Source organism: Magnolia sinica, chromosome 3 (genome assembly GCF_029962835.1).
Source record: "Magnolia sinica isolate HGM2019 chromosome 3, MsV1, whole genome shotgun sequence".
Classification (NCBI taxonomy): Eukaryota; Viridiplantae; Streptophyta; class Magnoliopsida; order Magnoliales; family Magnoliaceae; genus Magnolia; species Magnolia sinica.
Window position 1 is genome coordinate 123,685,098 of NC_080575.1, and position 72,089 is coordinate 123,757,186.

The 72,089-nt window shown below is 40.8% G+C and overlaps 2 protein-coding genes across 4 annotated transcripts; both read left to right on the forward strand.

Annotated features, from left to right (window-relative positions):
- The first annotated feature begins 15,383 nt into the window (after nt 1-15,383).
- On the forward strand, nt 15,384-37,977 carry LOC131241117 (auxin response factor 3-like). Of its 3 annotated transcripts, none has more exons than XR_009168959.1 (12): nt 15,384-15,916; nt 16,641-16,697; nt 16,819-17,001; nt 17,117-17,201; nt 18,034-18,124; nt 18,298-18,462; nt 31,742-31,861; nt 31,951-32,026; nt 34,761-34,923; nt 35,421-36,385; nt 36,496-36,661; nt 37,612-37,752. XR_009168959.1 is itself a non-coding variant. In XM_058239789.1 (12 exons), exons 1-12 carry the CDS (start codon nt 15,662-15,664, stop codon nt 37,742-37,744), a joined length of 2,484 nt encoding a protein of 827 aa, XP_058095772.1. In that variant the 5' UTR covers nt 15,388-15,661; the 3' UTR covers nt 37,745-37,977. The 3 variants fall into 3 exon arrangements, 2 of the variants coding, with proteins under 2 accessions (XP_058095772.1, XP_058095773.1); XM_058239789.1 differs by having other exon boundaries at nt 15,388-15,916; nt 36,471-36,661; nt 37,612-37,977; XM_058239790.1 differs by having other exon boundaries at nt 15,388-15,916; nt 16,822-17,001; nt 36,471-36,661; nt 37,612-37,977.
- A 2,425-nt stretch (nt 37,978-40,402) lies between these two features.
- On the forward strand, nt 40,403-42,551 carry LOC131238749 (uncharacterized). Its single transcript, XM_058236356.1, has 2 exons — nt 40,403-40,808; nt 42,096-42,551. The coding sequence occupies exons 1-2, from the start codon at nt 40,413-40,415 to the stop codon at nt 42,501-42,503; spliced, it is 804 nt and encodes a 267-aa protein (XP_058092339.1). The 5' UTR covers nt 40,403-40,412; the 3' UTR covers nt 42,504-42,551.
- Nucleotides 42,552-72,089: the final 29,538 nt, after the last annotated feature.

Consider the following 72,089-nt stretch of genomic DNA (forward strand, 5'->3'; position numbering starts at 1 on the left):
TCACGGGGTTTTTCTGTGCGGAGCCATCCAAAACAAGACCGATAATTTCAACTGTTTGGACCACTAAACAATGGGGCCTGCTGATGCAAATGCAAAACCATATAGGCCCGACAGACCACCCACACTTTTTTATTCGATCAAAACAAAACCTACTTACCAAATTAGACTTCTACTTGTACGGACGAACCCATAAAGACAAAAATGCCCCCACTTTTTTCACCTGATTTACCATAATGACCAAGGGTATTTTTGTCCAAAACCCTATTTTCGTACCCTAAAAACCTGCTTTAGTAGTATAATTTTTCGGGTGTCGAAAAAAAAAAAAGCATGCAAGGGAAGAGTTTACCATGCTAATTTTTTCTTAACAAAATGAAAGCCTGTGATGATCCATACATATGCTGGTGTACACGAGTCGAGCCGAGCCAAGCTTTGCCCAACTCGTGCTCGACAAGGACTGCCCGAGTCTCAGCTCGTGCTCGGCTCGGCTGGGCTCAGCCTTCAAGCTTAGAACAGCAGCTCGTGTTCGGCTCAGCCGAGTTCAAGCAGAGTTCGAGCTGGCCGTGCGGGTAAGGAGGGAGGAGCTTTGCCGGCCGGACTGACAAAGAGGGAGGAAGACGGTCGTGCGTTGGTGCGGCCGTGCGAGTAAGCGAGGATGAGGGCCGTGCGGGTAAGGGAGGATGAAGGAGAGAGTAGAGAGAGAGAGAGAGAGAGAGAGGAAGGAGCTTCGTTGGCCGGATTGACAGAGAGGGAGGAAGACGAGCGTGTGTTGGTGCGGCCATGTGGGTAAGGGAGGATGAGGGAGAGAATAGAGAGAGAGAGAGAGAGAGAGAGAGAGAGAGAGAGAGAGAGAGAGAGAGAGAGAGAGAGAGGGAGGAGCTTTGCCGGTCAGGCTGATAAAGAGGGAGGAAGAGAGGGATGAAAAGGTGGGGAAGACGGTCGTGCGTTGGTGCGGCCGTGCGAGTAAGCGAGGATGAGGGCCGTGCGGGTAAGAGAGGATGAGGGAGAGAGTAGAGAGAGAGAGAGAGGGGGGGAGGAGCTTCGCTGGCCGGATTGACAGAGAGGGAGGAAGACGAGCGTGCATTGGTGTGGCCGTGTGGGTAAGGGAGGATGAGGGCCATGTGGGTAAGGGAGGATGAGGGAGAGAATAGAGAGAGAGAGAGGGAGAAGCTTTGCCGATCAGGCTGATAAAGAGGGAGGAAGAGAGGGATGAAAAGGTGGGGTAGGGTTAGGGTCGTGTGGGCGGGATGTATTTTGAAAATGGGTGGGATAAGTTTTTTTTTTGAAGGGTATATATACCCTGTGTCGAGTCGAGTCGAGTTCGAGCAATATTCGAGCCAAGTCGAGCTAGGGCAAGATCGAACTCGGCTCAAACTCATTTTGATCTCCAAAAATCAGCTCGACTCAGTTCGAACTCAGCTTCGATCCGAATTAAGTCGAGCGAGCTACCTACCCAACGCTGCTCATGTACAACTCTACATATGCACTAATCCACCCGCCCATGGATCCTCACAGCGACCCACCGTGATGTATATGCCTCACATCCACGACGTCCATCAGTTTTGACAGTTCATTTTAGGGCATGATCCAAAAAATGAAGCAGATCCAAATCTCAGGTGGACCACACAAGAGGTATAGTGATGATTTACCAAAAAAAAAAAAAAAACTTGTTGTGGCCACGAAAGCTTTGGATCAATTTGACATTTGTGTGGTCCCTTCATTCAGGTCTCTGTGTGACCCTACCAACAGGTCGGATAGCAAATAAACATTCCGGTGGTCCCCATGATGTTTTTAATGGTGTGTATTCAACCACCACAGTTTTCTGTTGAGTGGTCCACTTAAGATTTGGATGTACTTCATTTTGAATCATGCCCTAAAATGATCTGTCAAAACGGATGGACGGCGTGGATGTAAGGCACGGTGGGCCCAACAGTCAGGATCCACCGAAGGTGCACCCATCCTCTGTACACGTGGCTCACGTACACCTCAAGGCTGAAAGTAAATACTCTAGGTCGCTGACAAGTGACATTCCTAACATCATATGCGTTGGATAGTCTCGCAACCCACTACATTTGAATTTCGACCGCCGATTATTTTTTAGGTCACTGTCCAATTTATCTGTTTGATATTCAGATATTTTGGATGTTTTATTCAGTCTAATTTGGATTTAATAATAGAGCCCATGATTTTAACGGACTGGATCAAAGTAAACATACCACGCGTACTTTATCATCGTCATACGGACCTGGAATAACCATACACTGCCAGCGTATCAAATGTCACCGATTCAACAGCGACCTGTTTAGTCCGACGGTTCTACACGAAGTGAGTGGGGTCCACGCCACGGACTCCCACCATTGATTGCGATGAAAAGGACCGTCTGGTTTCCTACCCTTTATCACCGGGACAGCGGGTTGCGACTTTTCTGAGATTGACGGATATACCCTTTAGAAACCGACAAACGTTTCAGACTCCCTTGAATGTCGGGCCTGTGATCGAAAACATACACTGGAACTCAGTGTATAACATCTATCAACACACGTTCACCATCTAACTCCGACTCCCGGTTGATGTGTCTGACCCAAAAAATCCCAGCCGTCAAATCAATAGCCTCCTTTGTTGGCCAATTTTTTAAATTTTATTTAACATAAAAATCTTGGTTATCATACTTCTAAGAACACATCCTTTTCAATAATCCTGACCGTCTATGTCATGGGCCTTGCGGTGGATGGAGACAAAAAAAAAATGACATTGACAAAATGAACGGACAGTGTGGATGAAAACCATAGAGCCCCTGTCCGTTCCTATCAAGAAGCAAAGTGATTGACGGTTCAGATGAACTGGCAGTGAAGTAATTGTTGGTGTATACACCAGGTTTCTGTGTATAGTCTGTACAAGTAATTGTTAGTTGCTAATACAGGTCCGGTGTGGCAATTTGGTCAGCTACAAAGTAGGGAGTGGATGCACTTATTGCAAGTACCATTGCCATCTCTGACTTACTTTTCCTTTTTTCTCTTTTGCAGCCTGCATCACATTAAAAGACTACATACCTACATCTCTGTATATAAGCTTTTTCAACTACTGAGTTAGACGTGTGTTTATCTCACCAATACCAGTTAGTTATCAAGTACTCTGTTTATGTGGACGTGACACACTTGATCCAGGCTGTTCATGTGTTGGCCCCCATGATGTGTAATACTATTCAAAAATAAACAGTGGTCAGCTATACTTTTTTAGTAGCCGTTTGTAATCTGCAGAGCAGTGGTCACTATTGAAACTTTCCTGGGTATCACTGTGATGTTTATATGCCATCCAGTCCGTTCATAAGGTGGGTTTTGCCAGGATGAAGGGAAAGCACAGATATCAACCTGATCCAAAACTTTGGTGGGCCCAATTTCGGTAGCTTATATGGGGCAGCCATCCTTGCTGGCAAGTCCTAGTCCTTAGGGCCCGTTTGGCCGGGTGGATTGGAAGGGATTGAATGTCATTAAGGTGGATGGCATGGATTTCAAGGTAATGACGGTGTTGTCAGTAGATTGTCTTAAGATCCATGGGATTGCTATATCCTGGGATTACCATATCAAGTCTGTTTGGCACGCCCGCCCAATCCCGAGATTAAACCTTTTCATCCCTTCCAATCCCTCAAACGGTCGATCCAAACACGTCCCAGGCAAATTTGAACGAATTAGGATGGATTGGATGAGATTTAAAGGTAATGATGGTGTTGTCAGTGGATTGTCTTACCCGGCCAATCCCACTATTTAACTTCTAATCTCTTCCAATACCATCCAATCCCTTCCAATCCGCCCGGCCAAACGGGCCATAAATGTCGGTAGAATAACCCTACACGCAGCCTCTCCACGCGCTCCTTTACACGCAGCATACATGCCTAACTGTCAAGCGTGCAGGACTTCTGAGCCGTCCGCTGTCGTAAAGACGATCACACCAAGCCACTACAAAGGTTTTTTTTTGCAGTCATCCACCATTTACTATAGAGGTAGCTCAACTGATGCATTGATCAGCTAGATTTATGCATGTGTCATACACATTTTTGGGACTGGGTCGTCTAAAAGTGGGTGTGGCCTACAAGCCTCTAAAATAAATGGTGTTAGATCATATCATCTGAATTTCGGAGAAATCATATCCGCAAAGGGGCTCAGCATATGAATGGTCCTGATGAAATATATATTTGGGGCCCATTTACTAGAAGGGAGGGCCAGATCACATATGTATGACCCTTTCTCTACACTGCTGTGTAAATGGCGACACTTCATTTGCTATCGCAATTGGAGCCGAATAATTAAGGGCGGATCTCCCATTACGAATCTCAACGGATTTGGTTGGCTTTTCGGTGTGGTACATCTAAGTAAACGGGTAGCTGACTTGCCCGTATAGCTTGTCAATGGGGTTGGATGGTCGTCAACTCTTACCAAATTTAAAATGAAATATTTTATAATTAATTATAATATTTTTTTATTTAAAGATATAAAAGTTATTTTAAGGTAAAGTAAGAGTATTTAGATACTATATCTAATAATTTAAATATTAAATATTTTTTTAAGGAATAAACTTTAATTCTCGTAAAGATTATAGAGGTTGACACACGGTTGCTAAAAATTATTCACATTAAACTGTTGCTAAATCATACAATCTTGTGTATGGATTTAGATGGCTCTTAAATAAAAAAGAAAAAGAAAAATATATATTTATTTATCTAACACAGTAATAAGTGGAGATTGAACAAGTGTAAAAATATAATGAATAAACCGTCCAAAATTTACAAACAAAGGATAATCCATTAGAGGTTAGGATTGCTAAATCAGTTTAAGTTTTTTATAATGCCTTAAACCTTTCTTCGCGATGTGGACTGTTTGATTTTGTATGTTAATGTAGAATGAGTCACTGGCACTTTTATGTCTAAGATGGATCAGAGAAGATTAAAGAAGGCTTGATCGGAGGTAGAAGTCATCAAGACTATCCAAGCCTTAAAACAGACATATCTCTCGAATTAGAATAAGTTACTCGACATACCATATATAATTTGGGAGTAGGAAGAGCTATTTTAGCCAACCAACTCAACCATGCTAGGTTGCCTATGCTGAATTTGCAAGATTCCATCATATCGAGCGTTGAATCCCATGTTTATTTTTTCGTTTACTATTTTTACTAATTTTGGTTTAATTATAACTTTTTATCCATTTGGCTTTAGGAGTTGTCTAACATAAAATATGTCTAGAAAAATTAGAAGAATAATGTGGCTAAGCAACATAGGATACTTACTATTTATAGTAAGCTACGAATTTTATAGAATTTTAGTTATGGTTTAATTCCTAAACTTCTTCAAAGGCTTGGTATCCCTAATTAAATGGTCGTAGACTCGTTTATTTGAATCATCAGATAATTTATGAATTTTTATGATTATTATTTATATCTTCTTGCTTCTTCCTAGTAGATTCAAGAAGTTCCTGTGATGAGTCCAGATAAACTTCATAGATTCAAATTAGTAATCCTTGAGAAAAACGACTTCATCATCTTTATCCCTACCTTATATGTCATGTCTATGGTTTCAAACTTCATGAGCATTAATATCACATTATATCATAGTTTTTAATTGCTTCTCCACCTCATCCTCCATATCTTGCAAATCACTCCATCTCTCTTCCTTCGCATAAATTGTATTTCACGCGCTATATCTACTGATTAGTATAGCCTTTGATCTGTCAAAAGCTTGTGGTACGTACATGTTCTTCCACAACAGACAATGTGATACTTAGCTTGTATTCGACTAATGAATAAAGGTTACAGTACTTAATTCCTTCTACTGTAGGGAATGTCCGGATGCTTGATTTGTACTTGACTATTAAATTACATAACGATTGGACGAATGAGAGCAGTTTTTGATTTTATATAAGTGGGGTATGGTTTAGTAACATAATCCAAAGGTCTATTATATCCACAGTTGATAGAGTATGACCATCCTGAAAAATATTTCTTATATACATGGAATGTCCCTTTGTTTGATTTTTTATTCCAACCTACTCACTGTTTTTAAGAAATATCTCTTGAATATCCCTATTATTGATTTGTTAGATTTCTACACCATTTCAAAATTAGCAATGAGTCTTTAACCGTCCAGATGGCATAGCTATACAGGAATCTAGACCATTCAAATTCCTTACCTAATTGTGCATGGCGCATGACCTAAAAATTCACACTAAGAATGGGACGGTCACCGTTGATTTTGCTCTTGGACCAGTTACTATTCTATTTTTAGCCATTCATCTTGTGGGCATTAAATGGATGGTTAGGATCGATTGATTGTTGTCAATTTAAGAGATGTGATCCATCCACAATATGCACAACAATTTGGATGGTCTAGATAAAGGCATATGAGTGCTATATGTGAGGAGGATGAGTCACGGGGTCCAGACAAGCAGATGAGCCCATGCCCTTTATGTATATGGCAACTAACGTAAGACGTTTACCCACCTATGCCTGTGGCAAAAACTTAAAATGGCTTGTTATTACATGTCGAAGGTATTGTTATTAGAGAACACCACCATTTATATCTATAACAGTTTAATTTAGGACTATGTTCAGTGATCCAAACCGTTGAGTTGATAAGATACATAGCATATGGAGGATGCCTTTAATATCATTGAGATTGGAAAATATTAAGCTCTTGATCAATGTGATACGAAACAATGGTTAGAGGAATGGTTTGTGCTAAAAGAAAGATTCAAGGGATGAAACGTCACGCTCAAAGAGTTTCTCATTTGGATGTCCCCATCTGTAGGGAAGCTCGTCATATAAAGTGGTTTGGATTTATCAAAAGATGAATCCAAATCGAACACTATAGCATGAGAGCGAAATTGGTGCGTCATGAGGCACACACGTGGCATATATGAGATCTAAATCATTCCTTTGATATTTACAATTGTAAATCTAAAATTCTAAGGTGTTTGGACAGTCCTAGCAATTTTAAGTGGGAAACAAATTAACTCTAGGAGACAAAAATCAATAATTTTTCCCACTCAAACAAAAATGATCCACTAATTAGCAGGTTAAGATAGTCCTATCTGACTTTTTTTTTTTTTTTAAAAAAAAAAATTAATTTTTAATTTTTTAACATTAATGAGTGAAGAGATGAGGGAAAGTAGACTTACATGGTTTCGTCATTACAATGGAGACCGAGAACTACATGAATTACGAGTAAGATGGTAGCACTTGCATGTACACATAGCAACATTAGCACATGTAGCATATTTCAAGTATTCGAAGATGAATGATGGCACATGTGACACATTGCCATGTGTGAAGTGCTTCACACATGTGGGGCGTAAGAAATGATGAACAATGGTGCATGTAGCATATTAGTATATGCGGGGTGCAAGAGAAGATAGATGGTGTCGCATGTAGCACATTAACATACGTGATATGTGGGGCACAAGAAAAGATGGATTGCGAAACATTTGATACATTAGCATATGTGGTATGGTGGCATGTGTGAGGCAATACTAAAGATAGACAAGGGCTAGTTTAGCACATTGACTTACATGGCACATGTGAAACATTTGAAGATAGATAGTAATACATTTGGGATTAACTTTATATAAATTCATTATCTTTCCATTATTAAAAAAAAAAATTTGAAAAAAGTTTAAAATAATGCTTTTCACAAATTCATAAATAATAATAATAAAAAAGACCTGACAAACAATGAAAAGTGAGTTTCATGGGAAACAATATTTCCTTTCCTTTTTGGGAATCCAAACAAATCTTAAAGAGAAGGGTTTGATGGAAGCGTAATGTATATAAGGAGCTGTGAGGGCTTACAACATATGAGAAGGCTATTGGTCCCTTTTACGATATAGTATTGTTTGATTAATGTGATCATTTAACCACAAGTATTCTTATGCGAATCCATCAAACATATATCTTACTCATCCTAATTAGGCTTGTTTACATGTTATGTGAATTATAGGGCCAGCAATGGCTGCACTTGGGCAAGGCAAAATCAACTTTTAAAATAGACCCGACTTGACTAGCTCAAAATCCAGATACTCACCCATTGCCTGGCCTAATAAACAATATAGCGAAAAAGTACGCACATATGAAGTATGTATGACTTGCAAGTCCATTTACCAGACTAGGATACATTGTATTTTTACAAATGGATTGGATCACCCGGGGCTGGTTTAATTTGGTGGGTTTTATCAAGTTGAAAATAAAATATTAAAAATATTAATACAAAATTAATAAATAATTTAAATATAAGTGAAACTGAATTAAGTTAAACTTATATATATATATATAATCATGACAATTTCACAGTAAAATTGCAAAAAATAAAAAAATAAAACTGCTCGGACTTTTAAAATCTCACAATATTCTCACAAAAAAAATCATTCCATGGTTTTTTGCTATAATAATATTATGAGATTTGCAAAATCTTAGTGATTTTTGTCGCGTTACTATTAAGCCCACACAAGCACACAGTAGAATCCATTTATGTGTCACCCATGTGTTTGAGATTCTATTCATCCATAAAATCGGTGGATGAATCTAACAGTTAGACACTATTATTGAACTCAAACCCAACCTCCTAAACCCTAGCGGTACCCGACAGCCAGCCGAACCTATTAATGTTCGAGCATGGTACCTGATGAACCTGACCGCTTTAGACGGTTCCAAGTATGGGTACAAACAGATGTGACCCATTGATGACCTAACATTTAGTGGGTCCAGTGTGACATTTAAGGAATGGTTTGCTGGTCGACCCCATGCTAGAAATCTTAGCCTGTTTGGTAAATGGGTTCAGCTCAGCTGATGTTAGCCTGACCTGAACCTAACCCATTGCTACGCTAGTAGTGTTGGCCTGTTCTGGTTGCAGGTTAAAGTCGGGCTAGGGCCATAAGGAAGGCCTGTGGGTTAGACTTGAGTCTTGTAGCAGAATTTTCTACTATGGCTCCACCAAAGAGGGTGGCAAATATTTTTTTAAGAATTTCTAGATTTGTGAATTTTTTTGGCAGATTTTAAAATTTTTGAGATTTTGCTTTGGTATTGTATCACTTGGAATATCTTGCTAGAAGCAATAATTTTAGAATATTTATTATAATTAATAAATGTTTTTTAAAAATTTAAAGAGATATGCTCTAGTGTTGTGTAAGTTAACATGTTCCTAGTTGAAGTCAGTTCAATTGGGGTGGACTTAATCAATCTTAACTGCCTATTAATATCAGAACACATCTCCTAGTCTACCGTGCAGAAGTCACAAAAATAAAATGTGATTCTTTAGAATCATAAGCAATTGATGATGGCCTTTGGGGAGAGCACACACAGATGAGGTCAAGATCTGTTGGCTCCACTGTCCTGTGTGATGGACATTCATGCTGTGCATTTGGCCAGTCCATATTAAGTCATGGGATGCGCAAAAAATTAGTATTAGAAATTGTGAAACTATGAAAAATAAAACTTAAACTTCTAACAGTACATGATGGGTCCATCTGAGTTTTGGAATGGCCTGAAATTTAGGGCCTGTTTGATTTTCAAAATTCAGTGTAAATGACTTGTAAACAGTCAATTATTACAATTTCACCTGTTTGAAAATACAGGGGTATCCAAAATGACTAGCATAAATTTGTGGGCCCTACCATCATGTATACGACATATCTACGTCGTCCATCCATTTCACCATAACATTTTGAGGCATGAGCCGAAAAATGAGGTAAATCTAACATTCAAATAGCCCACACCAAAGTAAACAGTGGCCCCAAGAAGTTTTTAACAGCGAGTGTTCGATTCCATTTTTTACTTTGTTGTGTTCCACTTGAACTTTAAATCTACCTCATTTTTTGGCTCATGCCCTAAATTCAGTTGGCATGACGGATGGACAGTGTGGATAATCCACATACATCATGGTGGGCTTGCATATATTTGGCAACATCCATGAATGTAGGTTAGAAAAAGTAAGAGTGAAATCAACCATATGTAATGGTGTGGTAATTACCGAGGGAAATAATTATTACCCATTTTTAATGCATTTACATCTACTCTAAAAAATCAAACATGCCCATCCCTTGTGCAACCAAGAAAGTATCAATGAGCAAACATCTACTCTCAACTTTTATCTATATTATGGTCTACCTGGGTCATCAATTGACCTCATTTTTAGACCCAAGGCTTACCATAGAAGGGTACATTTAGTTGATAGGATAAATGTCTATCACACGCCACAATGGAGTCCAAGAGATCCTCCTCCACCAACCTGATAGTACCATTTCCCATATGTGTGTGTGTGTGTGTGTGTGGGAAATGATATTACGAGGTCGACTTGACGGGAACTTCTTATGAGGTCGAGCTTTGTGGCGCCATCGTGATGTGTGTTGAGCATCAATTTCCTAGATTTGATGGGTCACCTTTAAGTTATGAGATATCCAAAAAACCAGCCGTATATGGGACTCAGGTGGGCCATACCATCTAAGACCATGCGAAGACATGAATAAAACTTATAAAAGTACTTGGTGGGGCCCACTTGAGTTTTGGATGCGGTTGAAACTTGGTCTGACCCCTCATCTAAGTGGAGCACACATAATGAATGGTCTGGATTTGTGAACCACATCTTGGTGGTCCCAATAAATGATTATGAACGTTTTAATGGGAAGGTAACCCCTCTCAACTGTTGTATGTGGTATGGCCCACCCAAGCCATGCATTGACTTGATTTTTCAGCTCGTGGCCCACCATTGAATGGTGCATTTAACTAATGGGGTAGATTTCGGTGCACATCATGGTGGGGCCCACACAACTCGACCTTATGGAAAGTTAGGACCTTGCATACCATTTCCACACACACAGGCGCACACACGCACACGCCTACGTGTGCGCGCGCACACACACACATAGGGAAAAAGGTTCTATTCGGTTGAGCTCATGGGAACTCCCCATGAGGTTGAGCAGTATGGGCCCCACCATGATGTATGTCAAACATCTACCCCATCAGTGAGATGCACCATTCCATAGTGAGCTTAGGGCTTAAAAATCAAGTCAATCCGTGACTTGTCTATCCCACACCTCATACAAAAGTTGGGAGGGGTTACCCTCTATAAAAACATTCATAATAACTTTTTGGGCTCACTAAGATGTGGTTCATAAATCTAGCTCATACATTATGTGTGTCCTACTTGGATGAGGTGTCAGACCAAGTTTCAAACGCATCCAAATTTCAGGTGGGCCCTCCCAAGTGCTTTTATATGTTTTAGGCACGTCTTCTTATGATTTTAGATGGTATGGCCTACCGGAGTCCCTATATGGCTGATTTTTGGGATATCCCATAATTTAAAGGGGACCCATTAAATGCACGGTGTTGATGTTCGACATACATCATGGTGGGGCCCACATAGCCGTATATATCTCCCCCCACCCCAACACAGAGAGAGAGAGAGAGAGGAATGCTTGCCCACCAGTTTTCACGAGAACTTGCGAGAACTTTTTGAAAACTATCTCTTGTTGTGTGAGCCCAAAATATGAATTATTCATATGATGCAGCATCCCATCAAATTGTCATGGGAAAATGAAACAATTTCTTCCTTTGATTTGCCCCTCTTTTGCCATGGATCACCCTTGATTTGCCCTTCTTTTGCCATGGCTTACTAAAGTTTTACAATTTCCTCCCTTGATTTGCCTCTCTTTTGCCCTGACTCATAAAAGTTTTGGATCAAGTAAAAGTTGGCCTATAGGAATTTATGAGGTGCCACATCACGTGGACAGTTCTGATCTAAGGCCATATCATGGGGAATGAGTTCTCAAAAAATTCTCACAAGTTCCCGTGAGAACGGGAAAACATGTAAGGATTCCTCTCTCTCTAGTTAATGCTTGTGATGTGCATTGGACTTGAGAGCAGTTTGGACCAATGTACTGGACTCTATGAGTATCCCAATGCCACCTGGAGGACTATAAATTACGGTACCATGAGAGGACTCAATTTTAAATATTATAAATTTACAATGACTTAACTATTATTTAAAATTATTTTTCACATTAAAGTCATGATAATTTTCAATAAACTAATATATATATATATACACACACACACTCACTTTGGCACACACTTTGGCAACCTAGCGGCAACATTATTTAGTTGGTCTTTCTGTCAAACGATCATAATATTTTCAAAATATCAAGAATATTTGTGGTAGTGGATAAAGTGCTACCAAATCTCCCAACATTCCAATAGATCAGCACTGGACCTTTATTCTAGATTACTGATTTGTTGGCTTCCACATCACGAGCCTGACCGTCCACTACGAGTGGCCCACTCTTCGTAGCGGCCATGAAGATCTTGCTGGAGGGTCCAAGCCATCCAATTAGTGGAACATAAAAAAAGGATGGACAAGATTGTGTGTAGAAAGTGGGACCATCCAATTGCTGTAGTTTTAGTCCTGAAGAGCGGAGTAGACGTAATGAACGGTCCATATAGATCACGTGCATGGTAACAATTCCAGCCATTCAGTTGGCCCGTTTGTCAACCTAGTGGGGTCCGGACTTCTATGTTCCTTCGAAACCGTTTAAAACTGGTGCTGACTCTTCGAACCTAGACATGGGGTACTTATATGGAGATCCAGACCGTTAAAATTTCTAAACCAACTTTGGACGGAGGATAACCAAAAAAAAGGACGGTAGATAATAATAATGGCACGATCTTCCACTCGGAATTGAAACACTCACCATTGTACTGTTAACCGACCATTTAATAGCCATGAATTGGATGGTTAGGCTTACTTGATAGGTGTGACTACATATGCCCCATCCACAGTTGGACCATAATCTGAATGGTCTGGATAGCTCTAAATCAGTACCACGTGTGAAGACAGCTTGTCACCGTCATTATAAAAATGGTGCTTAGCAAGGGTAAGAGTGCCGACAATTGGTTTTCATCCTTTGTAATGCAGGCATCTCATAATTAGATTTGCGGCTTAATTCATACTAATACTTACAACCCCGCACCAAGATATATACGTAGACATGTGGTACATGATCGACATCTGATAAGATCAATTGTCTATTCAGCTACTCAATGTACAAATGGAATTATGCGATATTAAGAGGGTATGGTTCATCATCTGATGATAAATTATACCTTAATTTGTTGACTTTTCATATGGATAAAATGAAAATGAAAAAGTAATTTTTACAGTCGGTTTTGAAAAACAGTTGCAAAACACTTTCCTAAGTGAAGAATTGAATTCACTGTGCGAGCATAGGCTCAAATTACAACTAAAATTACCCGCTCTTTGATTAACACTACAGATTATATTATATAATGTAAACAATAAGCTGAAAGTAAATGATTACAGTAAATAATGTAATTTACTTGACAAAATAAATAAATAATTATACTAAGAAATATAATTAATTAATAATTGAAAGAATAATTACTAGATAATGTTTGATTTTGATTGGGTTCGTATAAGACGAGTTCTTTCGACTAAATTTCTTTACTATTTGTAGCCTTGGTTTGTTCGTCTGAATTCTTCTCATGTTCTTACGGTTGTTATAATTGCTCAACACTACTTGACTTTTTAGATGCTTCTTACGTTTTAATATTTGTTGTAATCGTTCAGCACTACACAAACTTTTAGAGACTTCCTTGCCACCTCTCTCAGTAATCGCATTTCACTTAGCGGGTTGATTGAGCTCCTAAATGAATATCAATTGCTTAATCGAATTTCTAAATGACTATCGGCCGTTTGATCGACCTTTTAATTTGTTTTTGAATTCTTCTCAATTGTTTTATGTCTTGTTATTCTGTTAATTGTGATTTTGTACAAAGCACTCCAAACATTTTTGAAGATCTTTAGCTTACAATTTCTTCCTCTTACTATAATACATATTCTTTTTAATTGATTTTCCACTATCATAAATAATATAATACAATTAAGAGTGTAGCCACATTTTTAAAAAGCACAAGGATAAATTTGTTAATTCATCATAAGGAATGGATAAATCATACTAATGATAGGGAAAATGCAAAACCCCCTTAACCCTTGCGAGGAAGATTCAATACTCTCGCAGAGGTGGATGATACGCAAGAACTTAAAAAATTGCTTAGAATTCTCATTTAGTGTCCACGTACTTTAAATCCGACCGTCCAAATAAGAGTAATTAACAACTATTCTTATTTTGATTATCCTACTATCGGTTTGATGGACATTTTTTGATGGCTAAATGAAAATATCAATGGTCACATTTCTGCAAACAAGTGCCCACAAATAAAAGTATGACACTTGTTAGATTTTCACAATCTAGCCAGGTTGATTAGACGGGAGTTGTCTACAAAACTTACATGTATAAAACGACCGACCAGGATAGGCCCATCATGTTTTACACGTGACACCAATCACCTTCCTCGTACAAAAATCTGTCATGGTCCACACCTATGGAAAAATTGTTAACCTGCTCCAAAATTTCTAAATTCGGTGGACCTGATAATTCGATATGCTGATTTTTGCAATTTTGTTTTATCATGATTAGTTAGACCTGATTAACGGGTTGGATCAAAGCAGCCAATCATGGTATCCTCACAAACAAACCAAAGGTTGGCATCCCATCCTCATTGTTCCCGGGACGTAGATCGCCCAATGGACGGAGTGGATTTTACATGTACAGGCCCACGAGCTTGGAGGTTTTAAACAAATGTTGTAGGGTGCGGCTTCGATAGATCCCTGACAGTGGGCCGTACCTTGATTTAAGTAAATTACATCCATACCGTTCATCCATTTTTACAGCTCATTTTAAGGCATAATTTTAAAAAATGTAGCAGATTCTAGTCTCAATTAGGCTACACCACAAAAAACATGGGTGATTAATCATTAAAAACTGTTTATAGCCGCGGAAGATCTGGATGAAGCTGATATTTATGTTGCCCATTCAACTAAGTCTTATGACATTATAAATAGTTGGATGGAAAATAAACATTTCAGTGACCTTACGGAGTTTTTAACGATGGTTATTCGATCACTACCACTTCCAATGCCGTGGTCCACCTAATATTGGAATCCTTTTCAAATTTTTTTTTTTTTGGACTATGCCCCCAAAAATGAACGGTGAAAATGGAAGGACGGCGTGGATGTAAAGCACGTACAATAAGGTGGGCCCCACAGTCAGGAATCCACGGAAACCGCACCGGTGTTGCAAAGGGTTAATTTGAGTTAAAGGAATGCCACGTGTACGAATTTCGAGAAGCTGCGCATGAAGCAGCACAGTCACCCAGAGCACCAAATAACTCCCCAAACGTCTTTTCCGTTGATGGAGTCCATCCACATAATAATTCTATAATAATAAAAATAATGGTGTTAGTTTATTACTGGTCTGACACTCACTAGAGCTGCAGCAGCAACGGGCAGCAGCTGCACCGCAAGGAGTAAGAGAGAGAGGATTTTGATTTGATGTAATTTGATTTTATAAAAGTAGAAAAACAGAGTACGTACGCATGTTGGGTCTGTGTCTTTTGACTCATCTCCTTTTGGCAACGCTGAGGGTGCGCAGGTTAAGCTGCCGAGAGGCATGAAAGCCCTTATCCGTCACTCCATCCCCCAAACCCTTCCTTCTCCTTCTTCGGAATTTGCTTCTTCTGTTTTGGGCCGTCCGTTTGGTTTCTTGGTTTGATGGGAATCGATCTCAACACGATCGACGATGCGGTCGAGAATCCCTGCGCTTTCTCTGACTCGTCGTCCACGCCGTCCGTTTGCTTGGAGCTCTGGCACGCCTGCGCTGGCCCGCTTATCTCGCTCCCCAGGAAGGGGAGCTTCGTCGTCTACCTGCCGCAGGGGCATTTGGAGCAAACGGATGGCTACCATCCGTCGCTCGTGTACGAGCTCCCCCCGCATGTCTTCTGCCGTGTCACGGACGTAAAACTCCATGTGGGTTTTCCTTCTCTTCTTCTACTTCTTGATTGAATTGAGGGAATTCTACAGAAATGCGGATTTCTTTTTTGAATTTTCGGTAATTTTTTTTCTTCAGTAGGTTTTGTCGGTGAAATGTGGGATTTTGATCTTTGTACCCTGTTTTTTTTTTTTTGTCCTTGCTCCCTTTTTTTTTTTCCTCTCTTACTTCTCCCACGTAAAGAAAAAAGCTTAAGAAATAATAGAGAAACGGGGTGTATCTATAAAAAAAAGTAAGGGGTTGCAAATATCAACTTTTAATTGGTTTTGGGTTTTTTTTTTTTTTTTAATGTATTTTCTGTGATGCAATTTGGATTTTGGGTTCTGGGTATTCTTTTCTTTTCTTCTATTTTTCGTTTATTGGTAGGTATTGTTGTGATTTTGAGGATTGTGAGGCGTTCTTTGCTGTCACTGAGATCGGTTTTGGAAAATTGTCCTCTGATTTTTTGGTAAAATGTGGTTTTTAAGAAAAGATTTCTGGGTTTTTAGATAAAAGATTTCTGACTTTTTAGATTTTGGGCTCTGGGTTTTTCTTTGAATTTTCGTTTTCTGGTCGGTGTTCTTGTAAAAATTGGAAATTATGGGGGGTTTATGTTTCAGGCATTTTGATGGGTTTTGGATGATGTGGTCTGGGTTTCCTTGATTTTCATTTCCGGTAGGTATTCTTGTAAATTATGAGGACATTGGGTGTTTCTCTCTTCAGGCGGAGGCTGCGACAGATGAGGTTTACGCACAGGTTTCTCTGCTTCCTGAAAGTGAGGTCGGAGGATCGATTCCATTACCATTTTTCTGATCCTGCAATATTGTATAATTCCTCGTTCTCTTTTCTGTTTATTTTATTTTTTTAATGTTGAATTTCTTTTTTAATTTTTTTTGTGCAGCAGATTGAGAAGAAATTGCTGGAAGGAGAAGTTGAAGGAGATGGAGAAGAAGAGGAAATCGATGGTTCCATTAAGGCTGCCACACCCCATATGTTCTGCAAGACCCTCACGGCCTCGGATACAAGCACGCATGGAGGTTTCTCGGTTCCAAGGCGAGCTGCCGAGGACTGTTTCCCCTCCCTGGTAATGAATTCTTCCATCTAAATTGTCAGTTTCTTTTCAATGTACTAGAATCGTGCGGAAAAGAGTTGTTGGTGTTTGAATTCTCTCTCATTTGTCGTTTGTTGTGCTGTGGTAGGATTATAAACAGCAAAGGCCTTCTCAAGAGCTTGTCGCGAGGGATTTACATGGCATAGAGTGGAGGTTTCGGCATATCTACAGGGGTCTGTATTTGCTTGATTGGTTCAGTGGATGGCTGTGTTCTGTGTAGTGTAGTAAGGAAATGCCTCTTCGGTGGAACAAGATTTTGAAACTTTCTTCTCTATGTTAACGACACATTGATTCAATTCAATGTTTTGGTTTTGTTTATGAAGTTCCATGATCAAAATGAACTGTTCTCATCACAGAAGAACACTATAGGTGCTGTGATCTGAGTTACGGGATCTGAAAATTGGAACTTGTTTGACTTCCATGAAAGAATGGCCTTGATGCGTTGCAGTATATGGCCGTTAGGGCTTGGTTCCACCACGACTAGGCATTATATGCAAATGTTTTCAATTGTCTTCCACATCTTTACAAAACAAACCAGAGTGTTTCTAAGCCCACATGCACCTCTAAAAGCTGGCACATGGGTGGCAAGCACATCGGATGGCCCTGTGCAAAAATTCAGGGTGGTGGGCTCATCATATAGTGCATTTGAAGTAATTGCCATTGGCCCATTTACATTCATGCCCCACCTGATGAGTTGGATACCCTAATCTTTTTGCCAGGTCAGCTTCATGGTGGCGTGTACCCGATGACTACTTGCATTGCCTACACACGTGCATAGTTATCATGTGTGGCCTTTGATAACTGTTTGGGTCTGGCAAACTTCAGTTAACAAGGTTTCCTTCGCATTGTAGTTGGTTTTCACCCCTTCAATATCTTGTGCCATGCATTATATGAATAGTTGGCATATAGTTTGGGAATATGGTTCCTAGGATTTAAGTGACCAAAGATATGGTTCCACTGATAGATTTTGCAACAACAATCTGAAAATTCAGTGTCCTTTTGCAGGCCAGCCACGGAGACATTTGCTCACAACTGGATGGAGTGCATTCGTCAACAAGAAAAAGCTTGTTTCAGGGGATGCCGTGCTCTTCCTTAGGTAAATATGGCAACCTTAAGAATGTAGTGGCATGAAGTAACCAAAATTTTGCGATTTACCCTTTGAGCGAGGAGTGGCGGAACACGATTCATGTAGCTGACCCCATTTAGTTGGGATAAGGCTTGATTGATGATGATGATGACCATTTGAATGCGTGCTTTATTGTATCGTAGGGGTGAAAGTGGAGATCTGAGATTGGGAATCCGACGAGCTGCTCCACTTAAAAACGGTATTCCGTATTCGGCACTATGCAGCCAGAGGATGAACCTTGGCACACTTTCTGCAGTGGCCAATGCAATATCGACGAAGAGTGCATTTCACATTTACTACAACCCAAGGTATGAGAAAGATCATGTTTCTATCAGACTTTATTGGTACTTGAGTGAAGTCTCATATGCTAGTAAAAACTAGGATCTGTTGCCAGTATGATTTGTCGGAGAATGTTGTTGCCTTGTTGTCTGGCTACCCATGGATGTTCTTTCGTCCTATGAGCTGATCTGTAACACTGAAATCCATTGTTATGATTTCTGTTGGTGTTTGTTGCTCTCGTGAAATTTGCAGGATTTTATTGATAAATGGTGGTAACCCAATGCACCCCAGGATCAAGGTCTGAAATGGGTGTGTTACATAATGTATTGTTCACCACTGATGCTGTTATGTATCATCTTGCATTGCCCCATTTTTGGGTGTTTCCAGCTGATATGGGTTCAATACACCAGTTTTGTTCATTGGTAGGGCTGTCAACGGGCTTTGGCCCGGGTTTGGCTTTGGCCCAGATTTTGAACTGTTTGGGCTGGGCCTATTCAAAAAATGGATTTTGCCCGGATCGAGCCCGGTCATTGACACCACTGTTCATGGGTGTACCAGCATATCAGGCTGTTTCGGGTGATACTTTAAAATTCGTCCAAGATACAACAAACAATTTGAATAGGCAAAGACCCCATGTTTGATGTTTCATAAATTATATTGGTTGTAAAGTTTTAACATGGGCCGTTATACACAATAAATGGATGAAATTATGATGTTGATTATGGAATCTACAAAAAAAATCCTACAGGCTGTTTTTACACAAGCATTTATTGCCGAACATAAGGCCTTTCTATCAGAAGCTTAAGAAGTTAGTTTGTAGTTGTCCTAAAAAAAGGTTGATATCTAAGTGACATTCGATTGAGTTTCAGAGAAGATGAGTAGACCCTATAAAAGATATAGGCATGCGAGTCCTCTTTTGAGAAGAATGTCATCCATCATCTTGCTTAGAAGATTCTGGCAAATATAGTTTTGACGATTCGTCAACAGTTGAAACCTTACCTATGCAATTAATTAGTATATGGCGTTAGCGATATGGTACTGTCATTGATGGAACTTTAGGCTGGACCATTGTCATCAGTCGCATTATGGTTGAAACTTGTGTACCTATTAGAAAACCGGGACTGAGATATACACTAATATGTACCCGTGTTCCCCCCACACATTGTGCAAAATCTATCTGTTTCAGATGCGGAATGTATCATTTCATTCTTTTGGAAACAATCATCTTCATGTTTTCCAGTGTTTTAGATATCAACGATATATCCCATGATATATCTTATATCCCACCTATGCCATACGAAATGCATAGGTAGTGCCGGTATATCTCACCTATTTGATATAATGAGCATTTTCGATCCATGTTTTTGCTGTAAATCGAGTTAAACCAGTGTCAAATGGTTACAAATATATGATTCTTCATGTTTTTCATGAAAAATCATGGATTTGGAACCTCGATCTTGAAATTTGGGGGAGATGGGTCAAGTTGCGGAAAATTGAGAAAAATCTAAATTTCTTAATTGCTCGCAAATCAGTTGCAATCTTTGTATCCAAACACAAAATTAAACATGTATGTAACCTGAACTAGTGATTCTTCTTTTGCTTTTGAATGTATTGCTTGGGTTTCCATGTCTTCTTACATTTATAAATTATATGAATTGGCTTTGAATATACTTGCATCAGTTTAGTTGGAAAGCGCATATATTAGGACCCCATACAAAGGAAACCCCTATTATGTGCACTTTTTTTTTTTTTTCGTAGCGTTTTGATTTTTAAGTGCATATTGATGTCTTTTTCAAAAATCCCTAGAGTTTCATTGAAAAATTCGATCAATTTTCCAATGTTCCCATGTTTCCCAACAACAATACATTACGTGATACAACTGATATATCCCATGCGATTACCGATATGCATCCATATCCCAAGGGTGTGATATATTACGCGATAACAATATTTAAAACAATGACGTTTTCTTTTCTAAGGGCAGTTTAGGTAATTAACCTTCCTCCTCTGTCCATCTCAAATTTTCTTTACGCAAATAGACCATATGATGTCTTGCATTCAAGGTATTCCGTAACGGTAACTGTGACCATTACGGCCACCACCATTACCTTTACAATACAGACTGTAATGGCCCTTACGGTCTCTTTTTTTATTGAAATTTTTTTTCGAAAAACCTATATCTGCCCCATAATAGACCACTATAGCCTTCACGGGGGAACATAATGGGTCTTTACAATAGCTGAATGATGAGATGGATTGGAGTAATGCCATCGCAGCAAAAGTGGTTGTCCAAGCTTCTTGGGTATAATTTTCGGGTTGAATACAGGCGAGGGCCTAAGAATAGGGCAGTGGATGCACTATCACGCCTACATGAGTGCAAAGCGATGTCCACCTTATCACAATAAGTTACAAAAATAGATGGATGAAGCAAAAAAGAGGACTTCTTGGTGTGGTACAATTCTCTATAAAGGGGGGACTCCTATTCTACAAGGGTTGCTTATGTCTTGACAGGGAGTCTCCATCTCATGACAAAATCCTTTGGGAGTTACATGCGGGGCCCGGTGGGGGGCCACTCAGGGTTATCCGACACTCAAAAGAGTAGAACACGATTTTTACTCGAGGGGCCAACAAAACCATGTTTGCAAATTTGTGTAGGAGTGTGATGTACGCCAAAGATCCAAGCTGCACAACTCCACTCCGAGAGGCTTATTGCAGACAATGCCAATCCCAATGAGGAACTAGACTGAGATCACCATGGATTTCATTGGAGGCCTACCCAAATCGCAAGGTAAAGAAGTGATTTTTGTGGTCCTTGATCGATTAACTAAGTATTCTTCATACCCCTGCCCCATCCTTGCACGATATTCATTGTGGTTCGTGCTTTCTTCGGTAACATTTTCAAATTGCAAGGCTTACCCAAATAAATTATAAGTGACGGGCATAAGATTTTTCTTAGTAATTTTTGGCGTGAGCTATTCCAGCTACATAGAACTCGCTTAAAATTCAGCTCGACATATCATCCTCAGATGGAAGGACAATCTGAGGTAACTAATAGGTGCTTGGAAATTTTTTTTAGGCCGTTTTACTAACCTAAGTCCGCAGGATTGGACCCACTGGATCACATTAGCCAAGTGGTGGCACAACACTAATTTTCACTATGCCATTGGAATGAACCTGATGGAGACATCATGCGCACACGCGCTCGCACGCCGCCCCTTACGCACGTACGCTGGAAGAAGAAGGACCCCACCGTCGATCTGGATCGATGACGACATCCAGGGAGGGCCTCATAGTTAGGAGACGAAGTTTTGATTCAAAAGAGTGGGCCCGACAATTGAGAAAAGCCCACCATGGGATCTCATGATTGTAGCCCACTAGTTGGATTGATTTCATATTTTAGATTTTGTTTATTGTTATTATTTATAACATCATGAACGCTTTAGATTTTTTGTTTGGTTTTTATTTTAGTTTATTTTATCGCCAAGTAATAGGTTGTGCATATGACGCGAGTTTTGGGGTATATGATTTTTCCTATAAATATGCACCCCTTGTAATTCTTTTGATTCATTCAAGCTTAATAAAAAATTCCTGCTTTATTTTTCTGCTCTCTTCATGAGTTATGGAAAAATTTAAAAGTGGGTGCGAAGCCCTTCATTTTCGAAGGGCTAACTACGTGGTGTGAAGCCACATCTATCTCCATCCGTCCCTACCCTCTCCCATCCATATATCTCATCTTTTATCATCATTATTGCTTTGAAATTCCCAGCTTTTGCAGCTATTCATTCCCCTGTAGTCAGTTTTCAGAATATGGACCTGTAGAAGGGCTGAAACTTCGGCGGAGTACTACGCCTCGACCGTACGTCGGATCGTTGTCAAACTTGGAGGGATTGGAGGTCTCCCCTGGCCAACTAAGGCCTATGTGTCACTTTGGGGAGGCGGGCTTCCATCATACGTGCGGCCAGCCCACCCGCGTACGTGCGTCAGCTCTGGGTCACCATTTGCATGTAGGAGTTTTCTCTGGGTCAGGTTTTCCCATTGCTTTTCTCTTTTCATTCCTATTTCATAAACCTTAACCCTAACTTGTATTAGCCATAATTTATTTGCCCCCTTTTCTCACCCTAGGGTTCCTTGAATTGAACTTGAGGAATCCTTTGGATTATGGGCTGATTACTATGCATGTGTGAATGATTATTTCTTATCTTTGAGTATTGTTTGGTTCATAATTTTTATTAATTCAGTCCTAACATGTGTAGGCCTGGACCCGCATAGATTCCTCTTAATTGAATGGTTTGGACTTTCATGTGGGATCTGAACTAACGTGATCTTAAGCCTGAAATGTTGCACATCATATTTGAATTTCATGTCCTGCATCAAATTTGGTATCAGAGCTTAGGGTTCTTATAGGGGAATACATTATTTGTTTAGGGTTAGTTTGTTTGAGTCCGCCATGCATCTAGTCCATCACATGCAGCTTTTAGGAGTCCATAGTCCCTTATTTTATTAACTATATTGCTGGAGTAACATTGCATAGTCCCCTCATGTAGAGTCTCATAGGATCATTTAGTTCCATATAGTTGTCGTAGAAAGTCCTTAGGTAGAGTTAGCAAGTTATACGCCCACACGTACGGGTCATGGTTTTGGCTAGTACCCTACACTAAATATGGAACAATTGCTAGAGTCACTAAACAAGCTGTCCCAGCAGATTGAGTCTTGGGATAAGTGCTTGGAATGAAGCATAGATCAACGCCTTGACCAAATAGAGGCCTCCTTCAGGACAAACCCCACCATTAGGAAAGATGACCAATCTCAGGCAGGTGGCCGGGAGGATAGATCAATGAATGGAGGTGGTCAAGGAATCAGTCATGGGCGTGCACCCGTACCCCCATCCCGTGAGGGACCTCAAAACCATTCTTTTGAGGGGTACAACATGTGCGACCTTGTGGCTAGAGAGAGTGCACCAGAGGCTAGGTAGAGTTACCCATTGAGGCCATTCCGGTAGTGAATGAGTTTCGTGATGTCGTTATTGATGATCTACCGGATAAGTCTCCCCCTAGGAGGGATATGGAGCACACCAGAACATGGGGCACCGTAATACCTATAACCGAGTTCGCGTTTAATAGTTCTGTCAATAGGTCCACAAGTCTCAGTCCTTATGAAGTCATTATTGGTTATAAACCTGGAAAACCTATTGATCTTGTTCCTATGTCACTGTCCCATAGGCTGTCAGAGCCTGCAGAGTCTTTTGCGTATCACATTCATTCATGGCATCAAGAAATTAGGCAGAAGATCATGATTAGTAATGAACATTACTCACTTTCTACAGACCAACATAAATGTTTCAAGGAATTCAATGTAAGGGACTCTGTGTTAGTCCGCATCAGGCCCAAGCGGTACCATCCAGGGGCCATTCGTAAGTTATACGTGCGTAGCGCTGGACCCTTCAAAATTATAAAACGAAACGGTTTCAATATATATGAGGTAGATCTTCCACCTTTCATGGGAATTAGTTTTACATTCGATGTGGAGAATATAGTTACTTTTCATGGGACCACTGCTCCTTTGTTCGGCTCTTCCCCCACCCATCTTGATTCCCCATATTTATCCCTTGAACCATGGCCCCCTTCCCGACCCATTTTCCCAGCCTATACCTCCTATACCTACTATTTCTGATCTTTCTTCCCAGCCTCTACCTCCTGTACCTACCATTCCAGACCCATTTTTCCATCTTCTATGTCCCATTCCTACCTGTCCCGACCCATTTTTTCAGCCTCTACCTCCTATACCTACCCGTCCCGACCCAATTTCTCGGCCTCTATGTACCATACCTACCCATCCCGATCCATTTTTTCAGCCTCTACCTCCCATACCTACTCGTCCCAACCGTTCTTCCCAGCTTCTACTTACCATACCTAACCTTCAGACACCCAGAAAAGCAATAGAGGATATCCTGTACTATCAGATAGTTTCAACATCGGATGGCGGGTTTTAGAAGTTCTTGGTCAAGTGGAAGTCACGTCCAGCTTCAACCAATATGTGGCTCGCTGAGGAGGAGCTTTAAAGACTTTATCCTGATATACTGGAGTAGTTCAAGAATTTTATTTCGCCAGTGGCGAAATCTTCGCAGCTGGGGAGAATTGATGGAGACATCATGCGCACACACGCACGCACGCCGCCCCCTACGCACGTACGCCGGAAGATGAAAGACCCTACCGTCGATCTCGATTGATGACGATGTTCAGGGAGGGCCTCCTAGTTAGGAGATGAAGTTTTGATTCAAAAGAGTGGACCCGACAATCAAGAAAAGCCCACCATGGGATCTCATGATCGTAGCCCACTAGTCGGATGGATTTCATATTTTAGATTTTGCTTATGGTTATTATTTAGAACATTATGAACGCTTTAGATTTCTTGTTTGATTTTTATTTTAGTTTACTTCATCGCCAAGTAATAGGTTGTGCGCATGGTGCGAGTTTTGGGGTATAAGATTTTCTCTATAAATAGGCACCTCTTGTAGTTCTTTTGATTCATTTAAGCTTAATAAAAAATTCCTGCTTTATTTTTCTGCTCTCTTCGTGAGTTGTGGAAGAATTCAAAAGTAGGTGCGAAACTCTCTCCTTCGAAGGGCTAACTACGTGGTGTGAAGCCACATCTATCTTCATCCGTCCCTACCCTCTCCCATCCATATATCTCATCTTTTATCATCATTATTGCTTTGAAATTCCCAGATTTTGCAGCTATTCATCCTCGTACAACCAGTTTCGAGAATATGGACCTGTAGGAGGGCTGAAATTTCGGCGGAGTACTACGCCTCGACCGTATGTCGGATCTTCGTTAAACTTGGAGGGATTGGAGGTCTCCCCTAGCCGACCAAGGCCTAGGTGTCACTTTGGGGAGGCAAGCTTTTATCACACGTGCGGCTAGCCCACCCGCGCATGTGCGTCAGCTCTGGGTCACTATCTGCACACAGGAACTTTTTCCGGGTCAAGTTTTCCCGTTGTTTTCCTCTTTTCATTCCTATTTCGTAAACCTTTACCCTAACTTGTATTAACCCTAATTTATTTGCCCCCTTTTCTCACCCTAGGGTTCCTGGAATTGAACTTGAGGAACCCCTTGGATTACAGGCTGATTACTATGCATGTGTGGATGATTATTTCTTATCTTTGAGTATCGTTTGGTTCATAATTTTTATTGATTTAGCCCTAACATGTGTAAGCCTGGACCCGCATAGATTCCTCTTAATTTAATGGTTTGGACTTTCATGTGGGATATGGAATTTGTGTAATTGTTTCTGAACTAACGTGATCTTAAGTCTGAAATCTCGCACATCATATTTGAATTTCATGTCCTGCATCAGACCCCCCTTGAAGCTTTGTACAAGTATCCTCCACCTTGCCTACTCTCCTATGTCATAGGTCCTACTGCCATAGAAAATCTCGATTAGTCCCTACAAAATCAGGGTCACGTTCTCGGTTCATTGAAGGAGAATCTTGCCAATGCACAAAATCGTATGAAATGTATGGTGGATCTTAAGTCTAATTTGAGATGATTGACTGTGGCAATCCTCGGTGGCATTTAGAAGGTCTATGAAGCCGTCACCTCGCTTTTATGGGCCCTACCAAATTGTTGAAAAGATTGGTGTTGTGGCTTACAAACTCGATATGCTAGTCGGTTCCTGCATCCATCCTGTATTCCATGTGTCGGAGCTCAAGAAAAAAGTTGGACATCAAATGGTTCCACAGGTCAAAACTTCCCACCATTTCTGAAGAAAGTTTACCAGATCCAATTCCCAAAACTATCCTAGATGTGCACATAGTTGATTGAGGGAGGAGAAATATTGAGCAGTTGCTCATCCAATGGGAGGGTGCCACTAAAGCAAAGGCAACGTCGGAATGCGCTCTTGACTTGAAGAGGACGTTCGGATACAACATAGTTGCTAAACTTGTGAACAAGGTTATTAAAAAAGGGGAGGTATTGATTCATGGTTAAACCTCAACGTTGTGGTTTCCCTTGTTGCATGGGGCTAAAGTACGTGCGTCTATTGCATGCCCAATCCTTTTACTGGAGGAGTCTTCTCCACATCCCTATCATACCCAAGAAGCTTGGACAACCACTTTTGCTACTATGGCGTCCTAATCCTTTTGTTCTACGACGAATTTCAAGCTTTGATGATCGATTCTGATGACAAATTTAATGCAGAAATGATAAGCCCTCCACTTTTGCACAACAACTAACACGAAGAGCTCTTTATCATAAATGAGAAGAAAAAGCTTGGTACCTTTTAAGGTGTGACTTAGAAATGATAGTGCACATCCAGATTGTATTAGGATATCCCCTATCCCTGATCCTGATGCATCACATTCTATCACAAAGGGCTGGCTGAAATCTGCCAGTGCTAGTACGGACAGGTTCACAATTGGGTTGTTAAGACTTTTGAATGTTGTTTTGGCCTCTTTTGACGAATGGAAACCGTCCTTTTTGAGAAGCGACGTCAGTGGGGCTGCAATTTTACCGTAATCCTTGATAAAATTACGGTAATACCCAGTAAGCACTAAAAATCGTCATAGTGCCTTCAAGGTGGTTGGTGTGGCCATGCCATGACGCAATCAATTTTCTGATGATCAACCCCTACTCCATTTGTAGAAACCTCACACCCCAAATATTCAACTTGGCCACAACTGAACTTGCATTTGGACAACTTGGCATGTAACTGGTAGGCTCGCAAGATTTCTAGAGCCTTGCAAAGGTGTTCAGCATGATCCTCCAATGACTTACTGTATATCAGAATATCGTAAAAAATACAAGCACAAATTGACGCAAGAAGGGTCTAAATACCTTGTTCATAAGGCTTTGAAATGTCGATGGAGCATTGGTTAACCCAAACGGCATGACGAGAAACTCGTAATGCCTGTCATGGGTTCGAAAAGCTGTCTTTTGAATGTCATTAGTTGCTACCCTGATCTGATGATATCTTGATCTCAGATCTAGCTTTGAGAAAATTGTGACTCCATATAACCCGTCCAGCTACTCGTCCACCATGTGAATTGGAAACCTATCCTTGATGGCGAGATTATTTAGGGATCTATAATCGACACATAGGCGCTTTGAACCATCCTTCTTTTTCACAAGCAAAACTAGCAAGGAGTAAGTTGATTGGCTTGGTTTGATTAAGCCATCTTGCAGGATATCCTGCACACTCTTGCAATTTTAGCCTTTGATAATAAGGATATCTGTAGGGGGCTAATGTTCACAGGTGCAGAGCCTTCCATCAGGCGGATTATGTGGTCATGTGATCGTGAAGGAGGCAATTTTGCAGAAGGGTTGAACACGTCAAGAAAATCTGAGAGAATCTCTCTTAATTTTGGGGGTATGGTATTCGCTTCTTGTTGTCCCTGTGGCTCCACATCCTGAAAATATTAAATAAAAAGTAACAATAGTCAGCATTCTTACTAAGTGGGGTCAAGGTATTCAAAATCGGTTGCGTAACAGCCGTTACGTAACGGTAACGGTCATAACCGTTATGCGTTATGGGGTCGAAACGGCCATAATGACCGTTACTGAAAAGCAGGCTGTAAAGGCCCTGTAACGATCCCTTAACGGTCCTGTAGCGTTTAAGAATTAAAATAAAAAAGGGGCCGTTACGGCCACCATTACCGTTTTGGAACACCTTAGATGGGATATGGAATTGCACTCTGATATGAGAATTCCTTGTTGCGATTCAGCCACGAGCTTGCAGGGGTTCCCCATAATTTTGAATTTCATCCAAAGATGTGAGAAATCCCACAAAATTGGTCCTAATGTGTGCAACCATTGTGTTCCTAAAACTGCGGCTCATCCACCCAATGGCAGCAAGAAGAAATCTGCTTGAATTTGAACTCCTTGGTCGGTAACTTTGGTGTCAATGCACTTTCCTTCGCTGGATATCTTCTCCCCATTGGCCACCGTAACGTTTTTCTGCAGGTTTGCAATAACAACAAGTTTTGCTTTCTGTGTGATCCTGGGGTCCATGAGGTTATGCTTGGATCCCGTATCAATGAGGATATAGGTCGGTTGTTGTGATTTGTGAAATAAGACCTGTAACTTGCGTTGTTTGTGGGGCTTGCATGCCTGCCATGGCGTGGAGAGATAGTAGGTGAAATGTCCTCCAGTTGTGAGAAATCCTCTGGATCATCGGGGTCCTCAGGTTCCACACTGTCCAACATGAACAGTTTCTGTCTTACATCTGTAGCCAGGTTTGAACTTCTCGTTGCAGTACTGACAAAGTCCCTTATCTCTGCGTTCCTTCATTGTAGCATAAGAGATATTTAAAAAAAAAAAAAAAAACAGGGGGGTATGAAGTCGATCCTTCATTTTGCATGGATCCCACTCTGTTAAAAGTTTGCTGGTTGGTAGGAGTAGTTTTGTTGTGTGCCGTCACGTGGGATTCTTGGGTTTGTGCCACACCAATAGCCTCTGTCAGTGATGTGGATTGCAACATCTTCACCATCTATTTATCTCCTCCTACTAACCACTGACAAAACAATGCAATAGAAAACTTTCAGACAAGCCGTTCACCCTATTAGATAATGCTTTGAATTTGCGCTGGTAGTTGGCCACTGAAGATGTTTGGCGTAACTTGGAAAGCTCGTCCTCATGATCATCAAATTGGGAAGGCCCAGAATGGGTTTCCAAAGCTTGTACGAATGATGTCCAATCAGTGAGCGTTCCCGTGTGCTGTAACCACTTAAAAGAACTGTAGTGCTTCACCCTTAAAACGAAGCAATGAGCAACTTTTGTGGCGCAGGAATTTGGTAGAGCAAAAAATATTGCTCTGCCTGGAGGATCCATCCAGCAGGATCCTCTTTGCTGTCAAATTTTGAGAGGTCGATCTTTGGCCCCCTTGTTGCTCCAATCAGGAACATCAAGCTGGCAGCTGGTGATCCAGATGTTGTATCTCTTCTTCCTGGCAAGCGTACATGAGAGAATCCTTCCATTGCTGAAGCAATGTCATCTAGTCATTTGCTCATCGCCTCCATGATTCTGTCGGTGGATGTAGCTCGTTCCTCCATGCGGTTGAGGGTTGCTGTGTGGTGATACACCAGATCGGAGAGTTGATTCTGATTCAAACGTGGGCATGGCGGATCAATTTCTGCCATGGAATCGATTGCTCTGATACCACATGATACGAGTTGGATTGGAGTAGTTTTCTATAACAAGAATTTTTATTTTTATTTTTATTTTTTTTATTTTTTATTTTTATTTTTAATTTTAAAGGAACCAAGGAAATTGACTAATGGTCGAGTCTTAGTCTAACTTCAATTTGAGATAAATCTCAGGAAAGTTCAGTATTTCTTTTATTCCCATAACCTCCTTTAAATACAACTCTAATTTAACAGCAACCACTACACTAAAGAATTGGTTATGCAAGACCTAATTATTAGCAACTATCCGTTGCGTACCTACACCTAGGGGAAAACGTCTCCTTCTAATCACTAAAAGATAGGGATGTGGAGTACTGAAAGATAGGCATGTAGAGAAGACTCCTCCAACGATCTTCACTTAATGCATGCAATAGACACACGTGGCATAGGCCCTATGCAACAAGGGAAACCTCGAGGTTGAGGTTTAACCATGTATCACCGTAACAGTGGTTATGGGTCATTTTTTCCATAACGGCTGTTGCGGCCCCATAATGTGTAATGGTTGCCACTGTTAGATTTACGTAGCGGCCTTTACGGCCACATAACAGCCGTTACGGCAAACCATGCTTGCATTGTAATTGTGCAATGCACTCAAATGGGGATGGAGTTTGTTATAGAATTCCTTCAATATTTATTTATTGATTTGGTAGGGTAAACCATCTTCTAACATGCGTTCTAAATTTGTGATAGCCATCAACCACGCCTTTTTAGTTATAAGCAAGTTGGAAGCATTAATAACACCCTGATCCATAGCTCAAGTGGTAGACTGAGTGAAAGATACCTCGTTTCAACATTGAGGTCTTGGTATTGATCCCTAGTGGGGGTGGCTAACAGTGAAGTGTGAACTGACAGTGGGGTGTAATAACAAGCCAACGAAAAAAAAAAGAAGTAAAAAAGTTGGAAGCACTAATACATCTGGAAAGTAGTTTCAGTTTGTGTTTCTTCTATTTGGAAATTTGGATTTACTGTGGTTTTGGAATGTTGCTGCTGGGAAAGATTTGAGGATCTATATGATCCTTGGTCTGAGATATTTGTAGCTTCATTGGGCATGGAGTTTGTATGGCTGGGCCCACCGACCATGGTATGGTGATCCAATCCGTCAATCTGATGGGGACCACTTTGAGCATGCCCCAGAATCAGACTGTCCTAACTCTTCAGCAATGTTACCTAGATCACCAACCCTTCTTTATTTTCCATTCTGAATCATGTCATCTGGATTATGGGTCATATACTATGCGGATCGCTATTTTTAACAACCTACAAGTATGGTCCACACTCTTATCATTTATTAACTTTTGATTTAATTTTATACTTGGAATGTCTATGTATGCTTAAGATTTATGTAGTTTCAGATATAAATATAATACTACAATGCAGGTTTTACTATATTTTAAGATTCATCAGTAGGTATATAAATTACAGCACCGATTTTGTATGCATTGCTCACTATGCATACATAGTAGTAAGTGCCAAAGTACTCTACATGATGTGACCTCCAACATAGAACCTACTGGAGGAAGTAGGACACCATGTATCCATTCACATACCATGTACCGGAGCGACCACGATCCAGGTAAACTTGCTCTTCCATAGGTGGCTGGTAAATAGAAGATTCAGGAAAAATATACAGAATCAGTCTTCATTCAATAGAAAAGAAGCCCAATAGGTTGAATAGATACCGTCTTCCAATCTGGGGGAGTTCTGGGGCATTCCATCCATGCTGGGCCTATCAGATCAATTATCTGCATCATCGAACGTTAGCCACACTTGTAGGAATCAGATCCCAATGGTACTATGCATATCCTTGGGCGGAGTGTCATAGAATTCCTTGGGTGGATAATAAAACATATGCCAATAGAGTCCTCTTTTCAATCAATTTCTACTCTTAGCTGTGGGATTTTTGCTGGTCTTTTGAAACTTGTACACTTCCTCAGTCTCTTGTTTTCATCTGTGTTACCACCTTCTCTCTCTCTCTCTCTCTCTCTCTCTCCCACCCACCCGCCCACACACACACACACAAGTTTCTAGGAGTGGAGTTGTCTTGTGGATGATATAAACATGGGGGCGGTGTATGTTTAGATCCTTAGTTAATATGTGACAATCTCTAAGCTTCAACTTCCATGTCTTGTAGGGCGAGTCCGTCAGAGTTCATAATACCCTATCGGAAGTTTTCTAAGAGTTTTGATCATTCATTCTCTATTGGAATGAGGTTCAAAATGCGAGTTGAAACTGAAGACGCAGCAGAGCGAAGGTTTGGAATTTTATCCCCTTATTTATTATTATTATTTTTTGGTTTGTGGAATCAAAGCTTAGAGAAGTGTATAATTTGTCCTTTTGCAGGTACACTGGGCTTATAACAGGGATTAGTGATTCGGATCCTGTCAGATGGCCTAATTCCAAGTGGAGATGCCTATCGGTAAGCATCTATATAACTGCAGCTTTTTTCCTTTAGGTACATTGCTTTGCAGATAACTTTGTAGTTTGGCAGCTCAGTTTCTTCTATTTCATGGCCAAAGATGCAAGGACAGAAAAATACATTTACCCTTATTATGGATATGCACACTTTGATACCCTGCCCGGCCAGACACCCAATTGGTGGCTGCCTGATCCGATCTCCACCATAAAAGATGGTAGGGATAGGATAAGGCTAACCATTTGATCTATGGCCTGCAAACCTACGTTTAAAGAAAATTATAAAGGCAAATGGCAGGCAAAAGTCTATTCAAGGGGTCTGCTTGTCTGAACCAAGGTTGGCAAACTTGAGACTTGGACTCAGTTTGGTTTACCTATAAGATTTCAATTGGGTGGGTCACTAGAAATGGCAAATGGTAGGCAGAGATCTATTGAAGGGGTCTTCTTGTGTGAATCAAGGTCGGTTTGGCAAACTCAAGACTCGGACTGTACTTGGCCCATGTATTAAATTTGCATTGGGTGGGTCAATGTGGTGAGCCGGTGACTCGAGTGAGTTATGTTTTCTCAATTAAATTATTTTGTGATTATAAAAATAATATGAATATTAGAAAATATGGATTTATTTAAGCTTTGTAAATTTGGAGTTTATATCACAAAAGCAGAGCACGACTTTCAAAATAAATAAATAAATAAATAAAATCAGAAAAGCAGAGCACCATATATATGCCAACATGTATGTAAGGGGTCCCATTATGAACGTGTCCAATATTATAAACCAGTCTATGGTCACTCATTCATCCTTGTTCACTTGCCTGATTGATGCTGTTAACGGTTCCTTGTTTGATTAGCCAATCTAGCTATGATCATCAATAAAGTTGCAAGTCCCAATTGAAAAATGGAGAAGAGGAAGTGAGAAAAGAAAATGAGGAGAAATCTAGCTTAAAGAAGCTTGCATATCATCTTTATAAAGTATTATGGTATTATTATATTGTAGTAGTTATAATCTATTGTTATCAAACATGTTATATATAGCTTTCGTTTGCTTTTTTATCCAACAACACAATGGTCGATGGGTGTTGTGGTTTAGTTACTTTGGTAAGATCCCCTTACCGAGGACTAGGAGTAAAATAACACAATGTGACATGACTCAACTGGGTTTCTTTTGACTTAGACGAGTTACTGGGCCATGAGAAAACTAACTAGAGTCATGTTAATTTTGTAGACTTGCTAGGCCAATACCTTTTTCGTGGAGGCACCAAAACTTGGTTAACTCAGGTGAGTCATGGATTGCCTTGTCAACTCAGCTAGCCTTGGTTTGAATGTGGTGTGAGTTTCTGTGTCAAGAACAATTTGTTCCCACTAATAGTTGGTCGTGTTTTGGCGGATATTGGACCCGTCAAATGATTTGAGTGTTCCTGATGATGAGGACATCACATCACGTATGCGCTTGTGTACGCATCAGAGGAGGCGGGCCGCACCGATTTCCCTGTGGGTAGGCGAGTACCCGTGATTGTGCTGAAGACTCCATGTGTATGTGCGAGCATCGGGAAGATCCCACACTTGGAAGATGCATATGGGTTGGACTGCATAGATCACATGATCGAGCCATTGATTGTTGATCGTCTACATCAGTTTTAGGATTTAGTTTTTAATTATTTTATATTTGGACACATTATGAGTGTTTTAGTTGATTTTATTTATACTAGGACTATTTTCGTTAAAATTCACAAGACGGGGATTATTGTAAATTTTGAAACTTCTTGAATCTATAAAACAGAGGGGGGCATATGACCTTTCTTCATTAGATTTCGTGATTAAAAAAAAGAAAATAGAAAAGCTATTGCTTTCTTCTTCCATCTTCATGTGATTTGAAGATACTTCCATGCGATTTGGAAGGGAGATTTGTGCGACGCTAATATTAATCAACGGAAGTGTAAGGTCTCTATCTATCCCAATACTATCTTCTCTCTTCTCTTTTATCAAGGTATGTTCTTTGAATTCTTTGATTCTCTCATCCTAAGCCTTCATCCTTTCATAAATCCATCTTTCCTTTACCTATCCCTAATACCAAAACCCTAACCCTAAACTTAACATCCCTAATTTTCCTACTTTCCCAAATTACCCAAACTCTAATTTTTACCCTAGGTTGTATTAGGTTTTCTACTTTGAAATAGATTATACCCTATGCTAATTGAATGTCCCTACATCCATTAGATCCTAGTTTCGCTTTATTTAATGATCTTGAGTGATAATGTTGGTAGCTTAGGCTAGGATCATGCATGATGTGTTTTTGATTTTCATAACATTTGTGATGATTATGGCAATTTTTGTATTTTTTTGTTAAATATCTTAATTCAGCTACTTGATCTCACATGTTAATTGGTTCATGCATCGGTCCTGCATCACCTCATCTTGGTAGCAGAAATCAGTTACTGAAGGTGTCATATCTCCTCCTGAATCTTGCTTCTATTCCTTGTTTAGAGCATCCTCTCGCTTTGGCAACTTAAGATGCTAGTGGGGTTTTGTGTCATCCTATATATATATATATATATACACACACCTTCTTTCCATTGGATGCTTTCAGGACATGAGATTTAATTTTGAACTAGGCAAGATGTGTATCTATTTTCTCATTTTGCCAATCCATGTGAATGTCTTTGAGATGTGGATCAATATATAGATTTTTAGGTAAGGTGTGATGATACAACGGGTCTTACATTTGAAGCTCATTCTTACAGGTAAGGTGGGATGATGACGTAGAGCACAACTGGAAGAATAGAGTTTCTCCATGGGAGATCGAGCCATCTGCTTCTGTCTCAGGTTCCGGCACTTCATCGGCGCCCGGATCAAAGAGAACCAAGCTCAGTCTGCCTTCAGTTGATGCAGATTTTCCAGTTCCTAGTAGGCCCTTGTCCTTGCTCAAAACTCCTGTGTAAAGAGAAATCTGCTGGCTTCTTGCAAGAGTGTGGGATTTTGAATCCTACTCTGGCACATGTCAATGGCACATGTCAATGGGGCACATGTGGACGCGACCTGGGACATTTATCAGGTGGGCCCCACTTGTCTGTTTTTGGTGATCTGAAAATCAGGCTGGTCTGGGTGTCAGTAGCTCATACAACATGCATGGTTAAAATGGACTGACCAATGTTCCACATTTGATGTACATACTGGACTGATCTGATGAATGGACCAGTCTGATTTTTGGGCCACAAAGTGAAGGGTGGTGCCGGTATGATGAAACATGGGTGGATGTTACTCATGTGCCACATTTTTGGATCACATGTAGCCACAGCAGGGCTCCTGTAAAAAATTGCTTTGTAAGTTGTAACTGATGGCGGATTCTCCTTTTCATTGCTATTTAATGCAATGAACTCAGTTATTTTCGTCTTTTTCTTCAGATGGAAGTGGATTTCCAGACTTTGGGGAATCTTTAGGGTTCCAGAAGGTCTTGCAAGGTCAAGAAATTTTGGGTTTTAGGACTCCTTATGATGGCATTGATGTATCAAGTCATCATCAGTCCAATGTAAGGGGATGCATTCTCGATCCTAACAACTCTCGGGTGACTGGGATTGGAAATGGTGTCAGAATCCTTCAAGCGAATCCTGATGCTTCCTATAAAGGCATAGGCTTTGGAGAATCTATTCGATTCCATAAGGTCTTGCAAGGTCAAGAAATATTTCCATCGAAATCACCATACGGAGGAGTACAAGCTGATACCCGGGCTCAGGAAAATGGTGGGTTCGGAATCTTTGATGGGGTCCACATGTCTAGTGCTGGAAGCAGATGGCCCAACCTGATGCAGGGATACAACACCCATGTGCCGCCATCGATTCCCTCTGCTCAAGTATCTTCACCATCTTCTGTGCTAATGTTCCAACAAGCAAGCACTCAAGTTCACTGCCCTTACGTTGCGCATGACATGAATACCCAGACAAGGGGAGAGGACGGTAGCTGCCTCGGTCTGTTAGATGGTTCTGATGTATCAAAGGCAAGGCCGTCGTCCTCACCTCATGGGCCCCATTATATTGGGGAAAATTTGAATTCTCTCTCAAAAGAGCATAGCCATCTGGGGCCCGTGCATGCACCTATGGCTGTCAGTAAAGTGGATTCCCATGGCAAACAAGGTGCGCCTCCTACCAGTAAACCCAGCTGCAGGCTCTTTGGTTTTTCCTTAACCAAGGATATTCCGTCAGCAAATCAAGTAGATTCCACTGCGGTAGCTTCTCCATCTTCGACTGAAGACTTGAATTTGGAGACCTCATTTTGGCACTCCAATCAAAGTACAGGTTGGGAGGCCGGCGACAGACAGCCGCATCCGATCTCTCAAGGGCTGGCAAAAACGGTGGGTCGTAGCTGTACTAAAGTGAGTGTTCTTTATGCTCTATATGCTGTTTGTCTCCTTTTCTGCGTTGTTTCCTCTTTACTTTGTTATGAGATCAAAACTGCAGGTTCACAAGCAAGGAAGTGTTGTAGGCAGGGCAATTGATCTCTCGAAGCTTGATGGATATGATGACCTGATCAGCGAGTTGGAGCGGCTTTTCAATATGGAAGGGCTTTTGAATGATCCAGACAAAGGGTGGCAAGTTGTTTACACGGACGATGAGGATGATATGATGCTCGTCGGGGACGATCCTTGGCAGTAAGTACCTATTATCCCTTGTCTTCTTGACTATACCTTCTTTTTATACTGTAGCTTTGTAAAGAGAAATGCACCAGCGCTCTCAGTGCACTACAAGTTATAGTGCTCTTAGTCACATTCGGACACTTCCTGAGTCGAGCCCATTGATCTGGGCTGTTGATTAGGTCTGACACACACTTTCATGGGCTACACCGTAAACATCACACCAGTGACAAATATTAACATTTGATCAGTGGCCTTCAATATTGACGTGTAAGATAATTTCTACAAAATAGGTCAAATCAGCAATTTGATCTATCTATTTGTTAGGGCCCATCGTGGATTCTTCATGATTCGAAAAAGTTTCTTTTGTTAGGCAATTGTAACCGTCCCATCCATTTCTTGGAAAAAGGATGGGTACAGAAAATAATGCCAAATCTAGGATGGATTGGATCATCCAATCAGTGCAATTTTTTGCATGGTAGACCGGGAAATCTGGACTTGATCAACAGTTCAGATCAATTCATTGGATTGTCCAAGTGAACCTATGCAACTAGGAACACTATAACTTTTAGTGCTCCGTGAGCACTGGGGCATTTCTCCTTTGTAAATATATGAACATTACCATCGTTTAGAAGGCAGTGATTCATCCACTAGGACATGGCTTTCATGCACTTCAATACAGACCATCCAAATTGTGAGCTCCAAATTATGGCCCCAAAATCACACTGAATGGTCGGTATTAGTCAATGGCCACCAATTGGATGTTTAGGGCTATCCTATACATGACATTTTTATTTTTGGATATGATCATTCCATGGTGGGCCTATGATTCGGATGATCTGGATTGTGTGAGGTGGATGAGTCACCACCACATTGAAAATGGCTGAAAAGGGGGAGAAACTCCAGTAGCCCAACCCATTGATAGGTCTGCCATTTTGATGAAAGTCAATTGTCTGATGATCATGCAGGGAATTCTGCAACATTGTTTCAAAGATTCTAATATACACCCATGATGAAGTGGTAATGATGGGACCTGGCTTGTCTGGAGACGACGCCCATAGTTGCTCCGAAGAAGCACATGCCACCATTGATGTATCCTAGTTTCCGTTGGAATGCTGCAGCTCTTCTCCAACGGTAGTTCCGAAAGTGTAAACTCTCCCTTGGTCTTTTTGGTTATTCTCAAGCAACTGTTTCCTTGTTAAGAGCTTTTGTATTTAGAATCCTGGAGCATACCCATTGATTCCAGAACCTCATTTGCCAACCCACTTCATCCAGGACTCTTGAATTCTGCAGTTGAATTAATATAATCAGGTATTTCTTAGGAGTTTGTTATATATTGTTAACTTGTTTGGTTATTACCTCAGGGTGATTGGTGCAACCAAATGCACCCCTGAAGCTCTTTCATTCTGCCAACTAGCTTGGTATACTTCCATTTTTATTTTGTTTTTTATTCTTTCTTTTTTCTGTCCGAATTGGCTTTTCATGCAGAGAAGTGCTTTGGAAATTTTGGCAAGGAGAGGTGCCTAAACTTGGGCCAGGGCCTGAAATACAGGCATGATCGCCTGGGCGAATGAAGAATGGCCTAGCCTGGCCTGTTGGAGGGTATCTCAAAAGAAAACAAAATTTTAAGTTGAAGGTTATCTCAAAAGAAAAAACAAATTGGACTTATTTCAAACCTATAATCACTAAAACTCTTTTTACTTACAGGGCTGGGGTAAAGGCATTTGTAACAAGATTTGGGCAGAGCCCAGACTCAAATCAAACTAATAAAAGTGTGGACCTTTTGTCCCATGTTCTGCTTTAAAACATGGATTAGGTCATGCCTCGGTCCACTTGATTACAATTAAAATAGACCCGTTAGGGCCTGCTTAGGCTTGATGAATTTTTTATATGTGCTCGGGCTATATTGGGTGATGGGTTGCAGGTTGGGTTGAGATAGCGGTTACCATTGATCTGTTGGGCCCAAACATGGACGGACCATGCATCTCTAATCTCCCAATTGCATAACACGGGTCACCAATCTTGGGCCTTTTTCAGAGGAAGGTTGGCTGTAGTTTTATTTCTTTTCTTAGCCTTTACTTTGCAACTCAAAAATCGACAGATTTTGATTGTCCTGTGGACCGCCCATCCATGGTGGGACACATCGTACTAACGGTCTCAATCAATTAAGCATAAACCCCACTTTTAAAAATTGAAAACTGGTGTACACTGACATATCCTGTGGTGGAGGATCATGCAAGTGGGTATTGATGAATGAATAGCCGCACATGGCCAACTAAGTTAGGGCGACTTCGTTATTAATGCAGGCATGGCCTGGTCGTGGGTTCACCCCAAAGCCTCCACACTCGCGTTTGGTTTCTGAATGCATGCACATAAAATGGGTGGGCCCAAGTGGCGTATGTTTGACATCCAACCCATCCAATAAGTTCACCCCACTACGAAGATCACCCAGTAGAAAAATCAGACGAATGAAATCCTTACGTTGTCCACGTATAAATTTGTTTAATTGAATTTATAGCGTGGCCTACCAGATGATCTGATTGATATGTTTTTTCTCCTCATTGATCATCATGTGCATGCAGGTCTATTGGATGGGATAGATATCATACACATACCATGTGGGCCCAATTAGTGGTTGAGTCCACGCCGTCGGATCATTCCAAACCTATGCAATTACATGCAGTCAGATCGGGATCCAAACAATAATAAATAAAAAGAAATAAAAATGAGAAACGATCCAGCGCTCTCTAGAGCACTAAAACTTATATCGCTCCTCGTTGAATTGGGACCCTTGGATGGTCCAATCGATTAAACCTTTTCCCAGCCATTGGTGGGGCGGATAGATTGGTTACAATGCACCGAAGGAAGTTTATACAAGACAGACCTAATGGACGACGGAGATTGGTCGATTGGAGTGTCTATGTATCACGATGAAGATAGGAGCACTATAAATTAAGTGCTCCGAGAGCAGTGGATCATTTCTCATTAATAACATTCCTCAGCCTTACACGTGGAAATAAGGCACTCGTGTGCAAGATCGGAGCCGCTCATCAGGTGGTACGGGTTCATGGATGACATATCTTACAAATAAGGGCTACATGACCAACAGGTGGGCCACACATATAAAAGTCAATGAAAGGTAGAGATTAGGTGGTGTGCGCATACCACACCCGACTTGGGCGCTGTGGGCCCACCATGATGTAATTATTTTATCCACGCCGTCTATCTATTTTTTCAGTTCATTTTAGGGTATGAGCCCAAAAATTAAGCGGATCCAAATCTCATGTACATCACAGCATGGGAAAATGTGGTGATTGAACGCCCACCTTTAAAAACTTCCTAAGGTCCACTGTACCGTTTATTTTCCATCCAATCTGTTGATCAGGTCACACAGACATGGATGGAGGGAAAACAAAAATATTAGCTTGAAACGAGACTTTTGTGCCCCCAAGAAGTTTTTAATGGTCGGCGTTCAATCACCCCAATTTCTTGTGGTATGTTCCACTTGTGCTTTGGATCTACTTCACTTTTTGGTTCATAATCTTAAAATGAACTGGAAAAAACGGATTGACTGTGTGGATGTAAAACCCATACATCAAGGTGGGCCCCACAGCATCCAACACATCACCACACCACCGCTGGGGGCCGCCCTCCAACTCTCGAGGGTAGCCTTTTCAGAGCTCCTTTTAATAGAGATGGAACTTACGAGGACCAACGTTATTTTTCAGTCCGCAGAACGTCTCTCTCTCTCTCTCTCTCTCTCTCAGAGATGGAATGCGAAAGAGATCCATGTGGTTCCATATCAATTTGCAAAGATCAACTACCAGGAGCTGAAGATCTAATGGATGAGCATTGGTTCTTTCATAGCATGTTCAACACAACAAGGACCTTCACCTCTTCCATGGATAATGCTATGTCTTGCTCAGACACAACCATGGAGATGATTGTCAGTAACCCTTCAAATGAAGGGCCACCCTACAAAGCCAATCATCCCCAAGGCCATGCACTACTTGCTAACAATTTCCTTGGAAATCCATCCCCACCACATCGCCAAGATGTCCCAAAAACAGCACGAGAGGAAGTAAACCAAGGCCCACCAAACGTTTTGTACGCACAACAATCTGTGGACGATATGGTTTCGTTGTGTAGAAATTATCCATCTGAGGTACTAGTTTCTAAACATCACCTTAAATTCTGAATCTTTTTTTTTTTTTTTTTCTATGAGAAATGCTGAGATGACTCACAGCACAAGCATGATCATTAAGCTGAATGTTGAGTATTGATCATTCTCCCAGTTGAAGAGTGGAAGACCGTGGCATGTATCTCATCGTCAAAATGTGCGCTGCGTATCTGCTAGCTCTTCAATCTCTCCCTGCATGAGTTGCCTTAAGATTCTCTTTTTGATCAAGTATTCTTAACTGGGTAGCATTTGGATGCGTGAATTTGATTGCGTGGAAATAAGAAATTCGTAATTACAGTCCTTATGATGAAGTAGGCTTCAATTTGAATTCCTGAATCCTTTGATGATCAACTCGAAATAACATAATCACAATACGTAATTGAGTCCATTGTTACATCCAAACAATGCAACTTTCAAAATACCATTTAAGGGCGTGTTTGGATGCTACCCTAAGGTGTGGCTATTAAAATGCAAAATCCAAATTGGTGGATGTGGTTGGTTGCACCAAATATCATGATTGATTAGTCTAATTTAGTGCAAAAATCAAGTAATGTTTCATGAAATTTGGAGCAACGAACACACCCCAATTCCATAGCTCATCCATACATAAAAGAAGTGGAATAACTACCATCTCATTTCTTTAGAAATCTTCGAAAGAAATGATGTTTTCACGCCCATTACTGCTCCCTGCACCCCTTTCCGGACACATGCCATGATTGGCAAGCACTTAAACTGAATAGAAAAGAGGTGTATCTATAAAAATAAAATAAAATGGATCACAGATATCAGCTCCTTTGAGCAAATTCCAAAGTGACATTAGTATATTACAGGAACATGATCATAGCCATCTGATCAAATGGTCTTGTGCACTTTAGAAGTCTTGGAGCTCAATCCAGCAATTAGAATAGTCGTGTACTTCATAAGTCCAGCTGCAATGGAGTGCACACCAGTATAACTAGAATTGATCCACCATGCGCCGCTGAATGATCGTGCTAGATACTCATCACCATTAGACGGTCATGATCAGATGGTGATCAGGAGTGGGACCTATTGTTAAAGATTATTGTTAATCTTGGTGGGTCGCACATGTGGGTCCCTTTTCTTAGGTCTTATGTACTAAGTATACAACACATATAGATAGGTTATAAATATCACTGGTCTGATCATGATCAGATGTTTGTTAGGTGTGGGGCCCACTGAATCATCTGCTTAGTTCAATCTACATGATCTTGGTTTTTAAGGGCATCTTACTATTATTAGATTGGATGACAGATCACAATACAAAAACCGACCATTCCAAGGGATGGATCGAGGAGGAACTTGAGCGACGATGGATCCAACAAGGATAGCAAGAACTGTAGGATCGTCCATCACAGAAGGATCTGGAAGAGCATGAGTGATCTTGAGTTCGAGGAAGTTCAAGGGTTCATGGACTTGGGTTTCATATTCAACAAGGAAGACATCAGCCCCAGTGTATTGAACATGATCCCTGGTTTGCAAGAAAAGAGGCCAATCGACGGTGATAAGGTGAGAAGGCCATATCTCTCGGAAGCATGGGTTGTACAAACATCAGACCCTCCAATCCTCAATTGGGTCTATAGAAAATCAGCCGTTGATATGAAGGAACAGCTCAAAGTTTGGGCTAGAACTGTAGCTTCTAACGTGCGCCGGGAATGTTAAACCTTCCCTTCCAACTATGGTCATCTTCTCTTTTATTAAATTAATTTACTCTGTATGACAATCACCTGTTAATTTAAGTTATATATATATGAGTAATGCTCATACACAACTAGTTGGACCGTCTAAATAGCTGTCTGAATTAATGCTAATTAATGTTAATGAATGATGCCCATGCAAAAATGAGTCACTGGCTTGGGATGGCTCCACCACGTTATGTGTTCATGTAAAATCCACCTCAGCTATTAGCTAAGTTACCCAATGCTACACCCAGTTAAATAAGCCCAATCAGTGGTTCAGATAGACCACACGATTGAAAACAATCCGGAAGGAATGCTTATACTGAAAACTGTTTCTCTTGGCATGGCCCCATTTGAATCATTTATGAGCCTTCAGTTTAGTCATCAGGCCTAGAATCTGGTGTGGAATCCAATGGTTGGAATGGATTTCACATGCTCATCACGGTGAGCCTGGTCACAATCAAGGGCAGACGTCTCTCCCAACTGTTTCTATTAGTATGGCGCACTTGAATTACATATCAGCCTGATTTTTTGTTTCTAGACCCTTCACAGGATTACACATCCAGTGATCGGAGTAGATTTCGTGGCACGCATCACGGTAGGCCCTGTGCAAATATAAAGGGTTGACCTTTTGGACTGTTAGTTCGAAAAATGTGGGACATTCCCGAGATTGGTGGGAGAGTGGATCAATGTTAATTACCTGGTAACAAAGCAGTGGGGTGCTTACCTGACCGTGGGGCCCACCTTCATATACGACCTGTATATCCACGCCATCCAACAGTTTTTACACATCATTCAAGTGTATGATGTTAAAAATGAAATAGATCCAAATTTTAAGTGGATCACACCACTGAAAAGAGTATACATTGAATACCCACCGCTAAAAACTTCCCAGGGCTTGTCTTAACGTTTTGTAGGCCCCTCCATAATGTATCTGTTGTATTCACACCATCCGTCCATTTGGAGAGATTGTTTTGTGGCATGAGACAAAGAATGGGGCAAATCCAAAGCTAAAGTGCACCCCACTACAAAAAATATTGGGAATTGAACACCTACTCTTGAAAACATCTCGAGGCTACAAAAGCTTTCGATGAAGCTGATAATTATGTTTCCCTTATTACATGTATGTGTTAACTTATAAACAGGTTGGATCTCAAATAGACATCATGGTGGGCCCTATAAAAGTTTCAACAATGGCCATTATTGTTCCCACTGTTTTCTGTGGTGGGGTTCACTTGAGCTTTGGATCTACGTATTTCTTTTACTCATACCTTAAAATGATCTCTCGGCCAAACGAATGAATAGTGTGGATACAACACATACATCATGGTGGGGCCCACATAACATGGTGATGTCACTTCATAAGATAATCCGTGACCGCCAGCATTACGAGCATCAACCACCGCCTTAAATTACGCCTAATATGTTGGAAACAACTGCGTGGACTCCAACCCCTGATTTTTTATTTTTATTTTCCTTTATAGGGCTAACCTGATATGTATGTATGTGAGATCCACTCCCACCATTAGATGTATAATCAAGTAATAGGCCTAGTGCCAATAAATCAGGCTAATACTTGATTCAGATGGGCCACGTACACCAATGGGAATAACTAGGAGAGAGACATCCATCCTTGATTTTTAGAGGATCCATAATGAAGAAACAGTTAAATCTATCCCAACCATTAGATGTCACACCTAAAGTAATCATAGGTCCCAAAAATTAGGTTCATGCATCATTCATGTGAGCCACACTAGGCGAAAATGTTTGGAGGGTGAACCTTTCCATGTACACTGGTTCCAATCACGTGGTCTTCTTAAACTATGGATGGGGATAATTTTTGTGACCTTGCTTTAACATAGAGTGACATACGTGATGGATGGTAAGGGTTGATTTTACATTAACACCATGATGGGCCCACCCAAGCCATGGCCGCTGGCATGAAATTAGCTTGTAACCGAAGCATTTACTTACATTATTTAAGAAGAAAATTTTCATTAAATGCATAGCTAGTTGGACGAAAATGTAATGTCCAACTAGTTGTGTGTCAGCAGTACTCTCTCTCTCTCTCTCTCTCTCTCTCTCTCTCTCTCTCTCTCTCTCTCTCTCTATATATATATATATATATAGTACTATAAGGTCGGCCTCACGGAAGCTTCCAATGAGGTCGAGCTATGTGGGCCCCACTGTGATGTTTGTCGAACATCAACACCGTGCATTTGATGGGTCCTATTTAGGCTATGTGATATCTCAAAAATCAACTGTATATAGAACTTAGGTGGGTCATACCATGTAAAACCATGTGAAAAAATGCCTAAAACATATAAAAATACTTGATGGGGCCCACCTGAGTTTTGTATGCGGCTAAAACTTGTCTGACCCCTCATCCAAGTGGGACACAATGGATGGGCTGGATTTGTGAACCATATCTCGGTGGGTCCAATAATTAATTATGAATGTTTTAATGAGAGGGTAACCCCTCTCAACTATTATATGTGGTGTGGCCCACCCAAGTCATGGATTAACTTGATTTTTAAGCCCGTGGCCCACCATGGAATGGTGCATCTGACTAGAGGTGGGCATTTTTGAACCGATCCGGTGGATCCGACCCGATTAGACCCGATCCGACCCGTTCCGAACAGAACCGACGGCCTGGATCGGGTAGGATTGGGTAAGATCATTTAGATCCGACTAGTTTTCGGATCGAGATCGGATAGTGGTTAATCCGGACCGTTCCGATCCGAAAACCCGATCCGAATAGATCCGGACCGTTTCGATCCGGCCAGATCCGGAGTAAAAAATAATATTTTTACTTTTTCTTATGGTGTGGTCCACTTGAGCTTTGAATATTCATCAATTTTGGGTTCAACAGCTAAAATAATCTGAGAAAACAAATGGACGGCATGGATACACCACATGCATTCATGGTGGGCCCCAACAAAGTTCACTCAGATATGAGAATGGGTTACTTGCACGGCACGTCAACAGCGGGCAACAACTGTTTACTTGCTTTACACGTCAATACGGTAGGTTGTGGGAGTATGTATTAAAGTGGCTTAACCAAGTTACTTGGGCCCCACCATGATGTATGTTATGCATCCAACCTTCCATCCATTTGGAGAGATCATTTCAGGGCAATATCCAAAGAATGAATGAAATCCAAAGCTCCAGCGGACCCCAATATAGAAAGTTTTCTGGACAGTGATGCCCACCATTAAAAACTTTTAAAGGCTACAAAAGTTTTAGATTAACGTGGTATTTGTGTTTTCCCTTATTTCTTTATTTTTCAACTTTTGAATAGGTTGGATTTCAAATAAACATTACGATGGGCCTTAGAATAGTTTCAACGGTGGAAATCATTCTCCCCACTTTTTTCTGTGATGTGGTCTACTACAGATTTTTATATACATCATTATTTGACTCATGCCCTAAAATGATATCTCAAAATTGATCGACGGTGTGGATGTAATACATACAGCATAGTGGGGCCCACAGAACTTGGTGACGTTACGTCAGTAGCCTTGAGAGTTGAGGCTGCCTGCCCGATGGGACAACACATGCAGCATGCATTTATACCAATTTTTTATAGTCATGTGGGGCCCACCTTGATGTATATATGTTATCTAAGCCGTTCATCCATTTTGACATATCAATTTAGGCGTTGAACAAAAAATTATGATATATTGAAGATTAAAGTGGACCACACCATATGAAATGATCCGAATAGTGTCCAACCTGATCCGACTCAATTTCTTTCACCGAGTCAGACTCGGATCGGGTCAAATAAATCAAGTATCGGATCTGTCCGAGTCCAGTGACCTGGACTCGGTCTCGGATCGGATCGATTTCGGGTCCACCTGTTAAAATTTCGGATCTGATCGGGTTAGGCTAAATCCGGTCCGACCCGGACCGTTGCCCAGCTCTACATCTGATTGATGGGGTAGATGTTTGATACACATCACAGTGAGTCCCACACAGTTCGTAGTACCGTTTATATATATAATGCTTGCATACATACAACTAGTTGTACATTATATTTTCGTCAACCACCTATGCATCTAATGAAAAATTTATTCTTAATTAACGTAAGTAAATGCTTCCATCACCAACTAATTTCATTTTAGCATGGAAAAGCGGCCATGGCTTGGATGGGCCATCATGGTGTTAATGTAAAATCAACCCCGACCATCATGTATATCACTCTGTGATCAAGGTCTCAAAATTGGTCTCCATATGTAGCTCAAGATGACCACACGATTGGAATTAATGTACATGGAAAGGTTCATGAACCATGTATGAACCTAATTTTTGGGACCTAGGCTTAATTTTGTTGTGATATCTAATGTTGGAATAGATTTCATAGTTTCGTCATGATGGGCCCCGTAAAAATAAAGATGGATGTCTCTCTCCTAGTTATTCTCATTGGCGTGGCCCATATGGATCACCGGTTAGCCTGATTTATTGGCACTAGGCCTATTACTTGATTATACATCTAAGGGTTGGAGTGGATCTCACATACATATCAAGATAGGCCTAAAAAAAAAAATCAGGGGTGGAAGTCCATGTACTATCTGTTTCCAACACACTATAATTTAAGGCCGTAGTTAATGCCCATAATGCTGGCAGTCGCGGATTAGCTGCTGAAGTAATTTTACCACGTTTTGTGGGTCCCACCATGATGTATATATTGTATTCATATTGTTCATATGCTCGGATAGATCATTTTAAGGCATGAGTCAAAGAATGATGTAGATCAAAAGCTCAGGTGAACCTCACCACAAAAAACGGTGGGAGCAATGACGCCCACTGTTGAAACCTTTATATGGCCCACCAAGATGTATATTTGAGATCCAACCTTTTTGTAAGTTAACACATACCTGGAATAAAGGAAAACACAAATATAAGCTTCATCGTGATAAGCATGAAAAATCAATCCTTGGGGGTAGCATTGGGTAACTTAGCTAATTGCTGAGGTGGATTTTAAATGAACACCGTGGCGGAGCCATCTCAAGCCAGTAACTCCGGACGCGGATTGCGTACGGACAGCGTCAGTAGCAATGTGGCTACTGACAATACTCTGTGGGACCCGCATGGTGTATTTTTGTTTTATCCAAGCCGTTCATATATTTTCAAAGATTATTATAGAGCATTATACGAAAAAAGAGGATATTAATATGTCCTATGGATCACACCACAAGAAAACAGTGGATATTGAATGATCACCATTAAAAATTTTCTAGGGCTCACTGTAATGTTTATTTGTCATCCAACCTGTTGGTTAGGTCACGTACACCTGGTAGAAGAGAAAAAAAAAATATAAGCTGAATCTCAAACTTTTGTGGCCTTTAAGAATTTTTTAATGGTAAGTGTTCAATCACCACTCTTTCCTGTGGTGTGGTCCATATGAGATTTTGATCCGTCTAATTTATGGTATTATGTAATAAAATAGTCTGAAAAAATAGATGAATGGAATGGATAGCACACATACATCATTACGGGACCCACAGAGCACTGTCAGTAGCCACCTCGCTACTGACGCTGTCAGTACGCAATCCGCGTCCAGTAACTCCTTTTCCTCTTTAAAGTATCTTTTGCATGGGCATCCTTCATTAACATTAATTAGCAGTAATTCAATCCAACTAATTTTTATTTATTTATTTATTATTATTTATTTTTTTTACACATACCCACCACACACCCATGCCACAGTACGATTTCGCCACCTATGGATTTCGAACCCAAGACCTCGTGTTGAAACTCCTCTCTCTCTCTCTCTCTCTCTCTCTCTCTCTCTCTCTCTCTCTCTCTCTCTCTCTCTCTCTCTATATATATATATATATATATATTATATTGGGCCCAACCTGTACCTAACCATTTAAACTGAGGTTCGATCAGGTCCAAGAAGGTGAAACCCAAACCGGACCCCATTCCTTTATGGGTCTAAAGAAGAGACCCAGGCTCATGAAAATTGGGTTGGTTCGATTGGGGGGCATTCTCGGGTCCAGGTACCCATTAACAGCCCCCAACTAGGCAGAGATGGTTTCTTGAGCTAACGAACCTGAGACACCATGGGATGTGCTGGAACTTCATTTTGATGGCTAAAAATGCCATTCTGAGCCGAACTCCATTTGCCTATTCGTTTGGATTGACTTTCACAAACCCCTGTTTGGTCAGTCAAAATGGCAGCTAAAAGAGTTGCTCAAGATCGATGTGATTGATTTTTTCTATTGAGTCAACAAAAATTCCAACCGAGAAAAGAGAAATTCAAAGGATTATGTTCAAAGGATTCCTAACCTTATTAACTGGACGCCTGGATGCAAGGATGTCAATGGGCCGGGCCTGGGTTAGGTCAGGGTCAGCCCCGAGCATGAGTTGAAAACACAAAATTCAAGTTCAAAGTACAAAAATGTTTTATGGTCGTCCATCTCAAAACATAGTATTAATTGGATGATTGTAGCCTCTAATTTGTGTAACATTTATTAGTTGCATTCAGACCGTTGATTTTTCCTGGCCCTCCAAAGGCATTGTTAGCCTTTCGAGGCATAATGTCCTCAGCTTCATTAAATTTGAAGGTATTATGGTAGTGTACGTTTTTTTCTATATCATGGCCCACTTGATGATTAGATTGCTTTGGGATGTCAAATTGTCGTGCACAGGTCAGATGTAATATGCATTCTATGTGGGCATCCATGTCAGTTGATCATTACACCCAAAGTAAAAGACGGAATTTAATTATTTAATATCGGCAAACCTAAAGTCAAAGTGCTCAGTAGAGTTCTATTTTTTCACAAGTGATAGATGTAGCTGTCATTAAACGACTTATTAAGATATTAATAGATATAAATATTTGGAATCATATAAATATTTTACATCCTCGCTCAAGTAAAGACGTTGGGTTTCCAACAAGTCACTTTTACATCCATTCAGTTCGGAATTGAAGATCTTTAAATAGTACACCCTGATCCATAGCTCAAGTGGTAGGCTGAGTGAAGGGTACCCCGTTTCAACACTGAGGTCTTGGTATCGATTCCCTAGTGGGGGTGGCTAACAGTGAAGTGTGAAATGACAGTGGGTGTACTAACCAGCTAACAAAAAAAGAAGATCTTTAAATAGTAAAGTTCCTATTGCAGTTTCTATATTTTATTAAAAAATGAGTTCATTTGATCTCTGCGGCAACTCAGTATTCACTGAGGATCTATCCATATTGTGGCTCTATGGCATAAGGTCCATAATTATAGCGCCATAGTGAATGGATGATTGTAACCATCATTATTTGCTAGATAAATATATGACAATAAAAAAAATAAAATAATGGTTCATATTCAATTATACTATTGTACAGATTCTTTGGATTCTGCACAGTTTAAGAGTTGAAGTAGAGCTTTGTCAATCGGACCGAACATGGAGTGGAGATCCCTCCAGCATTGAAGAGCCTAAATCTAAAAAAGATGGCAACAACTAGATGTTGGCTATAGCGGAAGAGATAAAATATCTACACTAAAATCAAACATGAGAGCTGGTAGAACTTACTAAAGGTCAATGTGATAGTTCTCATCTAATCGAATACTGGCCTTCCTGCCATGAAATTCTCATGGAGAGGTAGACGGGTATTACCTTTTTTGATCGGCACCTGCCTCTAGTTCAACTGATCCCTACTCTTGATTGGCCTGTAGTCCCAAGCACCATGAAAGGTTGAGTCGACTCAATATCAGTACTCTATGTCTCCCAGCTTCAAAGCCCCTGTTACGTAAGGCACGTGTTGGGTTGGCCTTTGATTAGATAGTAATAAGTGTTTTTAGGTAGATAGTGTATAATTGTTCAGTTTCCTGCAATTTTTTCTATCCCTCTATGTAAATAACCCAATACCGGTTAACAATCAATAACATCTTCACCATTTAGAGTAACGATAAGTGTAAGAACACCATGCATTGATGGCTGGTGAGGATCCATATTGACTATCGTGAAGTCTTTTTTTATATCCGATATTTAATAGCTTTGGGAGGAGTGCAGACAATATCGAATTCAGACAAGCGAAATCACCACTTGGTTACACGTGCTGATAGGGGGATAATAGATATTTGACTAGGCTAGTTTTGGGTTAAAGAGCTATAGAGTGCAAGTGAGTGTTCGGAAAGAAGGACTTATTAACTGAAAAAAAGAAGATGAAAAGTTCAAGGCACAACTTCTAGTAAAATGATACTCACAGAGGTAAGGAGTAGATTATAATAAAGTTCTTTTCGATTGTGGAATTTAAGTCAATCAAGGTGCTACTCGTTATAATAGTATAATCAAATTTAGAATTGAAGTAGCTTGATGTGAAGATGACATTCCTTTATGGGAACTTAGAGGAAGTTATTTACATGAAGCGCTCAGAAGAATTCGAGGAGCTTCGTAAGGAAGATAATATGTGTAAGGAGAAGAACTTATTTTATGGTTTGAAGTAGCCTCCAAGATAGTGGTATAAGCGGTTCGATTCCTACATGGTCAAGATCGACTCTATCATATGTGAGTATGATTGCTGCCTATATTATAGAATGCTCGAGGATGAGCCATACATTCTATTTATGTTATATGTTGATGACATTCTGATTGCCGTGAAGGACAAGAAGAAGATACTCTTTGTTAAGTCTCTATTAAGTAAGGAGTTTGATATAAAGGATCTGGGCACTACAAAGAAAATCCTAAGTGTGAAGATTCACAGAGATAGAGAGTCTAAAAAGTTATGGTTGTCTTATAAGGAATATGTACAGAAGGTGTTAGAGAGTTTCCACATGGAAGGTGTTACGCTAGTTAGCACGCCTCTACCAAGTCCCCTTAAGTGCCATACGTGAGTGCAGTGGACAGTCTCAATGCGATGGTTTATACCAGGCCAAATATCTTACAGGCAGTTAGCGTGGTCAAAAGATCTATAGCGAATCTAGGAAAAGAGCATTGGAATGTAATTAAGTGCATTCTCAGATATCATAGGGGCACAGTCGACACGATAATCATGTTCGAGGGACATGGAGCTCAGGTGGAGTTATAGGCTATATAGATGCAAATTATGTAGGAGATCTAGACAACATGAGGTCTACTATGAGATATGTTTTCATATTAGTAAGCAGATCGATATGTTAGAGGTCTATGCCATAGTCTATGATAGCGTTGTCTACCATAAAGGAAAAATATATGGCCGTGATGGAGGTCTCAAAAGAGACATTATGGTTAAAGGGTTTGATTAGAGAACTCGGGTTGAAGAATGAGGCGATTTGGTTGCATTGCGATAGTTAGAACACTATCCATCTAGCGTTGAATTAAGTGTATCATGCGAAAACTAAGCACATCGACGTGAGGTTTCACAAGATATAAGAACTGATTGCTTTAGGAGAGTTTTATTTCAAAAGATTCATAGAGACGAGAATCTCGCAGACATGTTAACGAAGGTGGTGAACATATATAAGTTCAAGCACTATTTGGGCTTGATCAATCTCACCGGTCATTAATGAGATTGGGTACTCTTAAATAAGGGTGCAAATCAAGCTGCATTCAAGGTGTCAATGCTCAAGGTGGAGCCTAGCATATGTGATATTCTGGGTGACTTAGAAGAATACAAGTAAATGTGGAAATTGTTGTATGGATACCTTGGATTTTACACAGTTTATGACTTGAAGTAGGGCTCTATCGGTCGAACTGAACCTGGTGTCAATCTAACCTACAAAATATAAGATTTCTCAATAGCGGAGCATAATTTTGTTAGTTTAACCGACAATAACGTCAGTCGTTGTCGGTTCGATTGACAGATAAGTTCGGGCCAACCGACAGACAATGATTTAGTTATATGGTTTTGCGTAAGTCGGAGTATTTAAGTCCAGTCATTATTAAGGCTACTTGTAAGGGCTTTGGAATGGATTTTTCTCAACGGCTAGGATTTTTTTCTAGGGTATGCATTACAAGTGGAGATCAAGTTGCTTTTGTAATTAGAGAAGGTGGGTAGTATAACTCTAAGGTTTCGATTATAGTGGAGATCACTGTTGCTTTTTGCTGTAGTTTTTTCCCACAAGGATTTTCTATTTTTGTGATTACTTGATTAGTTATTTTATTATTATTATTAGGGCTGTTCACGAGTCGAGCTAGCTCGAAAAACTAACTCGACTCGGCTCGAGTCAGCTCGGATTAACTCGACTTGAATGGACGATTCGAGCCGAGCCAAGCTAATTATTTGAAGCTCGAGTTGAGTTCAAGCCAAGTTCGACCAGGGGGCATTTCAACTCGGCTCGACTTGAACTTGACTCGACTCGAAGCTCGAACTCGAGCTCAACTCGGCTTGATTAATAAATATATTAAATATATTATTATATATATTATATTATATTATATTATATTATATTAATATAAGTTTTAACTTTTAACTTTAAAATTTAAAAAAAAACCTTGGAGTCTCTACCCGACCGCACGCACCCCCTTTCCCTTTCCCTTTCTTCTCTTTCTCTACCCACTGTCAGCCGCACGCACGCCTGCCTGGACCACTACCACCAGTTTTCATTTTAGCTCCACAATAGTATGATTTCAATCTCTTGAGATCTACTTCTTGGGCGAGAAACTCAAGAAATCCGAGACGAGTTCTTCTCAGATTTGTTAGAGCTTCAAGGAAATCCAATGATATGATTGGCTAGAGCTCTTTACTTGGATTTCTGATCTGTGTTCTGCTCTGTTTCTTTTCTAGTACTTGGATTTCTGCTAGTGGAAGAAGATCAAGAATAAATCGGTTCTTACAGGTTTTCTCATACGATTCGAAGCTTTGTTTGGTTTTTTCATCGGGTTTTGCTTTGATTCCCTTAAGATTTTTGAATTTTTCATCAATGGAGGAGGATCAATAACAAAATCCATTACTCTCTCACCCAACAAGCTCGAGCTCGACTCGAGGTAAACTCGACTCGACTCGAACCACTAGCTCGACTCGAACTCGACTCGACAGCTTTGGCAAACAAGCCAAGCTCGAGGCCAAGCTCGAGCTCGAGCTCGAACTCGAGTACATCATGGACAAGTCGAGCCGAGCTTGGCCCACCTCGACTCGACTCGGCTCGATGCCCACCTCTAATTATTATTATTATTTTATCTCCATTGAACGTGCTTCCGCGAAGCACAGGATTGACACTGGTATTAGATTTGAATTTGTAATATCTACGGTTGATCCGGGTTTGTTGTGGGCTCGAAATTACAACATGTACAATTCAAATGTTATGATCATTAATGAAGCGGGATAGTAAAAAGAATATGTACGGTTCATATTATCATACCTTTTCAGCATGTGGCCCAAGTGGTTGCCGTCGCATGATGGATTTTCAGAGGCAGTAGTTGCAAAACGAACTCTTTACAAAAGTAGAAAGGGGAAGAAAATAAGATCGTTGTTTTCTTGAACCTGAATACTCTACAACACCTATTCTACGTAGCCTGTAAAATTCCTTAGCTATTTAGGGCCACCATGTTGTACATGTAAAATCCTCTCTATCTATTAGGTGAAAACACGTATGTTCACTATATGATCATGATATTAGTGTAATAAAAATATCATAAGGACAACAATAAAGGGAAAAAAAAAATGTAAAATTGCAACTAAAACCTCTAATTTGATGAGTTTTGGCTAGTTGAGTTTTATATCTTAGTGAGTTTTGTATATTGATTTCATCCCAATGGGTCACACCTTTTGGATGGATATGATGAAAGACATGTTAGAAAAAATTAAAGATTTAAAAAATAAGTTTTGACTTGTGTAATCTCCACTTGCTAACTTATGTTTAATTTGGCCCTCATATTAAAAATGTGATGAGAAATGTAGCTTTTATATGAGAATCTTTCACTTAATATATGTATAAAAATCTATGGGTATGCCTTGAGACCAATCTCACATTCACAAGCACGGGCCGCGGCAACGGCATGGTGTGGTATCTTTAATTCGGCCTATTTTGTTTTTCTCTACATGAGTAGGGTTATATGCATGTTTGTGTGAATAGAAAGCCGTCATGCATTGACATGATAATAAATTAGGCAACATGCACCAACATTTCATTAATGCATTTCTTGCATTCGCCTCAGGCCCCAATGACTACATTTTATCTTTCTATCAAGATTGTTCTTTTCTCATTCTATAAACTATTGAAAAATCTATTTCCTCCATTTTTGTATGGATTTCTCCGTACAACTTTTGCTTTAGGCAAATCAATACCCAAACATACTTGGATTTGTGTGGTTGAGATCACGTGTTCACTTAATCAAAGCCGTCTATCGTATAGGAGAATTATTATATCATGGGGGCAAATTTACTAAAACCAAGTGCATCAAGGTTCTTCTTTGGGGGGGTAATTCTCTCTTTAAAACCATGCCTGTTATATGCCCTAACTCTCCTTATAAATATCTTTTATCATTTTTTGTTTATGAAATTCAAAACATCTACTTAATCTCTTTATTAGAATCAACAAGACAAATACTATGGTGACCCCATACACAAACCAATGGTTAGCGTCCCATTCCCATTGTTCCTTGAGCCCCATGTACTAGAATGGAGGAGCAAAGGCAGTGGTTGGAACAGATATCACATGTACAACATGGTGGGCCCAAAAGAATAGGTGTTGTCGAGGATTTAGGTCATATTAAACTAGTTTCGTCTAAACACGTGATTCGCTCCACGTTGGTTGATTTCTACCTCTAATGGTAGGGATCTATTATGGGTGGGACATTGCCCCATCGTAACGTACGTTCCAGAGACGATTGATTTTATTTTATTTTTTAGAAATGATGGTTGGGAACAAAACACCCACCCATCCTCATTTGTAAGGGCCCAATATCCACTAATCGGATGGTCTTGACAGTTGGGCCCAAATAGTTTGAATGGTACCAAACAAACCGCACATATGACCCGGCACGGTAATGGTTTATCGCGGTCTTGAGTGATAAAGCCATTCATACTTGGGTCATCGCAAGTGTTTGTCTTTGAGGTGGGGCCCACAATTTAGAACGATGCTTGTTACGTTGAGTACATACTCAATCGGCTCCATCCTTGACAGCGACAGGGGTAGAAGCTAATTCCAGTGTTTCCCTGCAGCTCTCCCATGTAATTAAGAATCACGTGGGCTCACAGGCGATAAGCATGTGGACACATGATATTTGTGGAAAATTCATCTCGGTTCATCCATTTTGTGAAATTATGTTATGGCATGGGTTGAAAAATGATACAAATACAAAACTCAAGAAAATGCCTATTATTGAAGCTTTTCTAGATCGATCTTGAATGTTTATATTGTTGAGCAGCATGCCAACAACGCAGTGAACCGAGATCCAATCTCCGGTCTCACCCACAAACGATAAACAAGAAGAAATATAAACTAGAAATAGATCAAAGCAATCCAAACATACCACAAGACAAGATATACGTGGAAAAACCCAAAACTAGGGTAAAAAACTACGGATGCAAACTTTCACTATGAAGAAAAGCGAAGATTACAAGGCAATATACTAACCTCTCCCTTGAAAATATAGAGAAAACCTTTTGCCAACACCTTAGAATTATTTCTCATCCCTAGAAAAGCCTTAGGGACACCTGTTTATAGTTTAGGCAACTTCCCTTTTGCACCCTTGCGAAAATCGACTCAAGTTTTCGCAGTCCTCATCAAAATCGAAAACGAATCTGCGTAACCTCGACTGGTCGAGCAGACTGCATGACCGGTCGAGTGGACTCCTCGACCGGTCGAGCACCTCGAAATCCAAAAATTGATACTCGCTGGACTTTGAGTTGAGCCCATCCATGACTTGTTGTGAGGGCTACACGACCGGTCGGGCAAGGGCCATGACCGGTTGTGCGGCCCTCAGATGTGGCTCCATATCTCAACAATCTCCTACTTGGAGACACATCACTATAAACCTTTATCTTCTACATCTGGAGTGCACCACCTCCCCGTTTTCAAGCCTGAAGACCAATCAAAGCTGAATAAAGCTTCGGCTTCTCCTATGTGACCACCTTGGTCAGCATATCTGTAGGATTCTCACTTGTATGAATCTTTTTCAGAGCAATCGATCCATCTTCCAGTAATGAACGTATGAAGTGATATCTGATGGCAATATGCTTCGTCCTTGAATGAAAAGCTGAATTCTTAGCCAAGTGTATTGCACTTTGACTGTCACTGTATAGCTTGTAATCTACTTGCTTCTTACCTAACTCTTACATGAAACCTTGCATCCACACCATCTCCTTGCATACTTCTGTAGCCGCAACATATTTTGCTTCCATCGTACTGATAGATACTATCTTCTATAACTGAGAGACCCAACTAACTACAGCACTACTCAGAGTAAAGACATAACCTGTAGTGCTTCTTCTGCTGTCGATATCTCCTGCCAAATCTGAATCCACGTAGCCTTGTAGCTTGATTTTCGATCTACCATAGCACAGCCCTACATCCTTAGTACCTACCAGGTATTTAAGGTTCCACTTCACAGTTTTCCAATGTTCCTTCCTGGGATTGTTCATGGACCTGCTAACAACTCCCACTGCTTGAGCAATGTCTGGCCTCGTGCTCACCATAGCATACATGAGACTCCTAATAGCTGACGCGTATGGGACTTTAGCTATGTAGTCCCGTTCCTCCTGCATCTTTGCACTTTGCTCCTTAGATAGCTTGAAGTGGTTGGCTAATGGAGTGCTAACCGGTTTAACACTCCCATATTGAATCAATCAAGTACCTTGGCTATATACTTTGCCTGTGACAAAACTAATTTCTTATTTTTCCTGTCACGCTTTATCCTCATGCCTAGGACTCCTAAATCCTTCATGGTAAATTATCTAGACAGTTGTCTTTTGAGATCTGAGATGTCCTTCATGCTTGAATCGCCCACAAGCATATCATCAACGTACAGAAGAAGGATGATGTACGACGTATCAAACTTCTTCAAATAACAACAGTGATCTGCATGGCATCTCCTAAAACCATTTTCCGACATGAAACTGTCGAACTTCTTGTACCACTGCCTCAGGGCCTGCTTCAGGCCATATAGACTCTTTTTCAGTCTACACACCTTGTTCTCCTTTCCTGGTGCCACGTATCCTGTCGGTTGATGTATATATATCTCTTCTTTAAGGTCCCCTTGAAGAAAGACTGTTTTAACATTTAGCTGCTCTAGATGTAAGTCCTCTGTAGCCACTATACTTAAGAGCATACGATTCGTAAATATTTTTACCATAGGTGAAAATATTTCAGTGAAATCGATACCTGTCTTTTGTTGAAATCATTTCACAACCAATCTTACCTTGTACCGTTTCGAACCATCGTGCTCCTCCTTCAGTCTATAAACCCACTTGTTATGAAAAGCTTTCTTACCCATGGGTAGAGTGACTAGATCCCATGTAAGATTAGACTCAAGAGAGTTTATCTCATCATCCATGGCCTGCTCCCACTTAACCCATGTATCTGACTGCAATGCCTCTTCAAAACACTGTGGTTCACCATTATCTGTCATCAGTAGATAATGTAAGGAGGGTGAGTATCGGACCGTGGGTCTCCTCTCTCGAGTAGACCTCCTCACAACCAATGTATGCGGCTCTGCCTCATATGCTCCTGTGACGCTGTAACACCCGTGTCCGGTAACTCTTCCAAATATATGAATTTCTTTTTCTCGGCCTTATTTTCCTGCACACTGTCCTTATGCATCACTTTTTCATTGAAGACTATGTCCTTGCTTTTGATGATTTTTCTATTTTCTGCATCCTAAAACCTATAGCCAAAATCATGCTGCCTGTAGCCTATAAACATGCACCTCCTAGACTTCACATCCAACTTGTTTCTGCATTCTGCATCAATGTGAACATATGAAGTGTAACCGAACACTCTGTGATATGCAAGGTTTACTTCTTTCCCAGTCCACGTTTCTTCTGGTAGCCCACCATCTAATAGTGCTGAGGGACTTCTATTGATGAGATATGAGGTAGTATTCACAACATCTGCCCAAAAGGTTTTGGGCAATCCTGCATATAACCTCATGCTCCTGACATGCTCAAGGATGGTCCTGTTAATGCGCTCAGCCACACCATTTTGCTGCGGTATTCCTGGAATCATTTTCTGATGTTTGATTCCATTTGCTACACAATACTCCTCAAATCTCTTATCACAGTACTCTCCCCCATTATCAGATCTGAGACATTTTATTATTTTACCTGTCTCGTTTTCTATCATAACTTTTCACTTCTTAAATACATCAAATACATTAGATTTATGTTTTAAAAAATAAACCCACAGTTTTTTACTAGTACCATCAATAAAGAAAACAAAATAACGTGAGCCACCAAGAGACAATACCTGTGCCGGTCCTCACACATCATTGTGTACAAGCTCTAATAGATGCATCTTTGGAGCGTGTCCCGTCTTCTTGAAGCTTTCCCTCTTCTGCTTGTCATACATGCAGTCCTCGTAGAATTTCAAGTCAATAAACTTCGGCCCTGGTAGCTTCCCTTTTGACAATAATACTTTCATCCCTTTCTCACTCATATGTCCCAACCTCTGATGCCATAACTGCCCATTCACTCTAATTGATGCGACTACGAGTGAACTATACGATCCTGAAGTCACATATAAAGTACCTTCCTTTTTACCTCGAGATATCACCAAGGCACCTTTTGTGATCTTCCAAGAATCACTAGTGAATATCGTCACATAATCGGTATTGGCCAACTGCCTCACTGAGATCAAGTTACGTTTCAAACTCGGTATATGTCTGACATTCTTCAATTTCAAAGTCGTTTCGTCTTTCTGATTTACATGAACGTCCATCTTTCCAACAATACTGCACGACTCATCATCACCCAGGTAGACTCTCCCGAAGTCACCTGATACATAATTACGCAGAACTTCCTTACACGAAGTGGTGTGAAACGAAGCACCTGAGTCTATAACCCAAGACTCATTCCTTGCATCAAGAGACAAGATCAACGCCTCTATGTCACTCTCCTCAGATAGATTCACTGAATCCTTCCCACCTTGAGAGCTTCCTTTTTGTTTCTTGAGCGCCTTGCAATCACGTTTTATATGCCCCTTCTTGCTGCAATGCCAACACCAGTCTTTGTCTTTCGCTCCCTTGGACTTCTTCCTCGACTTAGAACGCCCGTGTTTATTGCCTCATTTGTTCAGCAATCTTCGTCTTCCTTCAATGTTTAGAGTATTCCCTGAATCCCCTGAAACTCCTAATGCATTTCTTCTAGATTCTTCGTTGAGAATTAGATCGGCCACATTATCAAATTTCAGCTTTGTCGACCCTGAAGAATTGCTCATAGCAATCACCAGACCATCCTAACTGTCTGGCAAACTGGACAAGATCAATAACGCCCTAACCTCATCCTCAAAAACAATGCAAACGGATTTCAACTGGCTCGTGACTGTATTGAACTCGTTTAGATGTTCAGCCACGCTCCCACCATTTGATATATTCATGTTGAATAGCTGTTTCATAAGATGAACCTTGTTAGACGTAGAGGATTTTTCATACATGGTGGTTAGGGCTTCCATTAATTCTTTTGTAGTTTTCACCTTGGATATATTGAAGGTGACGCTCTTAGACAAAGAGAGTCGGATTGTTCCTAAAGCCTTCCTATCCAGTAAAAACTATTCATCATCTGTCATCTTTTCTGGTTTCTTCTCTTTTCCTTATAGAGAAATATAGAGGTCATTTTGATATAGATAATCCTCCATTTGTATTTTTTAGAAGGCAAAGTTTGAACCATCAAACTTTTCAATTCTAGTCTTCTCTTCTTCCGTTATCGCTCCCAATAGAACTAAACCAATAGCTCTGATACTAGTTGTTGCACAGCACGCCAACAACGCAGTCAACCGAGATCCAATCTTCGGTCTCACCCACAAATGATAAACAAGAAGAATTTAAACTAGAAACAGATCAAAGTAATTCAAACAAACTACAAGACAAGATATACGTGAAAAAACCTCAAACTAGGATAAAAAACTATGGATGCAAACTTCCATTATGAAGATACAAAAATTACTTTGATAGACTGAAAATACAAAAAAATAGCCTGATCCAAAGCTTCCGATGACCCACGAATATTTGAACGGTAAACGTCCAATCTTCTCTCATTACTACTCGCTCAATTTTTTATTTGCATCATTTTTCTACTCGGATCGATTGACTGTCAGGGATGGTCAGGAGGAAAAGGGATTAAATACCTTATATGTCAGGTAATTTTTATGCATCCAACTATGTAGTGTTCATGTGGCCCCACGCGTTATGATCGAAACCATCTATCACAGGCTCTATAACGGACTTGATAGACCAACCTACCTATCCATTCCAGGTAAGTTGCAGTGATGTGGGGGCACAACACCTCCTACAACTTAACCAGTGGGTCAACTCTAGGAATGACAATGGGTTTATGATAAATGGTTTGATCCAATCATCACATGAGTCATCGTTGTGTATAAAGAATGGATGGTTTAAAAACACTTGTAAGTATTTCCATGCAATGTACATGTGTATTTCTGAAGCATTCTTTCATTGATGGTCTGTTTCAATGATTTTATACGATGGGACTCACTGACCCTAAATTGACTGGGCCACGCATGCCAAGCACAAGCCCGCCTCGTGGGCCAAGTCCAAGTTTGGTCCAGAGCTAGTCGGGCTCTTCGGCTGGCCCATTACCTCCCTTACGAAAGGCATGTGTTTATGTATGATAATTTCCAAGAAGGCATAAAAAGCCTTCTATTTGTGAATGACACATGGTTATGATGATTCAAACAAGGAATGATCACTAATAAAGACTATCTTTGATTCGACCATCTGACCATCTAATAAAAGGGAAGTTTCTCGTTGCAGCTATTGCTGACTTTTGTATTTTATTAAGGCTTATTTTTAGGCCAATATGGATGGTTAGAGCATTTTTAGGTGCCACCCGTATATAGATTATTATTATTTACATGGTGTCATTAATCCAAAAACCTTTTAAATGGGGAGATCTATTATGTGCTCCAAACCGTTCATTTCATACAACTAGAGTGATCCATGGCACAAAAAATCATATCAATTAAGTTGTCCTAAGCTTCGGATCAATATCATAAAAATGGATAATTAAAATTGACTAGAGAAACGAAATAGGTACATTCATCTTGAAACATTTAAGTAGTAGATCTCATTTTGTATTTCTTATATATAATTTTAAAGTAACAATTTGATTTGATGATTGTAACCATCTAAAATTTGGTTTATAAATAACAAATTATTGTAATAAATTCAAAGGATAGGATGATTCTTGCATCACACAACCATCTAAAATTTGGCTTATAAATAACAAACTATTGTAATAAATTCAAAGGATAAGATGATTCTTGCATCACACCTTGCTCCTAGTTTTGTGAATGAAGGGATGGTTTAGATTAACAAACTCATTGAAGTCTTCAAGTTAGCATGGTCCAATTACACATCAAATCTAGCCTTGTTTTAGGTTTTTGAGCTATATTCCTTGTTTGGCCCATCTCTACTTTATATAACATCATGATTAGAGGTGGGCATGGGATGACTCGATCTGGCTAACTTGATTCGTCCAACTCGTTCAGATCTGACTTCACCCAAACTGAATGGGTAAGTCGATCTAAACCAAGTAGGCTTCGCCCGGGTCCTTACTTTTGCTCGGGTGGTAGACTCTCAGGAGTTTCAACTCCCGGTCACAGGTTCGAGTACCCATAGGTGGTGAAATTCCATGAGCGTGAGTGTGTGGGGGTGTGTGTGCGTGTTAAAAAAAAAAAAAGAAAGAAGTAGGCTTCGCCCAATCTAAACTCAAACCGAGTCAATTTTGAGTTACCCGGTAACTCAACTTGAAACTCGATCCGGTTAGACCTGACTCGACCTAACTCTCTAACCCTACCCACCACACCCTACCCCGACCCGATCCCAAACTCTCTCTCCCTCACTCATCTTCCTCCTCTTCCAAGCCCGACAACCACTCACCACCATCCTCCTCCTCCTCCTCCTCTCTCTCTCTCTCTCTCTCTCTCTCTCTCTCTCTCCTCTCCACTCCCTCCCTCCCTCCCTCATATCTCGATCCAACTCAGTGCCAACTTGACCTGACTCGGTGCTTCTGACCGGATCAGACTCGATCCAAATCAGTCAAGGCCAAACCAAACTCGGATCAAGTTAGGCATGCTAGACTCGGTATCGAGTTGGATCGAGTTTGGGTCAGGCCTATTTAAAAACCGAATCGAGTCGAGTCAGCCCTAACTCAGTCCGACTCGACTTGATGCCCAGCTCTAATCATGATTTGTCTTCCAAAAGTCACATACTTTGAACTTTAAAAGGATGTCGTAAGGGATTTCAAATATATTCAAGGAAAGCATGCCTTTCCTACAACCTTGGAACCAACAACATAGGTGAGACCTTGACCATAGGGGCCCACCTTAATGTATGAATTGTATATTCCTGTTGTTCATCTATCCACCTTGTTCATCAAGTTGAAACTTATTTTTTCCTTTCATTCGGGTATGTGTGACCTTATCAACAAGTTGGATGGTCAATAAACATTAAGATGGATGCTAGGAAGTTTTAACGGTGGTCGTTCAGTGACCATTGCTTCTTGTGGTGTAGTCCACCTGAAATTTGTATCTCCTTCGTTTTTTGTACCATGTCTTAAAATAGTTTGAAATAATAAAAGACCAGATATATGGCGTGGATCTACAATGACTACATTGAGATGGGCCTTATGGTCAGGGTCTCACCTACATCATTAGTTTCATGGTCATAGACAATTTACGCTCCCCTTAAATATATTTGAAATCCCTTATTTAACAACTAATGGTTCAGATTTGACCAGTTCCATAAGTGCGGTGTCAATTTTATTTATTAAAGAGCATTTATGCCACCCTCTCAGGTCTTCTGCATGTCTGGAGCCTAAAAGATTAATGAAAAATTAGGGTGACCAGGATTTTTTTTTTTTTTTTTTTGTTTCTAATAATAATAATAATAAATGTTATAGTTGGAAAGTTTGCTCACATTCAATGCATGATACACTAGAGGTGGGCATTGAGTTGAGTCGGATCGCATTGGCTCCAACTCGACTTGATCCGATTTTTCAAGAACCTTACCCGAACTCGATCTAATCCGAGACCGAGTCCAGTAGAGCTGACTCGATCTGATTCGAATCCTTTCTAGCCTGACCCGAACCGAGTCAGACTCGGTTTGGGAAACCAAATCGAGTCGAATCAAGTTGAGTCGAGAGAGAGAGAGAGAGAGAGAGAGAGAGAGAGAGAGAGAGAGAGAGAGAGATGTGGGAAACCGGGAGAAAAAGAAGGAGAGAAAGGAGGATAGAGAAGGAGAGGAGGGAAATCGGGAGAGAGAGAGGGAGAGAAAGGAGGAGAGATGGGTGGGTGCAGTGCCTCTTTCGGGAAGAGAAACAGGGGTTAGGGTTCGTTCGGTTCGGGATGGATAGAGAGATGGGTAGTAAAAAGTAAAAAAATATATGTAAAAAACTTATATATAGGACTCGACCGAATTGGGTTGGATCGGTTTGGATCGGATCCATTCAGATTGGATTTTGAATCGGATCGGTCCGGATTGACCACGATCTGAATCGATCCGATGTACGATCGGATTTGAGTGGTCCTACTGGATCCGTATCGATCTAGGCCTTCGGTTTGGTTCGGATCGGGTCAGTACATCCCACCGGATCTGGTTGGATTTCGCCGAATCGGGTCGATTCTACTTAGCTTTATGATACACCCACACACTCAGACTTAGATTGGAAACTGCCCTTATCCTTACAACGTAGAGATAAGTAACATGGTGGGATTTAATTGGATGGCAGGTTGGTATTAGACATGGGACCATACAAAAAACTTTTGAAATTTATTCGGTCAAAATGAAACCTCCTGTGTTGTATGTGTCATATCCACGCCATCCATCCATTATGTCGTGAGCCCAAAAATGAAGCATGTCTAAAGCTCAAGTGGACCACACCATAGGAAACAATGGAGATAATGATGGAAAAATACAAATATCAGCTTGATCCAAAAACTTCTATGGTTGTAAGAAGTTTTAAACAGTAGGCATTCAATTCCCATCATTTCCCATGGTGCGATCCTTTTGAACTTTGGATATGCATCAATTTTGGGCTCATTCTTAAAATGAGCTGGAAAAATAGATGGACGGTGTTGATAAGGCATACATCACGGTGGGCCCCAAGCACCCACTAGTCAAATGAACACGTGGACTTTCAAATGGCAACAAAAGCTGTTTGCACTTAAAGTGCGCATCGGGTGCGTTTTGTGTAGTACGCACACTCGTTCGAAGTCGCTGCGGAATATAGCTTCCATCACTTGCCCTCCTAAGTGGGAAACAGTTGACAACTCGCATGGTGCGTAGAACACCCACCTAGCTTGTTGGGGTGCGCCCTTAAACGATATAGTTGAATTTCTTCGAGGCTTTCGTGCGCCTCGTGTGTCCGCTAACCCGAGCAAGTTACAATCAACCCCTGGCGCAGGTAAGCAAGACCCGTTCCCTTATTTTATTCACTTACGTAGGTGGTGCCTTACGGCTGTATTGACTCGGTTGACCCATGACTTCTACCCTTAAATAAGACCCCATTGAGAGATGTACTGGACAATGGTTCTGACATCCAAACCATCCATCTGATGGACACCATCTTGGATATGTGTTGCCTTAGAAATCTTTTGCATTGGAAGATCCAAGCCCTAGATATAATGACTTACCAATGTACGGTTAAAGGGAAAAAAGCTGCTACAACCCGCAGTTGATGGAAAAATAGCCAAATAATGAAGGGCTTGGATCTTTCAACAAGCGAGAAATTAAAGGAATATGATTACACAGAATGGCCCACAAGATCAAAGGCTCGGGTTCAACAAATCGTTCTCCCAAATATCCAGGGATGAGCAGGTCAACGGCCTATCAACGGGTCGGGTTGCCGCGTTTCTGGGTCTGGGTCCCCTTTTTAGGACCAGACCTGGATCCGCTGGACCCTCGTTAGTCTGTAGACCTTGGTTTCGAGTACGTCCACATCAAATGAGGGCATTTCTATGGTTGGGCCCACCTGAATGGATGGATTACGTGCCACTTTCACACATACATGGTGGAAACAGGCTCTCTTTCATGCATCTGGCTTAGCAAACCTCATTCCATTACTAGAATGATTAATATATGTAATTAATATATAATAGCACTATTAAAAGTAATTAGACTCGATTCAATTTTAATCAGGTCCAAGATGGCTCACTGACCCAAACCCAACTAGACCCATTTTTCAACCAGGTTTCTGTGGGCCTGAGAAATTAGTAGGGGTGTACATCGAGTCGAACCAAGACGAGCTGGCCTCTGCTCAACTTGGTTCGGCCACTAGCTGACCTCAGCTTGAACTCGGCTTGGCTCAGTCCTTGAGCCTGACTAGCCAGCTCGGCTCAATTCGGTCAACAGTTCAGGCCAGCTCGGGCCGAGTTCGAGCTGAGTTCGCCATTGAGGCATTTCCATAAACACCTAGACTGCACCTTCCAAACCCATCTGTATGTGAAACAGTAGCAATGGTTTTACAGGTACTTTATCAAACACCTTCTAAGCAACACAAAAACCAAGAAAAAAAGGGTATTTGTTTTATGTACATACCTTCCTTGCCACCAGCCACACTTGGTTGAGTCATTTTATCAAACACTTGGTGAGCAACATCAATGGCAAAGTAACCAAGTCACCGAATTGGTTCAATTCGAGTTCGATTCGAGCCGAGTCGAGTTGAGCTGGGACTTACTCAAACTCGGCTCGAACTCATTTTCGAGCTCAAAAAATCAGCTCAACTCAGCTCGAAATCAGCTTTGAACCAAGTTGAATCAAGCTTTTTCGAGTTGGGTCAAGCGAGCTAACTGAGCTAGCTCGGTTCGTGTACACCCTTAAAAATTAGACCTTGCTTGATTGAAATAATGTTGGGTCCATCGGGTCTACTCTAAGGTTACACCCTATAGCCATATTAACATATAAAAGGGCATGTACATGGGTTTGGTTTAAGCACGAGTAGAATATGCAAATGCCCGATTGGGGCATGCAAGGCTATACGGGTCCATGGGAGGGGCACACGGGGCATGCGAGGGCATAAAATGGCCTAGGAAGGGCACACACGCCATGTGATAGCATGTGAGGCCATGACATCCGCAGATGAGGGCATGCAAGGGACAAATAAGGGTGCATGAGGCCATGCAAGAGGCACACGGGGGCACACAGGTTTAGAAAATCAAGACTACACTTAAATGATGGTCCTCCATTACTAAATCCAGCTCATCTATATTGGGCCTATTGTGACATTAACTCTTTGTTTTTCATTTGCACTAGTTAGTGTTAGGACGTGGAGCAAAAAATTAGGCCAATTAAAAACTCAAGTAGGGATGTGGATTTTAAGCTATGTGGGGCCCACTGTTAAGTTTAAAATCCACCCCATCCATTTTGCCCGCTCATTTTAGGATAGGGGACAAAAAATGAGGAAGATCCAAAACTCAAGTGTATCACATGAGAGTAAAAGGTAGGGATCAAACGAGACGGGAGGTCTGGATCGCACCAGTGAGATTTCTTAAAGTGGAAATCCTTCAACAACCTTTCTTCCAGATGAGAGGTTGTCTCGCCTTTTTTGGCGTTGACAAAAAGGTGCGGATTCACACTCGAGGGACGGCTGAGATGGGCAGGAGGGAATGCATGCGGATTGCCCTCGTGGCAAAGAGAAACGGAAAGAAATCCATTTTTAGAAATCTCTAACCACACACACTCCACTCACACCTTTCGTTGTGTTCATGCACATGTGCATAGGTGTGTATGGATGACGTGGTTTGGGTCGAACGGAAGTCCTCTACCCAATGGACGGTTTAGATTGATTCAAGGTGTCCCATATAGGTCTCCATGGTCAGGTTTAGGCGCGGCTGGAAACACAATCTCCATTGTACGTCAGTCCTCTTGGGATCGTTGTCGTGCGTGTGATCGGGCCCGTAATCTTGTAAAACCTACGAGGTTTGGGTCTTTTGTGACCCCCTGTACCAGATGGACGGACTAGATCATGGTACTGACCATAATGGTGGGACAGAAACTAAGCATACAGACGGTGTCCGTTTAAAAAGGCCTGTAAGCGGGAGAATAAGAGAAAGAGAGGAAAGAGCCTCTCCTTTTTTAGTAAGTCTCGGGTCAAACTCAGTTTGATCGAGCTAGTAGGTTCCGTGCACAGCTAGTGCATGCCTCTGGTATGCACACCACTCTTGTGTGGGGTCCACCGTGATGTTTGTGAGAAATCCACTCCGTCCATGATCCTCTGTGGGCCCATCTAGGTCGTCTGACTGGAGATGAGGCTAATACAAAGCTTAGATGAGTCATGCCAACCAAATATTGACCTTTAACTGATGATTATCATCGTTCTGGTGGTTAGATTAATCCCAAACCAAACATCAACGGTTAAAATGGCCTTGGGACTTGTTTAAGTGAGTCTCAATAGTATATTCAATTGCCAGAAGGTAAAGATTGTCAAATGGTGGGTTGTGAACTAGGTGTGGCAAGCCTAATAATGATGGATCTGGAAAATTGGGTCCAACTTTAAAATGATTTGTGGTCAAGGCCTTCCATGGTCCACATTGAACGGTTTCGATAGTTTAGAAGGCTGCCTAACTGCAACCTAAAAGTTGATTTCATAACCTATTAGTTGAATTAGGGAAAATCAAGTGTTAGATTGATCGACAAAATGTTGTGGACATAATGAACGATGGATCTCATGATTTAGACTTCTAAACCTAAGATGAATGTTTAGGTTGGTCTATCCAGGAAATGAAAATCTTGAAAATAGATTTCTTTGTTATTGTAGAGGTCTATATAGAGAATAAATCGATTGGATGACTTGAACTATGGATGGAAGGTGTCATTGATGGTTAGATTGATTCATGGTAGAATCTATAGGCTAGTCTTGAGGTAGATCACATGAATGGTCTTATTTCATGGTCATGACGAAGATTACTCCCCATGGATGGATCTTGTGGTCGATTAAATGAGTTGCCTAATTCATGGTTGGATTGAAAGGTTATACACGTTAGTTTGGGATAAAGAGATTTGAGGTTTGATCTATACTTGCGATCGAATGAATGTGGCACAACGAACCTTAACTATCTGCTTAGATCATGGGTCGATCGGATGATCGTTTATGATGCAATCTTACTACGAACGATTGAGGGTCAGTTTAAGGTGGATTGACTTTAGACTTTACAGTTTCGTCATAGGTTGTTCTAGCCTAAATTTAGACAGTCACGATGATCAAAAGTTCTAAATTTAAGATGGTCGGTTAGATTTTTCTGTTAATGAATGATGAGGGTCGAATATTGCATATTAGACCCCAGTTATTGCTTGATTTTACGGACATGATAATGCTTAATGTCATATTTTAATTGTGTTTTTATTGCAGGATGTAATCAGGAGCGTGGACTGAAAAATAGTACTAAAAGCATGGATTTGACACTCCGAAGTCACCAGAGCAAGGGATGCACTCCAGACAACCAAGATTGAAGAATTTACATGTCAGGGATCCGAGGAAATCAAGCCGTTCACGTTAAAGAGGCCCGAAATTAGTGCAGAATGCAAGATCACATGGCTCCCGCCATCCGATTGGCTCGAAACTTCATATATGGCTTAGGGGCTGTAAATTAACCATACACGTAAAATTTTAGCCATTGGATATCTCGAGAAGTGGCCCAACGGCCAGATCAGCCCCTTAATTCATTAAGTGGGGCCCACCTGCTGTCTGGATATGGCTCAACTTTGGATTCAACACATTAAATGAGGATACCAATTAAATGGATGGATTAGATTTCTCAAGAACATCGCAGTGGACCCCACCCGAATAGAGTGTGCATAGTGCACAAGTGCACTAGCCGTGCACGGCAAATGCGGAGATGGTTTGACCGTCTCTGACCCAAAAAAAAAGGAAAGAAGGAAATTTCCTTCTTCCTTCGTAATGGACGGACTGCATCCATTTTGTGGAAGCTGGTGGGCCACCTCCATCATCTGGACGGATTATCTAAGCCGTACATCATGTAGAGGGGCTCGAAAGAGTCAAACCCATGCTGACCGTTGGTGCCCATGTGTACACACGTGCTTGTTATAGAGGCCACAAACGGACTGCCCTGCAATGTTCAAAAGTGATTTTATTATGATTTCTTCTCTGGGCCGCGTCAATGGAAGTTCAAAACCATCCATTTTTTACTAAAATTTTGTCCTGAATCTAATGGATGGGGTGGATTTCCCTGAAAATGCTTCTGTGGAGCCCACCGATCACAACAGCGAAAGAGTGCGAAAGCTTTCGCACATCTGCGAAAACTAACTTTTTCAGGCGGTTGTGGGCCACCATCTTTGATCATATGACAGATCTGAACCGTCCATCGTATATAATAGTCAAAAATGTCCCAAGAGACGTTGATTTTACAGACATAATAAAAGAAACACGAGAGTTATGAAGCCCCAAACTTAGCTGCGAAAGGCTTTCGCTGCGTGTGCGATAGCTTTCTAAATCCGATTTCCACTACTCCAGCCACTCCAACAGCTATAAAAAGAGTTCCAAAACGTGGATGAGGAGAGCCAGAGCTTGGGGAGAGCCAGGGAGAGGAGAAAGAGCAGAAAGAGAAGAGAGAGAGAGAGAGGAAGGAAGAAGAGAGAGAAAGAAGATGCTTTTATTGTTTAAATCTTATAATTCCTTCTTTTTATTTGATTTTATGGATTGCTAATCTTGTAGCTAGGGCTGAGATGAAGCTCCTAATTTGAATGACTCTTGTTTATGGTTGAATTCATCTTGAGTTGATTGATTTGTTTCTTTCTCTAGTGTGCTTAACTGAAATTTCTGTACTTCTCCATTCTATGAGCTTAACTAAAGTCTAGATGTGGATGTTGTTTGGATTTTTATTCTAGGTGCTTGTGTTTGACCATGAACAGGTTTCCTATAGAGGAAGAAATAGGAATCTACATCTCTCCATGCCCGACCATGGATGGAAAGATGTGATCCACATACTTTAGGAAATTTTACATTCTGTGTGCCTGACCAAGGACATAAAGTGCACTTTATTTATTTTGATATCAATCTGAATTAGGGTGAATCAACAGGTAAAACAAGGGTTAGGATAATTAGGGGTGGATTTGAAAGTCCTAGTGTTTTCCTTAATTGGATTTTCCTTATTGCTCTCGATTACCTTTTCATTGATTTTTATTTAGTTTACTTAATCACTAGTTAACCATTTGTTGGATTAGTTAAGAAGAATCATAAATTTCGAATTGTGACAACTAATTCTCATGGGAACGATCTCGTAATGCGTACCATATCTACATCTGATTCATATACTTGCGAGTTTAAAATCATTTAAATCAGATTGGTTTAAAATAAAACATCAATGAACTTAGAATCCTAAAAGTCACTCTAACGATATGATGGCCATTCTCGAACGGCAACAGATGAATAGCTTGGTATACGGATGAGGATTGTTTTCAACGATTGGTTTTAGGCCAAAATAAATGTGAATGTTCACTTAAGCTATGCTTGTATTTACATTAAATTAGATTACATGGTAACACTTGAGTACCAGAAAGTACGGGGTATTATATAATCACACAACATAATCGCATGATATCGGTTAGGTACATGAACGACTTCAATATCGCATATGCTCTTGTTACAGACAAGAGAGATCCGTCTTCTATTCAGATGGCTCTAGGTGAGCCTGGTGCTGAGAAGTGGAAGGTAACTATGGATGATGTGCTGGTGGAGCTTCCATTGGGTTGGAGAGCAGTTGGATGCAGGTGAATCTTCAGGAGGATACAACATAGATTCAAAGCAAGGTTGGTAGTAAAATGTTATGCTTAGAGAGAAAGGATCGGCTTTTGAGAGATATTTGCGTCGACGGTATAATAGGTATCTATTAGATCCGTGATTGGTGCTGGTTGGCCAATGCGATCTCGAGCTTGAAGGATGAATGTGGAGTCTGCACTTCTGTACGAGAAATTAGAAGAACAAATCTACATGAAGCAATTAGAGCAGTTTGAAGTTTAAGGGACTGGGAAAAAAGTTTGTAGGAGGTCGTGTTATGACCTGTCGCCTAGGCAATGGTATAAAATTTGATTCCTTCATAGTAAGTCAGGTAAAGTCGGAGAGCGTTCCCTACGCATCTCTCCTAAAGTTTTCCTCAGGACATGTCCCAAAACAAATGAGAAAAAGTAGGATGTCTCATGAGCCTTATTCGAATGCAGTTGATAGTGTATGCCATGATCTGTATTAGACCGATTATTTCACAGGCAATCGGTATTACGAGAAAATACCTCAGCAAGCAATATTGGATGGCGGTGAGATGGTTACTTCGATACATTCGAGGTGCAGAAGACTACGTCTTACTTTTGAGAAGACATGAGCAAAGGTGGTTTAGCATGTGGATTCAAATCCGGCAGACATGCTCACCTAGATCGTTCCTATAGAGAAGTTCAAGTTCTGTGTAACTTCTCTTGGCTTGGTGATGGAGTAAAAGGAAGACGGAGTGTGCACGAGAAGCATTAATGGAGT

Coding starts and splice junctions, on each gene's coding strand:
- LOC131241117 (XM_058239789.1), top strand. CDS start 15,662: ATGGGAATCGATCTCAACACGATCGACGATGCGGTCGAGAATCCCTGC. Junction 17,002..17,116: donor AGGACTGTTTCCCCTCCCTG/GTAATGAATTCT, acceptor GTGCTGTGGTAG/GATTATAAACAGCAAAGGCC. Junction 36,386..36,470: donor TGGGTCGTAGCTGTACTAAA/GTGAGTGTTCTT, acceptor TCAAAACTGCAG/GTTCACAAGCAAGGAAGTGT.
- LOC131238749 (XM_058236356.1), top strand. CDS start 40,413: ATGGAATGCGAAAGAGATCCATGTGGTTCCATATCAATTTGCAAAGAT. Junction 40,809..42,095: donor GTAGAAATTATCCATCTGAG/GTACTAGTTTCT, acceptor ATTGGATGACAG/ATCACAATACAAAAACCGAC.